The 72089-nt window shown below is 24.5% G+C and overlaps 6 protein-coding genes across 6 annotated transcripts; 3 read left to right on the top strand and 3 right to left on the bottom strand.

Annotated features, from left to right (window-relative positions):
* Nucleotides 1-8482: 8482 nt before the first annotated feature.
* Bfra_004804 (uncharacterized protein) lies at nt 8483-10777 on the bottom strand (the record flags this gene model as incomplete). The annotated part of the gene is made up of 5 exons (XM_037335198.1): nt 8483-9707; nt 9760-9954; nt 10010-10575; nt 10640-10720; nt 10769-10777. The coding sequence occupies 5 exons, from the start codon at nt 10775-10777 to the stop codon at nt 8483-8485; spliced, it is 2076 nt and encodes a 691-aa protein (XP_037192293.1).
* A 36637-nt stretch (nt 10778-47414) lies between these two features.
* Bfra_004803 (uncharacterized protein) lies at nt 47415-48157 on the bottom strand (the record flags this gene model as incomplete). The annotated part of the gene is made up of 6 exons (XM_037335197.1): nt 47415-47543; nt 47584-47664; nt 47720-47747; nt 47904-47944; nt 48025-48045; nt 48152-48157. The coding sequence occupies 6 exons, from the start codon at nt 48155-48157 to the stop codon at nt 47415-47417; spliced, it is 306 nt and encodes a 101-aa protein (XP_037192292.1).
* Nucleotides 48158-50350: 2193 nt separating this feature from the next.
* On the bottom strand, nt 50351-51706 carry Bfra_004802 (putative enoyl- hydratase isomerase family protein; the record flags this gene model as incomplete). Its single annotated transcript, XM_037335196.1, has 1 exon — nt 50351-51706. One exon carries the CDS (start codon nt 51704-51706, stop codon nt 50351-50353), a length of 1356 nt encoding a protein of 451 aa, XP_037192291.1.
* A 1021-nt stretch (nt 51707-52727) lies between these two features.
* Nucleotides 52728-54666, top strand: Bfra_004801 (putative cytochrome p450 protein; the record flags this gene model as incomplete). The annotated part of the gene is made up of 7 exons (XM_037335195.1): nt 52728-52832; nt 52888-52940; nt 53013-53522; nt 53588-53779; nt 53835-54247; nt 54336-54441; nt 54507-54666. The coding sequence occupies 7 exons, from the start codon at nt 52728-52730 to the stop codon at nt 54664-54666; spliced, it is 1539 nt and encodes a 512-aa protein (XP_037192290.1).
* A 1404-nt stretch (nt 54667-56070) lies between these two features.
* Bfra_004800 (putative glycosyl protein) lies at nt 56071-56838 on the top strand (the record flags this gene model as incomplete). Its single annotated transcript, XM_037335194.1, has 3 exons — nt 56071-56178; nt 56239-56349; nt 56800-56838. Coding segments are annotated over 3 exons (258 nt in total), but the record flags the coding sequence as incomplete, so codon positions are not given.
* A 6664-nt stretch (nt 56839-63502) lies between these two features.
* Nucleotides 63503-63679, top strand: Bfra_004799 (uncharacterized protein; the record flags this gene model as incomplete). Its single annotated transcript, XM_037335193.1, has 1 exon — nt 63503-63679. The coding sequence occupies one exon, from the start codon at nt 63503-63505 to the stop codon at nt 63677-63679; it is 177 nt and encodes a 58-aa protein (XP_037192288.1).
* Between the last annotated feature and the right edge of the window lie 8410 nt (nt 63680-72089).

Here is a 72089-nt window from a genome sequence, read left to right as displayed (position 1 = left end):
TCCTTTCGTAATTGCCATAAATTCTACAATACCTTCATTATATATTGAATAAATCGTTTTTAAAGTATTAATATAATTAATCTAATTATTATATATAACAAAAGTTTTTTATTTTAAAGGTACTTTGTTATTTTCAATGGAATTTATTGCCCCTTTTTATATTCAAATTCAAATATTATTATTTTTTATTATATCTGAAATATATATTTATATATAGATCAATTATTACATTTTGAACTATACATTTATATAAAAATTTGAGAATATATAAATTAAGATTTTATATAAATCGCAAGATTATAAATAAAAAACATATAAAAATAATATTATAAGTTTTATAATTAGTTTATTCCTATTTCTTTTTATTCCTTTTTATTTCTAAGATTACAATGCTTTCATTATTAAGTTTCTAGATTGTATATCTATTTAATTTCTTTCCTGTATTTTAATATAATTACTCCTCCTTTATTTAATATTTGGGATTATTAGAGTATTCTTTTGAATCTCCTTATTCTTTTGAGTCGAATTTCTACCTCAACTATTTTGATTAAATATTCTAAATAAAGAAAGTTTTAATATATTATAGCTTTTTTTTATTATATTATAATAATGAGAGTATATTATTCTTTAATCTCTCCCCATCCTTTTTAAATACAAATTATTATATCCTTTTTATATACATTTCCCTTTATTTTTAAAAGACTTTTTATTAATACTATTTTATCCATCAATACTCTTTTGTTCATTAATACTATTTTATTTATTAATACTAAATTGTTTATTAATACTCTTTTATCCATCAATATTATTTTGTTTTTTGATATTTAACAGATTTTTGATTTCCAGACTGCTCTCTTTGAGATTATGAATAGATTAGGGTTATAATAGCAAAGTTCTTAATAAGATTGGTATTGTTTTTATTAAATTTGATATTATACTTAATCCTTGAATATTTATATTATTAGTATTAAAAAGAGGTAATAACTTTGCTTTAATAGAATATATAACATTTCTCCGAATATTTCAATATTATTAACCTTTGAAATTAAATATTAAATCTTTATTCTATTTAGATATTTTTATAGAATATTAGATTAAATAAAATTTAATCTCTTTTAATATAAAACTTATTTCTTAAAAAATTTATAGAGCCTTAATTTTGATATTTTTTTTTTTTTAGTATTACAAGTTTTTTCTTATTGCTTTATTTATTCTATATAATAATAATATAAATAATATTTATAAACTATAAATTTTTGAAGTTATTCAAATTAGGGAATTTATTTAGAGTATTATTTCGAATATATTATCAAAGAATAGGTAATAATACTTTTTAATTGCAGGAATTGTTTTATTTTTGTACATACTTTAATTAATTTTATATATAAATCCAGAAATATATAAATATATTAGAATTATAATTATCTTTGAAATATTAAACTAAATATTCCTTTATTATATCAAAAATCGCCTTGAAATCCATTATTATTCTTTTTCTATATCCAGATATTATTATATTCAATATCAAAATAATAAATGATTTACCAATAATAATTATATAAATCGAAGAACTTTATTACCCAAATTAACCCCTTCGAATTAGGGTTTGAAATAGAATTCTATTATATTTTATTGAGGTAATAGAAAACTATAACATATTGAATATAATTTTGTTTAATAATCTTTAAATAGATTAATAATATAAATAATATTAAATTGTTATTTAAAGGAATATCTAATATTTTTAAATATATTTAGAATTATTATTATTCTATATCCATATTCTAATATTTATTTCAATCTTATTAATACTTTTTTAATAACGCTTTTACTTATATTTAGTATTTTCAATTTATAAAAATAAATAAATAAAAATAAGTAAAAACAAGTAAAAATAAATAAAAACAAGTAAAAACAAGTAAAAACAAATAAAAACAAATTTAAAAAAAATTAGTTTTTGTATTTTTAGAAATCTTTTTATATTATAATAAAATTAATATTATTAATTTCTATAGCTTTTTTTAATATTCATTATAATAACCCAGTATTCCTCCTTATAATAATAATTCGTTTTGTGTATTATATTATATCCTATAGAACTATATATTTTAATATATATTTATATAAAAGAAATAAAGATCTACTATTAAAACGAACAGTTAACATTATCTCTACAGCTTCTTATAGTATCTCAATTACTAAGAATTGAAATTGGAGGTTTATTCTAATTATTTAAGCTATTTATTATATAAATCTTGCAAATATTATTTAAGGTATAAGATTTGCTTAAATATTAATATAAAACTTAATCTCTTTTAATAAAAACTTTATATAAAATTAATTTGATAATTCAATATTTAAATTTAATAAACAATTTTTATTCACTTAAATTACAAACTCTTTTTTCATTAGATAAAACTTTTTTTAACTTATATTTAAAAATAAATATTTTAAACTTCTTAATACTCTTCTTAACCTTAAACTTTCTATTAATAATAGATTTTTTTGCTCCAGTGTTTTTAATTATTTTGTTATTATATTAGCTCTTTGTATTGTTTATATAATCTTTAGATTTAATAGAGGGGGAAAATGGAGTGAAAAAGTTTTGATAAGATGGAGTGGGGGAGTCTTAATAAAATAGAGTAAGAGATTACTCTTGAAAACATCTTGGAAAGTGAAGGGGGGAAGGATCCGGCCTATGGGTTGAAGTATTCTAAAATCTTTGTAAAGTTTCTTAATTTGTTATATTTCCTAATTACCTAATAATCTCTATTTTTTTTAATTTAATAAATTTTTGTAAATATTATTTTTATATTGGTATTATGAGATTTTTTATATTATTAAAAAAGGTTGAAATATTTTGTATATAATCTTAAGCCTTTCAATAAATAAAAATGTTAATAATATTATTATAATAGAATTGAGAGTTATATATACTAAAGAAAGTAATTATAATTATAATCTTTTTATTATAATATTATTTTAAATTAGAAAAGGGAAATATTTATATAAAGAATTCCAAAATTCTGTTTATAGAGTGAATAAAGCAAATATGATTATGTAACTCAGTATATTATTTATATTCTCTTTGCTTTTTAATATTAATTAAGATTAATATTTATAATCAATTATTATTTCTTGAGTCTTTTTATAGTAAAGATTTATTCTTTCTTTTAGTTTAATTTATATTTTAAATATTAATTCAATTAAATCAAAATAATTGAAAGATACTTATGTTTCCCATTTAAAATTATATCTTTTAGAAGATTAAAAATGTTATAATAATCAAAAAGTATTAATAGTAAAGCTTTTAATAAATATTGTAAAAGTGTAAATAAATATTTGTCCAATTCTTATTCTATTTATAAGCAAAAAAGACAATAAAATCTTTTCTTTAATATATATATAATATATAAAGCTAAAGAAAATATAAGAGTTAAAGTTATTTATTATATTAATAAGCTAAAAAAATCTTTATTATATTAAAGTATAAATAAAAATAATCAAAAAGTATTAAAAAAGAAAAAAAAGAGAGAAATTCTTAATTTAATAAAAGTTGAAAAGTAGGTATTAAATTATAATATTCACTAATTTACTTATTAACTTTTAATAGTTTTAGGCTTGATTTGGGAATAAATAAACTTATTCTAAATAAAGCTGATTTATTTAATTCTTTAATTGAAATCAGTAGTAATACCAATTCACAATCTGAAATAAGTGAGCAAAAGAAAAATAATGATCTTTTTGATTTTAAGATTATTAATAATAATAATAAGAATAAGCTTAGTGATAATAATTGTTTAAATAAGAAAAAGAAAAAGAAAAAAATAAATAAAGAGGAGGAAGGAAAAGAAAATAGTGAAATGGAAATGAATATCGATGATTTCAATAAAAAGGAAATAAAACGATTAAAGAAAAAAATAAAATTCAAAATCTCTAATAAATAAAAAGAATATATCAATAATAATATTTAAGAAAGACTAAATAAGATAAATTATTTTTCTATGAGTTTTTAAACTTTAATAATCTAAATTAATAATAAAATAGGTTATAATATGGATTTATAACCTTTTACATTGAAAGGATTATTGAAACAAAGTATATTATAGATTGGAAGTTATTTTACAAGCTTTAATCTTTGATATACCATCATTAAATTATAACTAGATAATTTATTAAGAAACAAGGTTAGTTATTAATAATAATTTTTGCTTTTAAACTTAACAATCTTTTTTATTTATATTTTTTATTTATGCTTTTTATTTACATTTTTTATTTGTATTTTTTATTTATATTTTTTACTTACATTTTTTACTTACATTTTTTATTTACATTTTTTTATTTATTAAACAAATGTTTTAAAATTCTTATTAATATTGTCAGAAATAGACAGCAAGTTACGCATAGAGAGTGATATGTTGAATATGTATATAAAGTCTATATATCCTGGAAGTCCGAAGAAGGAGTTTTATAGTGGTGTGCACGTGCCACACACGTGCTACACATGTGATTTCCAACAAATATATTTAAATACTCTAAGAAATTACCACATCAATTATTCAATTACTTACAAAAAGCTATTTAGCGAAATCTTTTTATATAGGCCCCAGAAAAGTTAAATTGATTAATGAATCAGCTGAGTTCTAATTGTTTTTTTCTTTCTAGTCTATATGAATAATAAATTTATTTATGAAAAAAGCATAAATATAATACAAAACAACATAGATTCTAGTAATCAAAGCAAACTATAATCTAAAGAAATAAGAATATATAAAATTTATTTTTTTTTCTAAAAAAAGATAAGGATTCTAAAAAGTACACTAAGCTTTTATACATTTTTTTAAAGTATGATATAAAAAAGCTAAATGATTATTTTTATTTATAATTTTTAAAATAAAAAGGATATATAGTAATAATAGTAATAATAGTAATAATAATAATAATAATAATAATAATAATAATGCCATTATTAATTATAATATAAATTCGAAAATTGTTTATGCAGACATTATTGCAGTAAAACGCAATTTTTAAGGACTATCAAAAAACATATTAATAAAGAGTATTATATTAATATACAAGTGAATAAAAATAGTCAAAATACTTATCTCTTTGGATTAAAAAAAGTATATAATTATTAAAAACACCTAACTAGCAAATTAATTGATCAAACTACCTTTTATAGATATAATTAAAAGGAACAGCTTTTTAGTATTTATATTATCAGCAGCAATAATCAATATTCAAGAGAGGTATCTAGTTTTAATATAAATAATAAAGAAGATAATAATATCATTTAAGAATACACAAAGGACGAAATCAGAAGAACACTGAATAAAACTTAGGTAATAAAGGACTTTTTAGATAAGGGGGAGGGGGGAGATATGAGAGGGTAGTAGATTGAGCTGGATATAGATTTAGAGTTTATAATTCAAAAGCTAAATTGTATATAATATAATTTAAATAAAGGTCTGGATAATGATAATATGGATGGTAATAACGGATCTAATAATAGCAATAAATCAAATCAAATAAACTAGAGTAATCTAAATATTTATATTTTATTTAATAATAAACTAACCTTCAATAAATACCAAAATACTAATTAATTAAATTATACTTGAAATATAAATTATATGTATTAAATAACAAAAGATAATTGAATTTATTACAAAATATAAGGATTATATTATCAATACCTTTAATTCCCTTCCAAATATTTGAAAAAAGAATATATAATTCCAAAATAAGACAAATTTATAATCTAAATAAATTAATTACTATATTAGAAGCTGTATAATCTATATTAAGAGTAAGAATATGGATGATTCCTATAGCTATAGATTGTATAAGGAATCTAAATGGTATAAAGAAATGAATAAAAAAAAAGAAAAATGTTTAAGAAAGTAATATCTCTTTTTTTTTTTAAAGGAGAGATTAAATGTATAATTTAGGTTTTTTAAAACTAAATATCTAATAACTTATAAAACCAATTTTGATAGAATCAAAAATTAAAATGGAAATAAAGAATGGGGGAATATTTTTAATGGCGATTTATATTAAAATTACTATAGGAAGAAGCTTAATTTATTTTAGAAATAAAATACCCCTATATTCTATTTTTGTAGATTAATATTAATTAGAAGTATAGTAGAAAATATAGTTCTAACACTATTATAAAATAATGCCCAGATAACTAGAATCAACAATTATTATATATACCCTATTATTCTACTCAATCTCAATCTTTCTTTAAACGAGTGAGTGAAGAAGCAAAACTTTTTATTATCTTACTTAATACCAGAATCAAGAAAAATTAATGATTTAGATTCTTTTCTGTAATTTATAATAAATAAAATACTGGTTTTAGATAAAGGCATTTATAATCTAAATAAATATAATAATTCTAAGCATTGATTATATAATTCCTTTATAAAGAAGCTGTTTATACTATACATATGAATTATTATTGTATTTGGGGATGGTTTTAGAAAAGCTAAGACTATGGGATTAAAGAAATCTAATAATACATATCACCTATATCATTATTATATAATCTATAATATTTGTAAATCTAATAGTAATTCTTATTACATCCTACACACTGCAGCTCAATTACAAAATAAAGATTTAAAACTAAAGAATAATATTCGATTTCAATTGAAAAAATAAAAAGAAATGCAAATAAATAAAATAGTAAAAGATAAATATTGGGAATTCATATACAATTCTATATTATTCAAATTTGAGTTAATTTATTTTACAAAGAATACTAAAATTGATATAATATATTATATTTTATAGAATATAGTACAGAATCTTTATCTTCTATAGGAAAACAGATAATTCAATTTGAATAACAAGAAATTCTATAAGAAAAGAATTAAAAAATTAAAAAAGAAATTGAAATAACAAAAAAACAAAACATTATTATTAATATTAAGGGGAAGAAATTTTTTGCTATATAAAATAAGGAATGCAACTATGTTATAGGTATTAGATTCAGAAGATATTGAATACAATTTAGAGGATTAAAGAGAGAATAGATTAAATAAAGAAATGTTTTTGGTACTATATATTATACCAAAAAAAGAATAGCACCGATTAAATACTATTCAAGAAAAAATAAGATATACAATTTTCTCACAACTTAAACAAAATACTAAACATATAAATAGATATTGAAAGGAATATAAAGCTGTAGAATGGGAGGAGTTCCTAATATAAAATAAAACTATTCTTTTAGTAAATCTATTAGGATTTGAATCCTATTTGAAGAATTTTACTTTACTAAAAGATATATATATTTTATATCACAAAAAATCAATATCAAAAAAAGATATAAACAATCTCAAATAAAAATCAAAGGAATTCATATAAATGTTTTAAGAGTTATATTATTAGGGCAAAGAAAATCGCATAAAAATATATAAGATCAATCAGTACTCTTTACTTTATTTGGGTATAAAAATTTAATTTCTCAAATTTTTATTTATATATAAATAGAAAAATTCTAATATGGAATAGTAATATAAATTAGAGATTTAGATTTAGAATAGGTGTTTTGGGTATAGCCAATAGAAAGATATATTAGTATTTATAAGAATATAATAATTAATATAATCGATATGGATAAGGCTCTATCAAATCAATTAATACAAATGGAATATATAAATTACTTACTAGAATTCAAGAGTTACTATGGATAGAAGAAAAGCTATTTGGAACAAGGCCTAGAGTTTCTAATAATATTTAGGGTATCTCTTGATACAAACCTAAGTTATATACAACTCAGTTTAATTAAATAGTATTTTAGAGGGGAAGATTTAAAATAATAGTTAATTAATAAGAATTCTATAAAACTCTTCAAAAAAGCGAGAATTGATATTAATATAACAATAAAAACGAAAATTGGGCAAGGTATTTTGATAAAGAATTGTAATAATTTGTATATACAATGATATTTAAAAGAAAAAACCAGAAAGCAATATAGAAAGGTATAAATTATTATATAAAACTATAATTGGGAAGAGATTGTAATAGTACAAAAGTTTTGTTTTATGTAAAAATATAGGAAATGGGATTTTTTAATAGTTAATGGATTTGTTAATAAGAGATTTGGTAGATTGAAAATTATAAAATTGAGAGAAATAAGGGATGTCATTAGGAGAATAAAAGTGATGGGGGATTGTGAAAATTATTGGAATAGGTTTATAACATTGATTTTATGGAATGGGCTTTATTTTGATTAGAAAATAGATAATACCTTATATTGTAATAATATTATTTTTATATTTATTTATAATTGAATTCGAAAACAATCAATTTTATAATTATATTTTCATTTTTTCTATCAAAATTCAATAATAAACAGATTGCAAAAAAAACCGATTTGATTTATCAATAATAAAGAGCTTTATTCATTATTAACGAATATATATATTAATATTGTAATATATGAAATAGAAATTTGTATAGGGGTTTATATTGAATTTCTCTTTGTCCGGAATATTAACTTTGCCACCACAGGGATCTTGTTATACTCAATGCTTTTGGACCAAAGTCTGATAGCTAGAATGTCCTTGTTGAGATTAAGCTTTGCCATGGAGCTGACCGTTCTATCGAACAAGTTGTTGACAGCTGTGTTTTGTGCGGCCGCGGCCAACACCTTCTTACCAGAAGAAAGAACAATTTCAATGGTGGCAACGAGACCGACTGTCTTTCCCGAGCAGGGTGGTCCTTTGATAAAGAGGAGACCACAAGGAATTTGATGACCAAAAGCTTCAATGGCAGCTCTCTGCTTGGGGGTACAGTTTGAGAGGATGACATCAAGCTTTTCAGGTGGACAGCCTTCGAACAAGTTCCAATACCACATGTCAGAGATGCTGTTACCCATTAGAATAGAGCGATTGATGGAGTAGTCAATGTTCTGATTCTTCCATGTAGCTACCGTATGTTCCTCAGGGCTGAAAACATCGTTTGCAGGATGGTCGTTCGCTAACTCGTCAGCACCAGTGATATCATCAACACCGTGACTTTGAAGGAGATCTGTGGTGGATGGGTGATCATTGGCATCGTCTCCATCACCAAATCTGGGTCTGGGCTTGAGAGAGGCATGCTTGGCTTTCGGATGCATGGCGGTAAGAGACTTTAATTTATACTTGGTAGGTTTGACAGAGTTGAGGAGTTTGAAATAGAAAGCATAGGTATATCCTTTGGGTTCGTACTTCTTGTAGATGCGATAAGAGGAAAGGCTTTCTGAATACATGTCAAATCGTAAGAGGTGGGTACCAGAGTGCTCAATTTCGTCGGGGTTAATGACAGCGGCTTTCCAGCCTTCACCATCTTTGAGTGGGTTGCCGTTCGCATCGAGACCAGGTGTGAATGGATAGGTCATGATCTCAACTTCGTCACCAACGTCGAGAATCTTGTGAGAATTGGCAGACTTTTCAGTCATGAAGAAAGAAGCATAAAAGGCATTCTTTTGATCAGGGACAAAGATGAGCTGGGTCATGAAGCCCCCGGCACGAAAGAGCTCGAGATACTTGAGCGTCCAACGAGTGTCTGAGATGAGACCGTAGGCGTTGAAAACACAGTAGTCCTCCCAAGATTCAAAATTATGCATACGCTCATATCTGTCATGGTGTGGACCAAGTTGGTCACCATCAGGGTCAAACTTGGCGTTGACCACGGGGTTCCATACAGTGCTGTGAATGTTAGTATGCTGAACCATTATCAAAAAAGATGGAAATCACTTACAAGGCAGTATTGCTCGTTGGCATCAAGAAAGAATGAAAAATATCCTCTTGGCGACCATGACCTATAGTGGCGAATATTTGCGCTGCGGTGCGACAGTATCTGATGGCTGGTGGTGCCCATCCTTCTTCCTTCTCTTGTGGCTCGGTATAACGGAATCCCAAGGTCCACTGATCAGCATTGGACATGTCTTCAAGACTGTCGAACCAGTCGGAGTTTTCACCAGGAGCAGCTTAGAAAGGGCCAGGGATACCCAATAATCCATGATTTTTGGTTGTGAATCTTTTGGAAGGTGACAAAACATTCGTTATCAGTACCTGGACGGCTGAACATCTTGAAGGTACCACAAGTAAATCTGAATTCAATCTTGTGTATGTCACAGACACCGCAGACACACGGGGTCTCTAGGCAAGCACGTGTCTTGAGTCCAGCGATTTCTCCACGAGTCAATCTGATGAGAAAACCAATGTATGAACTGCCAACATGAGGAACTCGAAGAACCAATTGGGCAGTTGGGTGACCTTCTCGAGACATGACTGGTACCTTTTGAAGCGTGTGTTGACCAATTGTCTTAGTCTCACCATTTGAATCAACATAGCTGATGCTGGAAGGTTGACGAAGTTTTGACAACATTCTTTGAGACTTGATAGGAATAGAAGAAGGCAGTGGATCAACTTGATCACCATCCCAGAACACGGTATTGTACTCCGTAACACCATCTTGTTCGACAGAGAGTGAACGAGTATTGGTCTGCCAGTTGGAATCAAGTTTGGCAAAGGCAGGATTGATTTGATGGTGTGGATCGGCATTATCGATATCCTAAAAAATATGGTCAGCAATTGACAAAAGCAGGGAGAAGGAAGATACCCATGGCATGACTTACATCGTACCCAGTCCGATCTGGATTCAAATTTGGGTCCTTCAGATCTGGAAGAGGTGAAGGAAAATGGTCGGTTCCAGAATACTAGAGAAGTTAGATCGAGAACACCGAGGAAGAAGGGCAAGTAATTACCTCTGCCATTGTGACAGTTTTCCAGGTAAAGGTGTGAGAATTGCGGTTGTGGAAATTGTTGAGGTATGCGGAAGAAGTTGGGTGTTGTGTTTTTTTTATTTAATTGAGTTCTTTCGAGGACGAAAAACCAAAGGAGGAAGAAGGAGAAGAAGAGACGGGAAGATGAGATTTATTGTGGTCGCTTCGACTAGCGCGATTTTCGTTTTTCAAAATTGATTTGTCGAGGTAAATTTAGTCTGTTGGAGAAGATTTAGGTTGCTCAGCGGTTACCAGGGTAAATATCAAAGAAATAAATAGAAGTATCAATCTCTAATACCTTCGGGGCAAAAGTGATAAGTGAATCGATTCACATAATACGGAGAAATCGAACAAGAAACGTAACAGGCTTTTCCTAAATGCTGGCTATGTAGGCTCTGTTGATGTCACAGCGGCGCTGTAACTTGCAGTAACTCTGATGTATACAAAGACTTTGAATCACAACCCAAGCAAACCCAAAGCGCGGCGGTATTGAAATTGGCATGGGTGGATACTCCAAACATTCCCAAATGGAAAGTGAAATCTGGAATCAGTATTGCCTGATCTCTTATTCTTCACCTGAATCGTTCCGAATTCAAACCATCTTCGATACTACTCATCTAAACGTCGGCTATCCAATTCCTCTTTATTATCTTGTTGTTGTAAGGAAATCAAAATCATACCATTGGCGCGCCCGAAATTGATTTTCCTGGTCTTCTCCATGGACTAATAATGGTCAGTTCGAATTAGATGCAGATGGCCCAGGTGCAGGTTGGAGATTCCCATTGCTGTATTCCCTTTATTTAATATGGTTTGATCCTCTCAAGGACTAATCATGGTTTGGTTCTCTCCAATAATTAGATGTAGATGGCTCAGGTGCAAGTTGGAGGTTCCTACCGCTACGTTCCCTCCATTTAACATGGTCTTACCGTCCAGTCTCCAGAACAAGTTCCGGCATAGTTGAGCCATGCTCCAGTCTATTCTTTCTAGCACATTCGGCGGGTTCTTGTTTCAAGTTGGAAGTATCCCCCACTGTATGCTCAAATAGCTACCATTTTGTTCAAACCCAAATAAAATAGCTGTTTACATTTCTACAGATACAGTTTCCATCATGTCCCTCATACCCAGACGTAGACAATGAAAGTTTGCATTACGTGTCTTATCGCATCAATAAACCTACATCTGGTCCTTCCAATTGCGAATTGATTTTCCCTCCGATCCCTTCTGATACCTACTTGCACGTCTAAATTTTAAAGAGCATTGGGTCAAGATTACTGATGATGAGTGTAGATGTAATGATTTTAGGTATGATTTGAAAAATGCTCACAGATGATTCCCGAACTCGGCCTCCTTCTCCTTGCCCATAATATTGAGTTGCACCTATAGCCGAAATTCCTGAACTAGTCTAAAGTCTTCATCGTACTCATCGGGGCCCGCAGCGATTGCAGATAGAACGTGTTATCTATGATCTGTGAAAGAAGCCAGAGAGGTGTATACGAGCAATGACAACGGAGAATGAAAACAAGTCAACGAGAACATTCGCGACTCAAATACCAAGTTTTTCGAATACATGTTGGGTATTGTCATTTACAAGAGCTGACCAGATTGGCCCATCTTAAGTCGATTATATTTTGAGATAACGCACCATATACTCGTGTACAGCCTACCGGAATCATATAATATGGACAAAACACCCTTTCAAAATCGTTCAAACACGTTCCTCGCTTACGCAGGGACATTTTCAGGTGAATTTAATGATATCATGAGCGTATGGTGCTCATGTAGCATCAGAGTCTTACTTGTGAAATTGAAAAACTCAATGGATTCTCTCATCATCCTTAATTTTGATTGATTAGGAAAGAGGAATACGTATGTCTGAATTCTGCTAAAAGAGTTAATCAATGTCACTGTCACTTACTGGTTTACCAGCTACATATCATGTTGGTGATGAAATCCTCAGGTACAGCATGGAAGGAAAAGTTTACATATAGACATGGCTTAAGGAATTTGCAGTGGAACAGAACGAGAAGGTGGGAAATGAAGAATTGGATATCAATTACATCACATAAGAAATTTACTTGACCTTCCAACATTACGAAACTTCCATCATTCTATCACCAAATCCCCCTTACCATTCCCGCCAAAGAATTCTCCTCTAACCATCTTTTCCCTTCGCCCAATGCCTTCGCTGCACGACAGCTCCATACTCAAGCTTGGTGTCCAGCAAATTAAATGGCATTGGATTGTGGCATTTCCTCGTCTCGTGAGTTCCAAGTATCCTGGAGATGATATGGAGTGGACGCGACGCCTCTTTTATATTGGACTCCCAGGGTTTCAATTCAGTTTCTTCAATGAGCTTTACTATGGGACGGTGAAGCCTTGCTGCATGACAGCTCTATCTTGATGAGCTTGGCTTTCAGTCAATTGAATAACATTGAACTGCGCCATTTCCTCATCTCGAAGGTTTTAATGGGCTTTGGAGGTGGTTGGGAATGGACGAGGCGCTTTCTTTATACTGGGCTCCCTGGGTTTGGGTATCAGATTCAAGACTTCTTTTACTCTCAGGTATCCACATTAATCCAGGCGGATCGTGTGTGCTGGAGGGTTGGGTAGTGATGATGGAAAGATCTTTCTTGTATGTAGTGAGGACCTTTGACAGAGGAACAGGTTGTGGAAGATGAATTTTCTACCTGCCAAGTTGTGAGCTGTGTCAACTGTACAACAAAGATTCCAATGATGAACATTCAATAGCCTTGACAAACATCTATCGTTCTGAAACTGTATCCGTATGTCCACTCTCGGATCTTGACTTGGATCAGTCTCCGTTGCCAGGTCCGGGGCTGGCCAAACCAGGAATTTAATTTCATTGTTAATTGAGAAAAATTGCTGGTGCTTTAAATAGCTGGCAACTTGGTTTGCAGCTAGCGTGGAAGCGCGCGAGGCAGAGCGGCAGGCAGTCTCGATTCATCTTGGAGAAGCAAAACGGAGAACGTTCCAGTTTGATTTTGGAAAGGCAGAGCGGAAGATGTTCATGATTGAGCTTAGAGAGGTGAATCGGTTCCCGATATACATTCCACTTCATCATGGTTAGTGGCGTCATGGCTAGCGGCGACATGCTCATTGCACACTCTGCCTCCGCGATGACCTCCATCTCCTCGTCTTTGACGTTTGGGGCTGCTTCTCTGGTCTTGCCACATCCACCTCATTTATTTCCACTATTTCTTTAATCTCCCACATGTCCTCCATGTCTTCAACCTTGACGTTTGAGAATTGTACTTTGTTCTTGCCACATCCACCCCCTCCATCTCCTCTTCCTTGATGTCAGAAATTTTGTTGAACCTTCCACGTCTTCCATCTGCCCATCCTTTTTGTTGAATAATCCTTAAAGACAAACACCATCACCGTCACCATCACCGCCTCCACTCCCACCACCCTCTCTACTTCCCTTGCCTTCACCTTCTTCATCTCCCGTCTTTTGTATTGAAGAGTTTTCGTTGAACCCCTACCACCATCATCCACAACACCCCTCTGTCTCCTTTGCCTCCTCCACTTCATCCATCTCCGCATATTTTATCTCGAAGAGTGTTCGTTGGACCATCTGCATCCGCACTACAATTCCTCCTCTACCTCCTCATTTTCCGAGTGTTCTTCATTGAATTTGGCATTATTACTCCCTTGCCACCGCTTGGACAAGTTCCTCAGACTTTTCTTCTTAACCACTATGGATGTAATATGTTGCCCGGCGCCCTTGTTTGTCGTATTTCCGATCAAAACTTGTCTCCGCAAGGCAGATTTGAATGAGAACTTTTGTACTGTGGTTGTCGATATAATCTTGGTATTCGATCACTTGTTTTTCGATGTGTCGTACTTGTTGCTGCCGTTAGTCTCTGCGCCGATGCGGGATGAATCTTTAAAGTAACATACTTCGTAATGTGAGGTTAGCGAGGAGGCGGGAAATTTGACGGAAACAGCAATACCTTGTCAGAACAGCCTTTGCGCCCAACCATTTGACTTCCTCCTTAACATGCTACTGATGTCTCAGCTGCAGTTTATAATCCGAACAACCCTTATTTATATTCGGCGCAAGATGTGTTTGTGAGCTACCTCTATACTCCTTCCAACTGTATTCTTTCAGATCAGATCCATAATCTTTCTACCAAGCTTTGCACCGTGTTCACGTGATTTCCGAAAATTGTCGAGCGGGCGGTACAGATGAAGCAGTAGCTTCTATGTCTCGTGTGTTTGTGCGGTAGAAGTTGCACATTGGCGCTTTGTGGATGGGGTGGTTGTCGACAAGCAGGTGAATGATGGTCCAATGATGAGGCGTATCATGGGCCCATTGCAGAAGCGCAGATCGAGAGATAATGACAATTTGCGCAGGACTCAGAACGATGAGTGAGTACAGGCTGTTCCATTCTGGGCGACGTGGAAAATTGATGATGCTTTTAGCTCTTCAATTATTTGTTGTCGAGGATTTGTACTATTGATTGTATAACATAGAAGTAAAAGTCGGGCCAATTGTCCACATATCAAAAGCCACCGGATTTGTTGTATCGTGCATCATTGACTAATGGCTGCGTTGTCACACCGTCTCCGATGCCATGGCGTCGATTTTCTCATTCTTCGCGGGGTATTTCCTGCCCAACATTTTCCTCCTCATGTTATTATTCTTTCACCCTCTCGCCCACCGACCTTTATTACTCACCTCTTCGCTCTCTCGTCCTCTCAACCTTTTTTTCACCTCTTCGCTTTATCTTTTCCATCCGTCACATCAGCCCTATTCGTCCCCCTTGAGAACCTCGCCGGACAATTTCGTATTCAAATTCGGAGATCCTTTATAATATCTTCGCTTTCCTCTTTCCAAGTTTTTCATCTCTATCTTTTTGTGTTTACCTTTCACTCGATTCTATGTCTGCCCATTTCCCTCTTCGAATTCATGCCAGCACACAGTCATCCTTCAAAATTCTGCAACGAGCCTTGAAAAATCAAGTCGGCAAAGTCATTGGATCCATTGGAAAACATGTACCACCCAAAAGGTCGAGTCGAAGGACAAGCCTGCAAACTATAAAGAGGATTCCGAGGACAGATTCAGCCAGGAGTATGGTGCCAAGTCTGATGAAAACACTCGGAAGTTGGGATTGGATTTGTTAGCAATCGCACATCATCCAAGTGGTCGAGTCGAGGGACGCAGGCATGCGGAGTATAAAGAGGACTCGAGACAGGGTCAATCACAATTAGATCGAACTGGAATACTTGAGATGAATCTGGCAGGGTCACTGGCTCCATTGGAAACTATACGATCAAAATGGTCGTGCGAAAGGAAGATTCCGATGACTGGAAGAGTGAGCATAATAATGTTAGATTCAACAATATATATCTCCCTTCACAACGTAGAACGCCTTTCCATCAGTCCTGAATTCCCGGATGAGGTGTAGAGGAAGGGTGCAGAATGGGTACCAGGAGACGTAGTGGGATACCATAATTGGGGGACGATGAGGACGGCCTTCGGAATCAACGTCTTTCTTTGGCGCCTCTGTTGAAACCATTTGAAAGTCGAGACCAGATTGACAAGGTAATTTGATACACTGAAACGCACTCAATTGAAATAGTCGAGCGAGAGGGGGCCAGTTGTTGGTGAGAAAAAGGAAGATCATAGGAGTGAGAATGATAGCATCCCCTGTGGTAGCAGAATCCGTGGTTGACAAAGTGATTCTTTTGTAATTGCTATAAATTCTATAATACCTTCATTATATATTGAATAAATCGTTTTTAAAGTATTAATATAATTAATCTAAATCTCTATACCTTACAAGATTTATTCTAATTAATAAGGTTTTAATGAAATTCTTGAATTTGGAAAGCTTTTAAGTTTTAGCCTAAAACAATTATTTTCAGATCAAAATATCTATATATATTCAAATTAGATTATTCTTTTGTTTATTCAATATATTCTATATTATATAATATATTAATAAAGCTTTTAATTAAAAAATAAATTGAAAATAAATAATAAACAATAAAAATACTTCCCTTTAAACTTTCAGCTAATACTTTTTATTCATTATTTAGCTCCTATATTTATTCCCCCCTTTTTCTCTTTAACTTTAATTTATCTCTTTGATCTTTTTCTAATTCATATACTCACTTCCTTCTATCCATTTTATCTACAATTCTAATATTTAAAGATCTCGAAATTCCTAAGGCCTTTTAAAGCTCTTATTTTCTTTTTTTTCATTAAAATTCAATAATAAACAGATTACAAAAAGAATCAATTTGATTTATTAATAACAAAAAGCTTTATTTATTATTAACAAATATATATATCAATATCGTAATATACGAAATAGAAATTTGTATAGAGATTTATATTGAATTTATCTTTATCCGGAATATTAACTTTGCCACCACAGGGATCGGATTTGACGAAATTATTTGAGGTGAAGTAGACAGGGTCATGTATCAAATGATATGAGTTTCCGTGGAGAATAATAGTGAGTTGGAGAAATATTATTATGGCGCGTTACCTCACAAAAATACTTGAGATAAAGTCGTAGAGCCACTGGGACCACTGGGACGGCTTTCTCTCTAGTTTGTCAACCCGAATTGTCAGAACTCACACCATAACACGGTGAGCTTCGATTATTCATGAAGAATACGAGAATAATAACTAAAAAACTTATATGAGTAAAATTGAAGGAGAAATTACTTTCTAATGATGTTTGAGCGATGAACAGACAAATCGTGAAAGGCCATACAAAACACATCAGATGTATCGTACAGGGACATGAATGTTGTATTTCTGTATCAGATCATTCACCCACGAGAGGGTATGAGTCTATTCGCCAAATTTCCTGCTGTAATTGTGATAAATCATGCACAACCCAAAAATTGATCAGCGTGCGACCTTCAATAAGTGATTACTACTAGGTAATTTCGGTATACCTATAACCTGGCGAGTTCGTCCAACACTTATCCGGCATCTTTAACATAATTCATGTAATAATTCAGGTTCACTGCATTATAGATAACAAGACATATAAAATCGATAAGTATTCCATTGTTCGACAGGAGTGGTTGCTTTCATGTTGTAAATTCTTATAATAGTGACTACCACAAATATATTCATATCTCTCTTTTCAGAAAACGAAGTTCCCTAGATTTAAGATGAGTACGAAAATTCAATGAAAAAGTATCTCGTAGTTCCTCTGTAGTGGCAGAATCTGTGGTTGATAAAGTGATCCTTTTATAATTGTAATAGCAACAGAGTCAAGTTATAATAATAAAATGAATCAATTATTATAACTAAAGAATAATAAACTATTATATAAAGAGTAAGCCTAAAAAAGGTTTTTATAGATTTTATTAAATAGAATTAGAATAAAATTAAAATAAAACTAAAATTAAATAAAATAATTTGTTCTATCTAATAAAATAAATAAATAATTAATCAAAGCTTAAAACTGAATTATTATATTATCTTTTTTTCAAAAATTGAGTTACTTTCAAATCTATTTTATTCTTTTTGCTTATAGCAAACCTAATTCCTTTTTTATTATTATTATATTTCCTATTCCTTATTTAATTGATTTTCTTTTCTTAGAGAAAGTAATAGAAGATTCTTTATTGTTATTATTAAGAATTTCGATTAAGATTTTATATGTTTGATATAATAATATTATTATTATAGCTTAAATTTCTCAATTATAATTTAGAATATTATTAATAACCTATAGTATATATTAATTATTATATCTTTTTCCTTTTTTTTGAAATTAGAAGCTGATAGAGAAGTATAATTCGAGGGCTTTTTATTTGTTATAAAAACTGGAGAGTAATATATATATATTATATTTTTGTAATAATAAAAGTTTATAAAAAAAATAGAAAATAAGAGATTTAAATATAAGTTTATAAGCTTTTTTAAAATCTATAATAATAGTATTTAGAAATCTGATTCTATTATATTAATTATTTTCAATTCTTTTAAATTGCTTTATAATAACTATATTTAATATATAATAAGTATTTAAGTTATTAGATATTAAATTAAGAAAATAAGTGAAATTTTTGGAGCTAATAATATTATTCCTTTATTTTTTGTTGTGTTTAATAATTTTTATTATAGTTTAATTTCTTGAATTTATAAATCTCTTTAAATATTTAGCTGTAAATCCAAGTTTTCTTATAAAATGGATTCCTTAATTAATTATAATAATAAATTGGGGTATTTAGTATTTATATCTTTTTTTATTATATTCAAATATTTATAAAGTTTTTTCTTTTTGTTATAAGTATTTATTTTTATTATAAAGTTATTTATAAATCTTTTTGATTATATTATTTGTATTTTAATTATATTTATTATTTTAGTTTATATTTGTTTTAGTAATTTGGGATTTATAGTGAAATAATTAAAGATATTTATAAATACAATAATTTTATTTATATGGAGATTAATAATCTTAGTATTTATAATAAAGGGATTAATAGTATAAAGCTATTAATTAAGTAGATCTTATATATTATTATTTAGTTTTGAAATAGAATATAGGATTATAAAAAAAAAGAAAATAAAAATTATAAAGAGATTTGAGATATACAATTTGAAAAATTAAATATATTATAAATAACTTGAAATATTGTGAATATTTTTGTTTTTAAGTTGAATTATAAAGTTGATTTGATTTAGATAAAATTGATTTATAAAATGAATTTCAAAAGAGAAAGAGAATAAAATAAATATAGGAAAATTTTTAATAAAAAGCAAAATAAAGTAAACAATTTTTAATAAGATTTATGAGATAATCTATATTTTTTTTTTTTTTAATAAAAGATAAATTTATTAAATAGATTTGTTTTTAATATAAACTTATAGATTTTCTATTTAAAAACTTATTATAATTATTAATACTTTTTTTCTAATTTGTTATTTAATTAAATAAATTTTCTAATAATTCAGTAGTATAGAAATATTACAAGTAAAAACTTCTTATTTTGTATAGGGTATATATAATATTACTATAATAATATTATATAAGATTGTTATTATAGTTTATTTATTTAATTTTATATTAAACTTTATTTCGAATAATCTTGAAGACTAATATATTTTATATTTCGAATTTAATATTTATAGATATTATAATAAAAAATAGAAGGTTTATTTTTTGGCTAAGGATAAGATTGTTAGGGACTAAATATAATTTATTAAAAAAAAAGATTTTATAAACTTTTATATTTTTAGATAGATTTAAATAATATAAATATTCTTTTTTTGTTAAGATAGTATAAGGTTTTATTATTTATAAATTCAATTTTCTATTAAATCTTTTAATAATAAAGTTTCTAATAATAATATAGATTTTATTCCTTATAATAAAGTTGATAGATTATTTATATTTATTTATATCTTTTCTTTTCTTTTTTTAAGATTTGAGAATAATTCTTTTTATTATTTCTTAAACTTTATATATTCTAATTATAAAAATTTATATATTTTTTTTAAAAAAGCTTTTTTATATTATAAAAATAAAAAATATTATAAATTTATTTTAATTAAATGAAATAATAGAAAAATATTTGTTTTAAAATTCAAATAGGGATATTCCTAAATTCTTATAGAGAAGAATAAATTGAATATAATTTATAATGTATAATAAATTGGATTAATTACTCTGATAATAGTTGATATAAGAATATAAATATTAATTTAAATATTAATTTATAATCTTTATTTATTTATTTATTTATTTATTTAAGAATAATAAATTATAAATAGTTTCAATTTGATTTCCAAAATGTAAATAAACTTTTTCTAGAAATTTGAAATAAATTGGGGATTTTAATTAAAAATTATTATTAATAAAGCATTTTTTTATTAATATATATAATTGAGATATATAATTGCTATATCTTTAGCTATAATTATTTTATAATATAATATAAATATTAATTATTTCGATAGTCTATTTATTATTATAAAGATATTATTATATTCTAATTTATTAATAGGAAAGGATTTAAAATCTATAAATATATTTGTTTATAGTTAAAAGAGTATAGGTAAAGACTAAAGGAATTCTAATATTTTGTTTTTAGGGGTGTAGAAGTTATAATAAATAATATAATTATTAATATATTAATTAATAAAATCTGATATACTCTTCCAAAAATATCTTTTTTTAGAATTAGTTTAGTTTTTGTTTTATTAGAATAAACTAAAAAAATTTGAGTATAGACTTCTTTTATAATTTTAATATATAAATTATTTTTATTTAAGATTATTAAATAATTCTTGTAAAAAAAAAGCTTATTTTTTATTAAATAACCTTTTTTAAATTTAATTATTAAATCATATTCGGGTTAAATAGATATATAGTTTTGATTAGTATATAGAATTTTATTTATTAAATCTATATTATTGATATCAATAAATAATAATTCTATTATCTTTTCCTTTTCTATATTGAATTTATTAATAATTTATTAATTAAAAACTATATCTAATAAAAAGGTTTAGATTTATTATTCTAAGTATTTAATTTTTTATTTAATAATTTCCTATTCTCAATAGTTTAGAATATTTATTATAGTATTATTTATTCCTAATTGATATATAATCTCAAACTAGAAATTTGATAGAATCTCAATTCACTCAATTTAATATTAATTAAAAGTTTTCTTAATTATAAAGTATTCTAATATTTTATAATTAATATAAATCTTAATATAATAAAAAGTCACTATATATTTAATATATTAAATCTTAAAAGTTTTTATAATAATTAATATTTTTTTATTAAATATTATATAATTTATTTCTATTAAAAGTATTATTTTAATAAAAAATATTATAAAATATTATTAACTATTTTTTTATAATTAAAAAAAAACTCTGTTTATTATATTATTAAATATATTTATTTCAATTATAATTTGTTTTTTAATATAATAATATTAAAGAATAGATATCTATATCAATTTGTGTTTTAGTTTTTTAAAGTTTTTCTTATATTTTGAATTTTAAATAAATCAAATATCTTTTTTTATTAATTAAATAAAAAATTTAATTATTTTTTCGAAATCTTAAATAAATTACTAATAAAAATTATAAAATCCTAAAAAGAATTATATTCTTTGAATATTGATTAATAATCTTTATTCTTTAATTATATTAATCTTTTCTAAATCAATTTTAATTTCTTTAATATTAATAATAAACCCTAAATATTTAGTTTTTGTAATTCCAAATTCATATTTGTTTATATTAGCTTATAATTCAGCTTTTTATAGCTAATTAAAAACTTAAATAATATATTATTTATATTTCTATATGTTTTTAAAATATATAAAAATATTGTTTAGATAAGTAATATATATAATATTAAGGAAATTAAATAGTATATTATTTATATATCTCTAATATATAATAAAACTATTTATAAAATCAAATAGTAAGACTTTATATTTGTATGTATTATAATGAGTGTGGAATGTAGTCAGATTTTCTGAATTGGAATATATTCTTATTTGATAGAAAGCCTGATGGATATTGAGTTTTGTAAATATTTTTGCTTTAGATATATAAGCTAAAATCTTATTAATTAATGGTAAAGAATATTCATTTTATTTAATAATAGTATTGAGGTATCAGAAATCTATATAGAATTATAAGTTATTATTTGATTTAAATACAAATAATATAAAAGCTATAAAAAAAAATAAGTTTAATTTAATAAATCCCTTTTTTAGATTTTCTATAATATATTCTTTTATTATCAATAATTCTTTTATAAACATATTATAAATAAAACTTATTTTGAAATATATATTATAAGAAATCTCAATTTAATAATTATAAGAAATATATTCAGGAAATTTATTTGATTTGTTTTTTAAGAAAACATTTAATTATAAGTAATATATTATAAATATTTATAAATACAATTTTTCTAATTCTATAAATTCTATATTGTATAAATAATCTTTTAATATATTATCGATTTTATATATATAAATAATAAATATAATATTATTATAATAATAAGTATATAATTTAAAAGCTTTAATGGTAATAATTGTGATATTTATAAAATAGTTTGGTAAAGGATTTGATGGCTTATCTTTAGAGAATAAGTAATTGAGAATAAAGGTTTTGGTTCTATCCGAGTTTTCGGAAGAGGCCAAGATTTCTTGAACTTTCTATTTTATGATTAGTTTATCTATAAGTTTGAGATTATTTTTAATAATCTAGTTATATTATATAGTAAATTTAGTTTAGAATAATTAAAAAAAATCAATAAAGCTAATATTAAAAAAAGCTTTGTAATAATAAAGATTTGTTTAATATTTAATATTATTAAATAACTCTAATTAATTTAGAAAGCTATAAAGGATATTAAGATTACTTAAGAAATTAGATATTATAAAAAAACTAATAAATTATATTAATATATAATTATAAGATTATAAAATAATATTATAGGATTTCAATTATCTATTTTTTAGAATTAAATCTTTTTTTATATTAATTAATAAAAAGAATATTCTAAAAAAGGTTCTATTATTTAGATATAAGATAAAATAAATGATATAAATGATAAAAACTTTTAGCTATTTATTATAACTTTGAATATTTATATAATGATTTAGAGCTTATATTGGAATATTTATACATCCAGAGATTTATTGAGTAAACCAAATATTAATAAAAAAATAAATATTAATATTAATATTTGTTAATATGTAATAACAGATTTGAAAGCTATTAATTTATAATTAATAAAAAATAACAAAATTATTTCTTTTTATAAAACTTTTAAAATCAATATTTCTAATATATTGAAATCCTTAAATAAAGACTTTTCTAAGAACTAATCTTTTCCTAATTTGTATAAATTAGAATTAAAAATTGGTTCTAAATATAATTAGTTATTTATAATAAGGAAATTTTCTTTTATTTTATTAATCTCATTAATCTTTATTAAATATTTATAATTTTTATTTTAATTAAAAATATTATATATAAAACATTTTTCTAGGATTTTAAAAGAATAAAATTTCTAATTAAATAAAATTCTAGAAATTATAAAACTTTCTTTAATAAGTCTAATAAAAATAAATTTTTTTTAATTTAATATTTTATTAAATTATAAAGAATTTGAAAATAATTTTTTTAAATATTAAAATATTTGTTTTAATATTATTAAGCTTTTTAAATAATTAATATATATCCTTATATTTACATTAATTAAATAAAAAATATATTTTTAAAAATCAAAATAGCTATTTATAATAACAATAATTATATTTTTTAATAATAGGAATATCTTTATAATTAATTCTTTATAAAAATTTTCCTCTAATTAATTCGATTTTATAATTAATTTTAGAAATTGGGTATAGAATTAATAAAATGTATTATTACCCATTTTTAAAGTCCAAAATTTCTTAATAATTAATTTCAATTAATTAAAAACTAAATATATATCTTTAAAATAGTTTAAAGATTTTATAAATATTCTAAAGTTTTTATGTATTATTTTAAGTTTAAAATATCTTTGAACTTCCCTTATAATCTATTAGAAGATAGTTTTTACTTTAATATCTTTGTTTAAATAATAATTAATATTATTAAAAAGTTTTTTTTTAATAAATAATTTTTATATTTTGAATATAAGATTAATTCTATTATTTAAAAATTCTAAGTTTTTCATTTTAATATTTAATCTTATTTTAGAAGTAAGGGAGATTATAAAATTATTATATATCTCAATTGAAAAAAAAATTCCTATAGGATTTTTAAAAATATTTTTATATTATAAATAGAATTCTAATAGATTCAATATTATGACCTATTCAATTATTTTTAAACAATAATAGTTTTTATTATATATTCCTTATTCTAATAATTATTTTAAAAATAATTTTTAAAATCTAATTATTACTATTATATTAATATTAAGGAGATTCAAGAGATCCTATTTTAACAAATTTGAAAAAAGAGAGTTAGATTAATTAAATTCTATTTTTTTGTTTTTTTTATATAGTATATTTCCTATACTAGCTTTTTATTCTTATTGAAACTATTATTCTAAATTATAGCTTTTGTTATATTATTAATATATTGGTATTTAATAGAAAAATATTGTTAATTAATAATAGTTGAATAATATTGTTTAAATAGATTATTAATTTAGTAATTTCTAGGAGAATATAATTAATTAGATATTATAGTTTTTTTAAAGAATATTCTATTCTTTTCAAAAATATTAAAAGTTTGTTATAATGTGATAATAATAGAATTAAGTTATAATAATAAAATAAATTAATTATTGTAATTAGAGAATAACAAATTATTATATAAAAAATAAGTTTAAAGAGAGTTTTTATAGATTCTATTAAATAGAGTTAGGATAGGATTAAAATAGAATTAAGATTAAACAAAGTGATTTGCTTTGTCTAGTGGGGTAAATGGGTGACTAATCAAGGCTTAAGGCCGAATCGTTACAATTATTATTACTCATAGAATTCATTTATAATATTATGTGATATAGTATAATAAATATATTTCTATTCTAAGCGATATATGAATATCAATTCATTTTTTATTATATTAATAAGAATATTGATATTATAAGAAAGATATTAATTATATATAAGCAAATTATCTTTTTTAATAAAAAAAAAGAAAAGTTGAAAGAATTGTAGTAAATAGCTATAAACCAAAAATCGAAGGGTATAAAAAAGATAATATTTTAGTAATATAATATTGGGGATAAGGTGATATTAAGTATTTAAAATATTAAATAATTTTAATCTAAAAAAAAGTTCTTGGATAGATTTATAGATCCTTTTCAAATAATAAATATAAAAACTAGTAGTTAAGTATATAAACTTAAATTACCATTTATCTATAAAATTTATAATGTTTTTCATATCTCTTTATTGAAATCATAATATAAATAATAGAGTACTACTAATTTACTACTATTAAAAGAAATAAATAATTATTTAGAATATAAAGTAAAGAAAATTATAGTATACAGAAAAAAAGATAGAAATATTTAATATTTAATTTAATAAAAGAATTATTAATTCATAAAAAATATATAGGAGGCCCTCTGAGATCTTAATAATATAAGAGAAGCATTAAAAGAATACAATAAAAAAAAAGAAATATTAATATAGAATTCAAAGAAAAAAAGAAAAAAGACTATAAAATAATAAGATTCCACTATATATCTATATACAAACTATTATTAATATAAAGCTATTTAAGCTACTCCTTTTTCTATTGTTTTCTATTCTAATAAAAACAAGAATATAATTTTTTATTCACTAATATACTATATATTATTATTAAGTATACTAATTTGACTTAATATTTCCTGAATATTTCCAGCTTTAGCTCTTAGGTATTAGAGTTAATATTAGCTGAATCCTTATTGATACTCAATATATAAAACTAATATTATTCTTTTTATAAAATCTTATTTTTTATAAAAGTATATTATTGATCAATATAAGAATGATATTATAAAGATATTATTATATTAATATATTAAAAGAATTCTATAATAAGAATTAATCTTTTCACTTTATATATTAGAAGGATCTAATATAATAAAAAGAATATTAAAAATAGTAGTACTTATTTCACTATTATTCTACTTAATCTTATTTACCAAAAGCATATTCATTTTATTTTTATTATTACTCTTATTAGCTTTTTTAGAAACTTTATTGAATAATCGAATTCTTAGTGGCTAATTATTATTAATCTATTATCTCTTATAAGATTAAGTATATCTGGGGGATTCTATATGGTTATTGGATTCTTCAATATAAATCTTATAATTTATATAGGGAACCTTGGATTTTTATAGAATACTATTATTTTGATAATAAGAATTAAATGGAGAATTAATAGTAAATAGAATTGTCTTTTATTTTGGAATTATTTGAGAAGTTTTATAAAAAAAAAGAAAGAAATCAGATTAGAATATTAATCTTTTAGCGGTAGAATAACAAGAAGTATTTATTAAAACCTTAAAAGTATACTTTTTTATTTAAAGAATAGTAATCTTTATATTACTTTTTAGAATATAATAAATATTAGAATAATAAGGGACACTAATAGTTTAATAATGAAATATAGTATTATTACTTTTTCTATTCATATTATTATTATTCTTATCAAAAATAAAAATAAAAAAGAATTCTTTGGGGTATTTAATTTGATCCTTCTTTTGTATAAAGAAATTAATACAAAAATTAAAATAAGATAACAACTTTTTATTAATATAATAAGATTTGTAATCTTTAAAACTAATTATTATATTCAGAATATTAAAGGTTTTATTTGGTATAAAAGCAAAAGGTGATATAGGAATTAAAGGTGGGGTGGGAGTAATGATAGTATAGAAATAAATAATTGAAGCTAAGAATTTATCTTTATTCTTGGAATTAATTATAAATATAAGTTTTATAAGAAAATTTGGAATAATAGTATTCAGTATAAACAAATTACTTTATAATTTAAATAATTATTTAAGCAATTATATAAAAGAATAAAGAGTAATCAATAATAATTTAATAAAAGTTTATAATATATTTTATTAAATTATTTATTTGATTTAGCTTTAATATAATAAGTAAACTTAGTTTCTTTATTGATTTTGGGGGGTAAGTATTTTTTTATTTTTTTATTTTATATAGAAAGACTTTTATATTTTTAATGTAATATTTTCTTTAATATATTAATACTTCTTTTATATTTTATTCTTTTTGGTTATTAATAAAGGTTATAGCCCAAAAGGTATATATTTAATATATAAAATTAATATCAGAAATATATTATAGTAATACTAAATTATAAACTTTTTTTTGAGTACAATAATATTTATAAAGAGAATTAGAATCCTTATTATAATTATAGAAATCAGTGGGGTTTATAATCGGAATATACTTAAAATAGTAAAAACAAATAGGAATAATTAATCTAATAAAACTTATTGTAAACTGAATAGTAATTATCTAAAGATTGATAGATTAGGAAATAGCTATAACGAAACAGGGATTGAAAAAAAAATAGAAAAAGAATAATTTATTCAAAAAGAATATTTAAGGAAATAATAAGAATTTATAAAACTCCTAATAATCTATTAATAAAGCAATAAATATATTAGAATATTATTTATTAATTGTTTATAGATTTATAATATTCCTATTTCCTTTTAAAATATAATATGAATATAATTATTTAGTACTATTTTTTTTTATATTATATAAGTTGAATTCGAGAAGTAAATATATATATCTCGAAATGTAATATATAAAATAGAAGGTTTTGTTACAATTAATCTATATAAAGACTAATAAAAATATATAAATAATTCTTATAGATTTACTTCGAATTGATATTAGTTTGTATACAATTATAAATTATAGAATTTTTATAATTTAAAAGAATTAATGAAAAGTCTTTATGCTATATTACACCTAATTGATTTATTGTTAGTATCTATTCTAATAAATAGATATTTATATATAAATATAATAAATAAGGATTTTTTAATAAATATAAAACTAAATTAGTTGTTTATAGTAATTTTTAAGTTAAAGATATAATTAAATTAATTTATATTATTATATTTATTAAAAGATTATTTAGGATTATTATAGTTTTAATAGTAAAATATGATTTAAAGATAAAGTAATTTGATATTATAAATGTATTTGTTAATATTCAAAAGAATTTATTAGATATATCTATAGTTTATTATTTATTTAATGGATTTAAAAAATTAAATAAGTATATGATATTTGATTGTATATTATATTATCTTTGAGATTCTTTTATTATCTGATTTAAGAATTTTAGTAAAATATTAAAGAATTTAGATCTAAATTAATACAAAAAGAAATCCTGTTTTTTTATAAGTCTAGATTAAACTGTTTTACTATTCTTTGTGAATAATATATAAATTATATATTATTATAAAAATGTATTTATAGTTAATAATATTATTTTTGGTATTAAGGTAGTTTATAAATTGAAAAATCTAGATAATATAAAATAGTTTTTGAGTATTTGGATTATTTATAATTGAAAAATAGAAAAGCTATGGTTAGTATGTAATATATATATTAAAAAGATTATAAAGAAATTCAATTTCAATAAGAGTAATTTATATACTTTATTATTTATTATAAAATTTATAAAATCTGATGAATAAGTAATTATTATATTCATATAAATATACTAAGAAAAAGTAGGATTAATATTATATATAACAATTACAATTAAAGCAGATATAGTTTTTATAGTATCCCAATTTAGTTACTTTCTAATCAATCCATTTTCGAATTATATAAAAATAATTAATTACTATATTTGATATCTCTAAAATACAAAATATTATATAATTAGATATTATAGAAAATAGATCTTATAGCTATTATTATTTTCAAATATTTTATTTATCAATAATAAGAAATCAAAAAGATTATTTCAAGAATTTTTAATATTTTTATTTAAAAGATTAATAATATAAAAATCTTTTAAATAAATATGACGCTAAAAGTGATGACACTAATAGCCTTAGGCTAATTGGGTTTATATAGACTTAATTCTCTTGTGATATATTCTTGAGATTGCTAATTAGTTGGTTATAGGTAGTAATCTTTTTATATTAGTTTTATTGAGTTAAATATGTGCAAATCTCTTTTTATATTTTTGTGCTGCTGAATTTAGGTTTTTTATGGATATATCTAATAGGCTATGTGAATATAGTAAGGCAATAGAGTAAAACCTTTATATTAAACTTTAATAAGTTAAGATTAGATAACTAATGTGGGTTTGTTGAAATACTCTTTTATAAGTGGGTCTACTAAAACTTTATAAGAGAATACAATAAAGTAAAGAATTATATTATTGTACTATAAACACATACCGGATTTATAACTGTAATACTAAAAGTGATACTACTAATAGCCTTAAGCTAATTGGGTTTATATAGGCTTAATTCTCTCGTAACAATAAAATATAGTAATTATATTAATAATAAATGCTAAATTATTAGAAATTAAGTATATATTAAAAGAAATATTAGTAATACTTTTTTTTTTTAAGGAAATCAATTTTGTAATCAAATAATTAGTTATAATTTTTATAATAATTAATAAATTATTAGATTAATTATTAGTGAAAATAAAAGAATCATTATTAAGTTGAGATATATTGATATATAGAATATATAATTATATTAAGAATATATAAAAAGCAATTTCTATTTTATTTATTTATTTATTATAGAAATAATAATAAATAGATTAATTAAGAATTTATTACAATAAAAGTTTAATTATTTTATATTTTTATTAAATCTTTAAAATATAAATATAAGAATTAAAAAGATTAAATAAATTATAATAAATATAATTTTGATTATTCTTAATAAAATTATAATAATATTATATTGAATAATAACTATAATAATCAATAATATCATTAAGATTTATATAATATATTTACTCTTAAAAGCTTACTTTTTTATAGTAAATTCAACCTCAAATTATAATAAATCAAATTATCTGTCAGCGCAGGACACTATTAGTCAGCCGGGGAAGCCCCGGGGAAACCCCGGGATAACTATAGGCCGGTCGCTTGGCGACCGTTGGAAAGTTGGTATTAGTAAAACTCAATCCAAGGGTTATTAGCTTGGCTTACGATGGGCCTATAATCTATGATGCTGCGAAAAGGAGTATTAGGAAACTATAGTATCAAGACTCCAAAGGGGTAGTCTATAAGTAGCCGGATATGCCCTGGACTGGCCAGGGCATAAGATTAGTTTTGACCAGAATATAACCTACCTTCTTACGTAATCTCTGACTAAAGTCTACTAGTCCCATCCCGACATATTCCCTACTACTGAACCCTGACATTATCTTTTTTTTTTAATAAACTTATTATTAGAATTAATTATATTCTTATTACTAATAATATAATATTTATTATTCGAATTACTATTATTCTTGATTTCAAACACAACCTTTTTATTTTTGATTATAAAAACCATTAATTCTTTAATATCCCTAATAGATTAAGATCTTATTCTTATAATAAAAAAAGTTTTTATATTAATCTTTATATACTTTGTAATTAGAGATTAAAGGGAAGGAATAAATCTTCATTTATTAATTGAAGAGAAAGGTAATAATTTTTTAATTAAAAAAAAATATATAAATAATTGAAATAATTTAGAAATAAAAAAAGAAATATTTTATATTAATAATAAGAAAAAATCAAGATTAAAGAATTCACTATCCTCCTTTTCTATTATTAATATAACTAATATTATAATATAAGCAAACTTTTTATTTAAAATTATTTTTTAAAATTTATATCAATTTAATATAACAAATAATTAAGGCTTTTATAAATATTTATTTTTTTAAATAATATTATATAACTAAGGTTTTAAAGTTTTATTAAATAAATAGCTAGAGATTATAAAAATGTTAGAAAAGATGAATATTGATATATTTGATATTTCCAATATTTGGAAGAAGAATTTTGTTTTCTTTTAAAACATTTCTTATAATTCTTATAATAATTAGATAAAAAGAATTGAATATATTTTATATAAGATATATAATCTTTATAATTTTTATTTCTTATATCCTATATAATAGTTTTTAATTGATCTTTATAGTTTAATATCTTTTTGAAAACGAATCTAGATTTAAATATTAAAAACTTAGGATAGAAAAAAGAAAATAAAGTTTCAGAACTTTTATTATATAAAAAAAGCTTATTAGAATTAAAGATATAAATAGAAAAAACAAATGAATCTTGATAATCTATAGATATAATAATAATATAGTTAATTTTATTATTAAATAGATAAAACATTTTCTGTTTATTATTATATATCTTTTTTAAGAAATTTTTAATATATTCAAATATATCAAAACTAAATAGTTTTTATATAAATAATCTTTTTTTAGATTAATTTAAATAAATAATAATAAAAGAATATAATCCAGTATTATTATATAATTTATTCAATAGATTAGAGAATCTATTACTTTCAAATAAAATAATAGAAAATTCCAAAAAAGGAAAACTATAAAAGGATTATATATAATTATCTATATATATCAATCAGAATCTAAAAAGATTATTTAATAATAAAAAATTCATAAAATAATAAAAATATAATTCTTTTAAAAAGCAATTTTCAAATTAGAAAAGATATAATGAAAACTAAATAAAAATAATTCAAAAACTAAATTTAAGAAATAGGAAATATTCTTATCTTATATTTATATTAATTAGTTGTTATATCTAAAAATTTCTATAATCCTCAAATTCTATTAATTTCTATTAATACTATTAAAACACTATATAAAATCATTTTTTCAAATCAAGTTCTAGAAATATTCGTTTGATTTAAATAAACAATAATATAGAATCAATTTATATATAAAAAACTAATTTATTAAATTAGTTATTCGAGGATTTATATTCATTTTAATAGCTATTTATACTTATATATCAGCTTTTCATTTATTTTATTACAAAACTCATATATCTTATATACTTCAATCTTCTTTATTTATAAATATATTTATTTAATAAACTAAATCTATAATAATTATTTAGAAAATATACTCATTAATATTTGTAATACTTATTGTTTATCAATTTTCCTTTATTTACTCTACAAATTACTTAGTATAATTATTAAAATATTAATTAATTTGAAAGATATATTATGGAAATTATTATTTTATATAATACTATATAATTAAGTATAACACTTTTTTAAAGTATCTATTTATATAATTATAAAACACTTTTTTATTATTAACATTAATAAATTCTATTAATTTAATTAAATAATTCTATTGCCTAATTCAGATTTATAAAATAAGTATAATCCTTATAATTATATTTCAAGTCAATTTAGTTTATTATTATTATATATACCTACTTCCTAATCAAGGTGATCAAGTGATATAGCTATCCTCTGTAATAGCTTTCTCATAAGGTTTAGTTCCTTATTGAAGGTTTTGACTTCGTTTATAAGAAGATTCATTCTATCTAAGTCTGAGAATTCAGTTATTAATATTATATAAAGAGTTACTTTATACTAAGAATAATCTTTTTGAATCTTTGAGAATTGGAGAAGGTGGTTTCAAATTGATTTCTTTTCAAATAGGAATTCTGAATTAAATCCTTTACTTATTATAATTACTATATTTTATTAAGAGATTTGGTAATAAAAGAAATAATTGGATCTTTAATATTAGTATTTTCAAAGGCTAAGTTGATTTGGTGTCTTATTATTAATAATAGGAAGTATTTAGAAGTAGTATTACTTAATTAGATTAGGATTAGATGTTTTTTATTCAAATCTACCTTTTTGTTTTTATAAGCTAGTTTATTAGTTTTTACTTTATTAACTATTTATTCTTGAGTTTCGGAGGATGAGTTATTCCCTTGATTGACTATTAAAGTATATAATAGAGGTATATTAATTGGCTTCTTTTCAAAAAGAGGGTTTTTGTTATTACTTATAGTAATTAAATATAGGGTTTTAGTAAGGGCTTTTACTTGAGATTCGATTTTTCATATAGCTGATTCTAAATGATTGATTTGAAAAATAATAATTTTGAAAGTTATTATGAGTTTTCCTTTTTCAGTATATTCTAGTATATTCTCTAAAGATTTCAAGAAGATCTAGAAGCTTTGATTATTTATTATATAATTAAATAAAAATGAATACTAGTAATATAAGATTTCTCGCTTTTAGAATTACTTTTTTTAATATAATTGGTTTATTCTATATTCGGAATTATTTATTTTGATTACTAAAAGATATTATAAAACTATATTTTTTATTCTAATTAAATATATAAATAATATTAGTTATATCTTAAATAATAAAGGAATCATTAAATAAACTAAACTCTTCAATTCTCATTCCGAATTAACTAATTGATTAATTAATAAAATAAAACTAAAGATTTTGAATAAAGGATTTTCAAAAAAAAAAGAAAACCTTAAAGATATTGAAATACCTAGAATAATTGTAGAATAAATATTTAATATAATAAAGACTTCTTCTGAAATCTCTATTATAATTATATCTCTAAGTATTATTATATTATTAAAACAACTTATATTAAAAATCATATTTTTATTTGAATAATTTTTGAGATTAAAATTTTATACAAATTTTCATATAAGTTTTGTGTTTAAAATACTAATAATAGTATTATAATAACTAATAATAGTATTATAATAACTATTAGTTAGAATCACTTAGGGGTAATTGCAATTAATTTGGTTTAATATATTTGATCTATTCCAATTAAGAAAGGGTCGTATTCCAAAGGAAGTTTTTCCTTCGAAATTTGCTGTGTAATATGCCGGGGGATTTTTCTTTTCCATGGGGGGAAGTTAAAATGAATGATCTTTTTGAGTAAGGAGGGTTGAAATCCTTATTTATCGATTCTCTAATTCTATTCAATTGAATATACTTATATTGTTTTCTTAGAGAAATAGAGATTGCTTCCAAATTAGTTTGATGTTGAGCTAGTATACCTTTTTCGATATTGATTGGATGATTTAGTCCCTATAGTAGCAGAATCCGTAATTAACAAAATAATCCTTTTGTAATTACCATAAATTCTATAATATCTTTATTATATATTAAATAAATCGTTTTTAAAGTATTAATATAATTAATCTAAATCTCCATATTTTACAAAGCTTATTTTAATCAATAAGTTTTTAGTGAATTTCTTGAATTCTAAAAGATTAATTGAAAGTTTTGGTTTAAGACAACAATTATTTATTAAATAAAAAGTTTTTAGATTTTATTTACTTTTCAATCTCTTCCCTTCTTTTCCTCTTCTTTTCCTTCTAAATTGATTTCCTATTAGATTTTAATAAAATAATAGAAAAGTTTTTTTAAATGTTTCAATTAGAATTTATTAAGAATTACTAATCTTTCTATTATACTTTTATCTTGAATCTTTTATTGAATTCGAATTTATTCATATACAAATTGGAAATAAATCAAATTCTTGCTTATTTAATATATTATATATTTATAATATAATAATAAAACTTATAATTGAAGAATAAATTGAAAGTAATATACTTCCAAAAGAGTCTATTTCTCTTTAAACTTTCGACTAATACTTTTTATCCACTTTCTAGCTTCTATACTCACTTCTTTTCTTTTTCTAACTTTTACACTCACACCTCTTCATTTACTTTATCTTTAATCTTAATCTTCAAAAGCAATAAAGCTATATAAAGCCTTTATTTTCTTTTTTTCTATTAAAATTTAATAATAAATAAATTACAAAAAGAATTGATTTGATTTGTTAATAACGAAGAGCTCTATTCATTATTAATAAATATATATATCAATATTGTAATATACAAAATAGAAATTTGTATAAAGATTTATATTGAATTTCTCTTTGTCCAGAATATTAACTTTGTTACTACAGGGAGTACTAGTTTGACTAGATGGAATATATATTATCTAATATTTGAATCTAATTAGATTCTTGAAGGTTTTAGATCTATTTCTATTTCTATTAGGAGGATTGGAGTAGTTTTGAATACTCCTAATATCTTTCGAAGGGCTAGGTTTTGAAGTGATTATATTATATTCTTGAAGTGAGCTTGGCCTTTCCATTAAATTACTGATCCGTAATCGGCTATATTGGTCATGTATGCTATATATAGCTGCCTGAGGACTTTGGGGCTAAGGCCTTTTTCGATATTAGCTAAACGAGCTATTCAATGGAAGGCTTCTTTAACCTGTGCGATTCGAATATTAACATGTTGATTGAATTTGAGGTTTGGATCAAACCATATTCCCAGTCATCTGATTAGGGATTGAGATGTGATTGTTTCAGAATTGGGTAGAGTGATTGAATAGCTTTTTGTTAGTTTTGATAATGAGAAATACATTAGCTCTGTTTTTGCTAGGTTGAATTGAATAGTATTCCTTAAGCTGAGTTTGTAGATTTGTTTTGTAGCTTTTTCTAGAGATTTGATATTCTTTTTCCATATAGAAGAATTGGTAATTAAAGTGATATTATTAATATAAGAAAGGAATTTAATTGAATTGGATAAAAAAAGGTCCCTAATATATATAAGGAAAAGAATTAAAGAAATTGGATTGCCTTGTAGTATTCTGGTCGAAATTGGCTTGAAAGATTCGATTTGATTATTAAAAGATAATTTTAGTTGTTTTTGTTATAGAAATAAAACTATCCAGAAGATAAGATTCGTTGATAATCTTAATTTCTTATAGATATTTAATAATCGATTTTTTGAAATATAATCAAATACTCCCTTTATATTTATAAATAATATTAAAATCTTTTTATTAACTTATTTATTTCTTTTGATTTCTGTAGTTAATAGGAGTACACTATTAATTATTAATTTCTTTTACTGATTTTCTATTTAACTTTTATATAAAAAATAAATAGTTTTTATCAAAAACCCTAATTATTAAACTAGAATCCTTTTATTAATTTTCTTAAAACAATTTAGAAATATAATCACTTTATATACTTTTAGAACTAAATAATCTGATTTTAAGGTTTTCTTTAAAATAACTTTAATAGCTTGTTTTCAATATTATAAATAATATTCAAGATTAAATAATTTACTAAATAAAATAAAGAAGATATATAGGATCGCTTTATAAATCTTTATAATAATCTTTTAAATAATTTTATTTAGATTAGAGATTTTTCCTTGGATTTTGACTAAACAGGTATTATTTAATTCAATTTGAGAAAACTAGGCTATTCCCATTTTTTGAATTGTTTATATTCTTTTTATTATGATTTTCGAGTAATAAAAGAAGATAGAAATAAAGTTAATTTAGAAGCGAAATACTTTCCTTTAAAAAAACTTTTTGTTGAAATATTTAATATTCTTTAATTTTGAAAGTTTTTAATATAAATTATTACTTTAAAGATTATCTATATATTCTCTTTTTTAAGGAATTTATTTTAATAATTTTTCCTTATTATTTTAATAGTTTGAAAATATTTGTTTCTAGCAATTTAATATTTTTCCTTAAAAAAAAAATTCTTTAAATTTGATTCAATTAATTGCTTTGATTTCCCTAGCTCTTTTCTAAGGTTTTTTAGCTTAGATATCCACTATAATTTAACTCTTTTGATTGAAATAGTTTTGAATATATACTTTTCTATTGCTTTTTAGATAATCCTTATAAGTTCGCTTACTACTTGATCTAGAATTAAATAGAAATTATCTCTTTCTTTCAAGATGTTTAGCGAGTCCTCTTCAATTGAAGTTATTGAATCTAAAATAAAGAGAATGAAGGAATACAGAGATTCCGATTTTAATATTGATTCAAATTTTTTCTAGTTGGTTAGCTTTGTATTAAATCTAATTATTGATTCTAAATTAGAGATATTTAAATCTTTTTTTTTCTTTTAATTCAAATAGTATTCCTATATAATTGAATCCTATATCTAAAAGAGTTTACTAATTATAAATTTGGAAAGAAATTCTTTCTAATACTAATATTAGATTAAGGATATTTGGATTAAGGAGATTAGTTTGATAGAAAGTGCTGATTCCAGATTTGTTTAGAAAAGTAAGATTCTAATCTTTAAATTATTTAGCTAATCAATCAGCGTTTTCACTTTTCTTCGAAAAAAGGTTTTATTAAAGGTAATAAATATTGAAATTGCTTAATAAAATAATTTCTTATAAAATAGATATATTATATAGATATCTTTCAATTATAAAACCTTTCTTTTTAGCTTAATCAGTTTTATTATATATATTAATAATTTAAAAGGTTTTATTTCTATTTTGATATCTAAAGATTTATATATCAAGATTTATTAAAGAATTATAAGCTAGATTGATTATAGCCTAAAGTGTTTTTGAAGTATAAAATAGTATATAAAATCAAAAGTTAGGATTGAATCTTAATAGTATTTATATAAAATTAAAGTATATAATAAATCTTGAAATTAAATAATCGATTCTATTTTTAATAATTCAAGATTCTTAAATTATAATAAAATTAATATTAAGTTCTATTATAAGCTGTAGAATATTTTCTATAGCTTGTAAGCTCCTATTAAAATTTATTAAAGAATTCGAATATTAGTATAGCTTATATATTAATGTTATTTGCTTTTTGTTAAATTACTTAATAGATTTTATAGGTTTTGAATTTGCTATATAATTTCCTTAGTAATTTGAGTATTGAACAATAAGATATTAATAGAATTTTCCTTTAATATTATATACTATATATAAATATACTAATGTTATATATTTACCCCCATAGAGTTCATAAAAGGAATTCTTTCTATAATATATATCCTAATATCCAAATCCTTAGCATTTTAGATATTATATAATTAATTTGGATTCATAAAACTTTTCTATTCTTATAATAATACCAATAATATATAGTCGTTTCCGAATAACTAGCTTTACTTTTGATTTTATTACAAAAATAATTACTATAGCTTTTTCCTATTGATAAGCTCTTTTTGATAATAATATAAGCCAAAAAGGGATTCCTATAAACTTGAAATCCGGATTGAAAGTTTTGATTTCCTTAAGAATAAAGTTTATTCCTTTTATCCCTAAAAATTCTTTTATAAGTATTTTATAAATAATAATCTTATATCATTCTTGATCTTTTTGGATCCTTTCGAATTTGATAAGGTTACTCTAAATTGTCTTCTTTTCTAATAAAAGTTGTAATATAAAAGGAACATTTATAGTAATTATTATATTGTTATTTAAAAATAGAATTACTACTATTATAACTAAACCTTTGATTTCAATTTTCTAAAATACTTTGTTTATTTGATTCTATATTATTATAAATAAAAAGAAAATGATATTCATAATCTCTAATTTGATTAGGATTAGATATTTAAGTAATTTCAATCTTTTTATCTATAAAAGTAAGTTTAATAGCTTTTTCTTTATTAACTAGATTTCATTTTTCTTCTTTTATTATAATTATATAATTTATTTTAGTTAATATTATAATAATTGGGGTTGGATTTTTGGCTAGTGTTTTAGCTTGTATTTCGATTTTTCGTATAGCTAATTCGAGATAAATAATTTGAGATATAATAATATTAAAGGCTATAATAAGCTTTCCTTTTTCAATATATTCTCTAAATATTTTAAGAAGATTTAAAAGCTTTAATTATTTATTATATAATTAAATAAAATTAAATATTAATAATATAAGATTTCTTATTTTTAGAATTGTTTTTTTAATGTAATTGGTTTATTCTATATTCTAGATTGTTTGTTTTGATTACTAAAGGATATTATAGAGTCATATTTCTTATTCTAATTGAATATATAAATAATATTAATTATATCTTAAATAATAAAGGAATTATTAAGTAAACTAAATTCTTTAATTTTAATTTCGGAATTGACTAATTAATTAATTAGTAGAATAGAATTAAAGATTTCGAATTAAGAGTTTTCAAAAAATAAAAAAGGGCTTAAAGATATTGGGATACTTAGGATAATAATAGGATAAATATTTAGTATAATAGAAGCGTTAAAAGAAGTCTTTATTATAATTATATCCTTAAGTATTGGTGAATTATTGAAATAATTCATATTGGGAGGTATATTCTTATTTTGATAATTTGAAGTGAAAATTTTACGCGAATTTTCGTATGAGTTTTATATTTAGAATGTTATTGGTAATAGTATAACAACTATTAATCAGAATCACTTGGGGGTAATTATAATCAATTTAATTTAATAACTATAATCTTAATCGATCGCGAAAGAATCGTATTTCGAAGAAAAAGTTTCCTTCGAAATTTGTTGTGTGTGTAATAAGCTTTAGGCGAATGCGAAAGAGACTAGCTCTTTTAGTAGTGCCTATATAAGACCTACTACTCTCTGTACATAGCTAGCTCTCTAGACAGAATATATTATAGACATTTAGGACCTACGAATACGTGGATGCTACGTCTTCCGTATCCTTCTTAAACGAATAGTTTTATAATAGATATTTTTTTAATAGATTCTTTTTAATAATAGACTTTTTTAAATAATAGTTCCTTTTAATAATTTATTTATTTATTTTATTTATATTAATTAATATCTATTTTGGGCCTCCCTAAGAGTATTTAGATATACTAAGATAAGAAACTATTTAAGTAATATAATCATTATAATCAAATTCAGTAATTTAATTTTAATATTAAGGGCTGTTTGCTCCTCTACAAAAACAATCCGCTTTTATTTTCAAAAAAATATATCTAATCTAAGTTATTATTAAGATAGAGCTTAATTCCTGAATAAATAGGTTTGTTATAGGTTTCGATTCTTTAATTGAAAGAAAGAAAGCGGGGAATATTATTATATAATTAGTTAAATATTAGAGTTTTTGTATTGTATATTGGATTTGTGTTTTTGTAGTTTTTAGAGATAGAGTAAGATAGAGTAATTAGTTGAATAATAAGTTTATAAAGAGCTAAATACTTTATTGAAAAAATAATCCTTTTTTTAAGATTTTTTAATAATTGGGATAGATTTATATATAAAATTCTAAATTTATAATTAGTTGAATAAACTTACTGAATGTATATAAGAGTTTTTTGATATATATAATTACCTATTTATTAGAATATATCTTTATAGGGGTAAGGGATTAATCTGAACACTTGAGATTGTTTATTATATATTTAAAGAAATAATATAATTCTTTTATATTACTATATAAGTAGTTCAGCTTATTATTTTAATAATCGAATCGCTAGTAATAAGTAGTATAATTGCTATAGTCTGTTTTCATAACTAATAGTTAATATAGTATTGCTTTTAATAAAGTTAATTCCTTTAGCTTATTTATATTATATTTAAAAAACCACTCTTTATAACCAATAAATAGAAAGATATTCATTTCTTCTTATCAATCAGTTTCTATATATAAATACTTTTAGCAAATGATTATCCAGATATCACTAATTATTAATAGCTTATTGATTACTTAATCTATAAATTCAATTATATTTATATTTATTAAATGATCTATTTCCTTATTACCTTCAATATCCATATAATTAGATAATTATTTTACTCTAATATTAAATTGTTTTATTATCTTATAGTATTTATAGAAAGCTTATTACATTATAAGCAATATGTTTTTGTATATATCTTAAATAACCAATATACTATTAATATATATCCAAATCCAGTTACCTAAAAAATCTTTGAATATACTAATCAAATACTCCAGCTTATATTATGTTCTAATCGCTTTTGTATTAAATATATATAAATCGCTTTGGATCTACTTAAATCCAAAGGTCAATTGAATATTATTACAATATATTATATATTTATAATTAACACAATATTTATAATTAATAATTTGTTCTAATTTGTTGGAAAAAATTATATAATCTTTAAATAGAAATTGCAGCCATTATTCTTTAAAGATTTAAATAGTTTTCTTTTTAATTAGCCCTTTTATTAAATCCGTTTTATAGTTTATCGAAGAGTATAAGCAAAATAACTACAGTCATTAGGTTTCTGAAATAAAGAGATTAAGTTATTGAATTCTTATAAGAAACTCTTTAACTATACTTACTCCTCGCTTACACTTTCATATTATAGATTTTAAGCAACTCACTAATAAATACTAATTGTTAATTGTTTTTAAATGAAATATAAATTATAGTTTGGTATATTCTAATACAACTATCTCTAATAGCAGACCGACTTTTTTGATAAAAGCTATGATTAGTATAGTTTTGTATACTAGGATTACTCCTTTTGTGGCGATATTGTTCCTTTTAATAATAGTTTTCTTAAATAGTAGTTTTTTTTTAAATGGTAGATTTTTGCTTAATAATTAATTTTCTTAATAATAGGTTTGTGTCTTTCGAGATTGAATAGAAGTCAGCTTACTAATAACGAATTTTGGATTCTTGAGAAGACGAGTATATTACCCTCTGGGAGTATAATAGTAGTTTTTGAGTCATCTCAATCATGTAAAGATATAGAAGTTCTCTTGGAATTATGTTGTGTTACGGGAGCTGCCTCTAGGGTCACGTGGAAGTGTCTAGAGATCTCTCAAGATGGTTTAAACTAAACTTCAAATAGGAATTCAATAAGATTATAACTAATTACAATTCTCATAATTATAATAATAAAACTAATAATTATTCTTAAATATAAAGCTTTATATTATAATAAAACCTATTCCCTTATATAAACCTTTATTCTCTATTATCCTATTAATCCTATTTATTAGGAGTAATAAAAATAATAAGATTCTATTAATTCTATTAATAACAATCGATGGGATTGATAGGATAATCTATTATATAATATCTTTTTTATAATTTCTAATAGTATTATTATTTATCTAATCTATACTTACTAAATAACCTATAATAGATAATTATTCTATACTTTTTATAAAATAAATATTAACAAAAATAAATACCTATTTTTCCTGATTTATTAATTACTTACTTAATTACCCTTATTTCTAATTATTTATTAATCTTACAGTTTCTATAATATTGTTTTTATAGGTTATAATATTAAAACTTGCTTTTATCTTATAATCTATATTGCAATACAAGTATCTTTGTAATACTATTTTTTTCTAAACTAGTATTTATTCTAAGTATCTATATAGTCAATTTCTTTACTTGATTATTTCTTCTGTAATATTTGTAATATCCATTATTCATATTTCCAAATCTGTTATTAGTCACCAAAATATTTATTTTTATTTTAAAGAAAAAGGTGTTATTATATCTTATAAATATAATCAATATTTAGAAAAGAATCTTGAGTGTTGAATTCTTTCAAATATTGTATATTGTGGTGAATGTATAAAAAGTATGGGTAGTAGTTGTTGTAATATATATAGCCATTCTGCTAGTGACTGGTTCTGTGTTAATTCCAAAAAAGATTATTTTTGTTGCAAGAAGGAAGAGGCTATAGCTAAGATTCTTCGATTTTGTTGCTAGTAGTGAGTTTTGTGAGAGAAAGCTAGAAAGATGCTTCAGTATAACCTTCACATTATTAAAGCTTTTGAAGAATTTGAAGCTGAGAAGTAGTAATTAGAGAATAAGCATATTGAAAAAGAAAAGGAACAGATCTCTAATTCTTCTGTTGTTGTTGACAATAACTCTTTTGCTTTTGATTCTTTATTGCCTCTACTATCTAATACTAAAATTGAGATTTTATTAATAGATATAAATATTTTAGATAGAATATCTATAATTTCTTAGGGCAGCTAAGATTCTTTTTGAATTCCTATATATTTTCTGAATATAAATAATCTAGCTATTTAATTAAATACTTAATTTTATTTCTAACATATTTACAATCTAATATTGTTTTAATATTGTATATAATATTGAAATTGATTGATTCAATTTCTGTGAATAGTGTATTCAGTATTTCTAGTGGTATTGATTTGAATAAGGATATATGAAATACTAAATGAATATTCATTATATCTAATAATTTTAATTGATAGTTAACTGTTTTTATTACCTTATCAATCTTAAATAATCCTAGTTTTCTATAATTGAATTTATTACTTAATCTTTTGATTTCAATATTTCATTGTAATAAATAAACTTTATCCCCCTTTTTAAATATAGATTCCATATTATGTTTTATATTGTAATACACTACTATTCTAAATAATATAAATCTTAGATTAAAAATAAACTACTTTTGTAAATCTTTTAATTATTTGATTTATATTATTACTGATTTGGTATTAATTTCTTATAATATTGGAATTTTATAAGTTTAAGAATTAAATCCAAAATTAGCCCTTACTAAAATAATTTTCATAGTTTTTGTTTTTAATATATTATATATAAATTATATTATAAATAATAGTTCTATTTAATTATCTTATTAATAATTTATATAGTATTTAAGATATATCTTTATTATTTGATTAATTCTTTTTATTTGATTATTTATTTATAAATGAAAAAATATTAATAACTTTTTTTTAATATTTATAAGTATTAATAAGGTAATCTAGAATTTTAAAATAAAAAGCTTATTTCGATTCAAGATTATTTTATTTGGTATTTTGTATATATTTATTATAATTTTAAGGAATATATATATTAATTATTTAATATTTTATATTTTCTTAAATAGTATTATATATACAAATTTTGTTAGTCTATCTACTATATTAAGTATTATGTTATATTTGATTTTTATAGTAGGATTTTTTAAGAATAATAATTTGACTACAAAATCCTATATAATAAACTTTTATAATTAAGAAGGTATATCTGGGGTTTGGAATTAACTATATAATATATATTATAATGATTTGTTATATATATAGGTATTATAATTTCTAATAATTTCTTTAATTATTATTTTTATTTATAAGAAATAATTGATTTTCTATATTCTTATAAATATTCTTATAATTTCTTGATATTTATATATTAGTAATTTATATTGTTTTGTTATAAATTCTTTAATCATTTGGCTTGAAATATATACTTTTCCTTGAAAGTATATAGTATCATCTTTTATAATAAATTCTAATTTTATTATCTTATATATGTATATAGCTATAATATCTTTATTATAATATAATTAGATTTTGGTTCTAAAATAATTATCTTCCAATATATAAGTAATTGCAAATTGTAATATATTATAAACTAATGATTTATTTTCTTTTTTGAATATAATATATAATTCGTATGATTTATTCTTTTGATATTCTAGTTTTCAGCTGAAAATATCTATTTTAGTATTTTCTAATCTTTTAATATATAAAATTTCAAAATTATAATTAACTATAATCTCTAACTATCTAATCTATCATCTATTTAACTATTTTATTATAATAAAATAAACTAAGTTTTTGTAATCTATATATACTTATACTATATATTTTGATCCTTCTAAATAAACTTATTATTTTCTAAATGTATTAATTATTATTAGTAATTCCTTATTATATATTTTGTAATTCAATTTAGCTAATAATAGTTTTCAAGAATAGAATGTAATTAATTATTATTTCTTATTTTGGCCTAATTAATTCAAAACTATTTCTATAGTGAAATTTGAGGAGTTTGTTTCTATTATGATTTTTTTCTCTAAATCGAAAATCAATAATATTGGCTTTTCTACCATTACTTGTTTAAGCATATTAAATAACTTTTATACCTTAATAATCTATTCAAAGTTTTCTTAATCTTTTTTGATTAATATAATCAAAAATGTAGTAATTTCTAAATAATTTTTAATAAATCTTTTATAGAAATTGATGAATTTTAGAAAAGATTGTATTTCCTTGATTATAATTGGCTGCTTTCATTCAAGCATTGCCTTAACCTTATCCTTACTTATTTTAAGCCCTTGGCTTGATATAATGAATTCCAAGAATTCTGTTTTTGTGATATGGAATTCGCATTTACTTGATTTATATAGCAAATCAACCTTAATTAAACTTTCAAAAATATTACTAATATTCTTAATATATTAAATCTTATTATTTGAATATATTAGAATATTGTTTAAATAATATATATAATAAATATTTAGGTATTGTGATAATATATTATTTATAAGTTTTATAAAAATAGTTAATATATTAATTAATCTAAATAGTATAACTTAGTATTTGTATAGTCTATATCTAATTTTGAAAACAATTTTTCATTTTTTATCTTCCTTTATTCTAATCAAATAATAACTATTATATAAATCCATTTTGATAAATATTGTTGCTTCACTTAATTAATCTTTTAATTCTATAATTAATAAAAATGAATATTAATCCTTTTTTGTAAGCATATTAAGCTTTTTATAATCTATAATTAGTTTATTAAACCTATTTTTTTTGAATATCCATATAATTGGATTGGTTATTTGGGATACAAATTCTTTAATCTATTTTTTAACTAAATTATTATTAATATATTTTCTAAGCGTTTTTAGCTTATTTACTAATATTAAATAAATTGGGGTATGTATAGGTATTTTGTTTTTTTTTAATATTATTTTATGATCCTATGGCTTATGTTCTGGTAAAGCCTTATAAATCCTTGGTTTTTTGAAAATATATTTATATTTTTTGTATTATTCTAATATTATAGACTCTTTTGTTTTAATTATGATTTCCTGCTATATTATTAATTTCTATATTTATAAAAAAGGTGTACTAGCCTTTGTTTTTAATAAAGAACCCTGGACTGGGTGTTTTATATTGTTTGTATTGTTTGTATTCAATTTTTTTTGGTGTATATTATATTTTATAAATATTTTATATATATTTTTATGATTGTTCTTATATTAATCAAATATTACTATTTTTAATAACTAATTTATTATAAGATTATATACTCTTAATCATAATATCCCTAAAATAATCTATTATTGGTCTAATAGTATAACGTCAAATTGTATAACCTTTGAATATTAGATTATATTTATTTGTATTGATTGTATCTTCTATGAAATATTCTTATTAAATCCTATTAATTATTTATTAATTAACTGCAATTAATAAGATTTCTGTTTTTATTAAAATAAAACTCCTAGATATTTTGTAGTTTCTAATGTAATAAAATTTCCTATAATCTTTGAATTTATTATAACAGCTTGTATTTATCCATTTATCTTAATTTTATAATAAATTTGTTCTATTTATTCTATGATATTTAATTATAATATAACTTATTTATTTCTATTATTCTGAATAATTTTATTAGCAAATATTATTCATTAAGATTCCTTTTTTTCTAGATATATAATATTTGTTTTTGATTTTATTCTATTATCAAATAAGTCTTTTTATAGAGTATACCAATAAATCCCCCGGATAACTTTTATTATTATACCCATAACTAATAATAATAGTATAGCCTAAGTTTGAACATAATATTCTTTTTCGATTTTTTGATATAGAAATAAGTCCTTATTTTTATTCTACTTAAATATATATTGATAGAATATTTCCTATAATTCTTCTTTATTTGGCTATTAAAAATACTTTACACTAATTCTTTTTATGAAGAATATATTTGTGGTAATCCCAAATTATAGGATTTGGTGCTAATTGATGTATTTCATCTTGTATACTTCACCTTCCTTAGCATCTATTATACTAAAATTCTTATTGATAGTTCCTTTATCTATATCCTCAAATTTCCAAATATAACGGTTTTATTAATCAATTTCCTAAATTGACCATAATTCTCCTAACTATAGGTCTTTATTTACCCATAAAAAGTATTCAGCCTCCTTTTTTTCTTCAAACTCACTTTTATAAATTAATAATAATATAATTAGCTTTATTATACTTGCGATATATAATTGTAATATAAAAATAATATTAAATTGGCTTTTACCGAACTTACCCTTAAAATTGCTTTTTTTATTTTCTGTTTTTTTGTTTTGATATTTTATTATTCAATACCCTATTTTTTATATTCAAAGTATAAATTATTTTCTTATCTTTATTTCTTTTTTAATTATTATTTCTAAATATATAATATATAATATCTAACTTTATAAAATTCTTGTATCTCTATGAATTATAATATAATCTATTCTTATTCTTATGATAATATTTTTGTTTTTGATTTTCTTAGGGTTTATATAATCTTTGATTTTGTTAATATTTATAAAAATAATTATCTGATTTAATAAAATTCTGAATTAAATCGTTTAAATTTACACTCTCAACAAATCTTTTTAATTCCAATCTGATTTCTAATTTGAGTTTTTTATAATAATAACTCATAATAACAATATTATTCTATTTAATTATTTCTGTATATCTTTAGAATTTTGTAGTATATTTTAATACTAACCCTATTTACTTGAGATTGAAATTTTATTCTTTACTATTTCTAATTTATTAAAATTTCTAAAGATTCTATAAATCTCTATCTTAAAACCTTCAAAATTGTTAAAGATTGTTCGTATGAGTTGTATACAATTCTTATTGTCATACTCGAAATAATCTTGTAAATATAATTGAATTCATTTGCTTACTTTTTCTTATAAATAGAACACAACCCATACACTCTTAAATTCTATAACTATAAACTTATCTTTATTAAATCTAAAATAGATTTCTAATTATAAAAAAAAATATTAAATTCCTATTAATTACCTTGATATTTGTTTGATAAAACTATTTTAAAAGTTTCGTTAATAGTAATCTTTTTTAGAGCATTAGCTATCTCAATATTATTAATATTTGTTACTAATATAAACTAATTTGTAATAATATTTCTAACTACCATATTTAATAATAATTTATCGAATTAATACTTGAAATAAAAAAGGTGCTCAAAGTATTATGGAAACTGTTTTTAGGGTTATATAAAAATATTTAGAGATTTTTTGAAGTAATTTAGATTAAATTTCAAATAGAAATTTAATAAGGTTATAATTGATTATAATTCTTATAACTATAATAATAAAACTAATAATTATTCTTGAATATAAAGCTCTATATTATAATGAAATCTATTTCCTTATATAGACCTTTGTTTTCTATTATCCTATTAATCCTATTTACTAGGAGTAATAAAAGTAATAGGATTCTATTAATTCTATTGATAATAATCAATAGAATCGATAAAATAACCCATTATATAACACCTTTCTTATAACTTCCAATAATATTATTACTTATCTAATCTATACTTATTAAATAACCTGTAATAGATAATTATCCTATACCTCTCATAAGATAGATATTAATAAAAATAAATACCTATCTTTCTTAATTTACTAATTATTTGCTTAATTACTCTTATTTCTAATTATTTATTAATCTTATAGTTTCTATAATATTGTTTTTGTAGGTCACAATATTAAAGCTTGTCTTTATCTTATAATTCATATTGTGGTGCGGGTATCTCCATAACATGTTGTCGTTATAGGAAAATAATTGGAAAATTATTCATATTATATAATCACTCATCGTTATTCTTTAATAGAAGGATTATTCGGGGTTTCGAATACATATTAGAGATTTTAACGTCTTATCGAATTGATAGCTTCAGTGAGACTTATCCACCAATATGTATACTTAAAAGAAATAATAACTCAAATACAGCCTTAAATTTATAGTATATTGAAATCTATTCTTGATAATACGATTTCGCAAGAGTAAGCATTATCAGATTAAGAGAGAGCTTGATTGAACTATAGAACTATGTTAATATTGATACTACTCTCACCAGTTATACATTACAAATGTCTAAGATGTCGAAATTCCACCGCAGAAACTGATTAGTTTTGATATAATTTTAAGAAAGAACCTCCACCTGGGACTGCCTTTTAATTCATTGCTTCTTATTAATATTAATATCAGGTACTTTATAGTTATAAAATAATCGTAGGGTAATCAACCCCGTAAAGGTGATGTTTTTAGCTTTTTATAGGTGTAGAGCATAATACACTTTCCTATAGTAATAAAATCTGTGGTTAATAAAGTAATTCTTTTATAATTGCTATAAATTTTATAATATCTTTATTATATATTAAATAAATTGTTTTTAAAATATTAATATAATTAATCTAAATCTTTATATCTTATAAGATTTATTCTAATTAATAAAGTTTTAATAAAATTCTTGAATTTAAAAAGCTTTTAAGTTTTAATTTAAAATAATTATTTTCAGATTAAAATATTTATATATATTCAAATTAAATTGTTTTTTGTTTATTTAGTATATTCTATATTATATAATATAATGATAAAGTTTTTAATTAAAGAATAAATTGAAAGTGAATAATAAATAATAAGAATATTTCCTTTTAAACTTTTGGTTAATATTTTCTATTTATTTTTTAGTTTTTATATTTTTTTTTTTTCTTTTCTTTAACTTTAATTTACTTTTTTAATTTCCTCTTAATTTATATACTTACTCTTTTTCATTTATTTTATCTATAATTCTAATATTCAAAGATCTCGAAATTCCTAAGGTCTCTTAGAGCTCTTATTTCCTTTTTTTTTATCAAAATTCAATAATAAATGAGTTACAAAAAGAATCAATTTGATTTATTAATAATAAAAAGCTTTATTTATTAATAATAAAAAGCTTTATTTATTATTAATAAATATATATATCAATATTATAATATACGAAATAGAAATTTATATAGGGATTTATATTGAATTTATCTTCATCCAGAATATTAACTTTGCTACCACAGGGCTTGATGATAATTCCCATATTTCAAATTCAATTCGTATTTTTCAACTCTTGATACAAGTAAAGCATTTTCGTTCTCAGTCTAGCTACGACAAGGGCCTAATAATCTAATACTGCCTGTTATAAGGGCCAATCTAGGCATGTAATACCAAACAGATCTATTACATCAGATGGGTCAAAATTATTAGTGTATAAACATCCCGAACTGATACAGAACCCAACAATCCCAAGAAATGAAAACCATTAACTTTTATCCAGGAAATGTAAACTTTACACCTCTATCTTGACTGTATATTCATTCCATTGCTGATCCTCAAAGACGTCCATGGCCACCTCATCCAACGTAACAATAACCTCCCACCCCGAGTCCCTCACTGGCATCACCACAAACATACCATCACCAAACCCACCATGTAACAATCTCATGAGTTGATATTCCCCAATCGCAGGATGCCAATCATTTGGCATTACAAATCCTTTGTACGAAGTGGAAGTTATTCCCGTCGTCTTACCATGTATCGCGCCATAATAGTTAAGTGTTTTCGGATCCTTCAAACTTCCCATTACCGCAATTGCATTATCGATAAAACCGGCATCGACATCTCTAATACCTTGACGAATTGCGGCTGCCGCGAGTGATAGCCCTTCGGGTTTCAGGAGGTTTTCCACTAACAGAAATGGTGTACCTGTGAATATGACGGCATTGCCGACGAAATCGGATGGTAAAGGTGGATGTATTGTTCTTCGAAATTCAACAGGGAATGAGTATTGAACCATGTCAGCAGGAGTGATGATGCCTGCCTTGACACGAGCTTTAATCTTCTGTCGAAAAAGGAGTGCACAAACCGCGTCATGACTACTTATGAACGGACAATCGGGTGGTAAGCCCACGGAACAATCTAATTTCAGTTGATTCACAGACTCATTCTTGAGCCTGTACATTGTCGATGAAATAGAACCTTTTACTCTTGAAGCAAAATCAAAAGCTTCATTCAAAATCAAGAAAGCCGGCATCTTCGCAATGTCCGCTACGGAGCTCGACCTCGAAAGTCGAGAGCGATCCAACGCAGCTGGGATCATCTTCACTACCGGTCCACGATTATCACAAGTATATTGTGCCAAGTCTTGTATGACCCGTGTAATAACCACACCATCCATAGCAATATGTAAAATCGATATGCATAGCAAAAGACCACCTTCGATGAAATTTGCTTGAATCTTACAACAATCCCAATTATTTTCAAAGTCCACCATCTCAACAACGGAGCTCAGCTCATCATGCTTTAAAAGCTTGGATGAGAAATTCGCATCTTCCAATTCCTTGAAAGTCAAAGGTAGTTCTTTGATGATAAGTCTTGCCTGGCCGGGTGAGAATCTCCAAGTACCCGATGCACAGCTCACGCTATTGGCTAGTACGGAATACCGCTCTACAAGCATTTCCATTGCTTTGCATAAGGCTCGAACTGCTTCCGAGATGCTATGATTGTCATTTGTTGAGAAAATCAGGACTCTTCTTGAATAAATAGCGGGTAATGCTGAGTCAACTACTGAAGGTTCTTGTGCGACTTTTAAGGACGTAAATATATACTCTTCCGAGCAGTCGTTCGGCATTGACTTCGAAAGCATGATTAGAAAGTATTGCTGATGATGATTTTATGGAAGAAATGTGATGTTGAGGCTGATTTTCTCGAGGTGTACTGAATCATGAGTAGTATGTAATGAGATGATGTGAGCTGGGACCTACTTGAACCAACAAAATATGCCTTCTGGACCCTGGCTAATCAGGAGCAGCTCATCTACGCTCGGTCCGAAGGTACGCAACAAGACGGATGACGAATATATTGTCACACGAGCTGGGCCTCAACTAGAGTAGGAGAGCTATCATTGACGGGCCGAACCGCTTGTTGATTTCTTCTGCTAATGACCTGTTATCCATTGTCCATGAGGTGAAAGTCCTTCAGCTAAGAATCTTGCAACTTCCCTATGGAGGTTCAACGTGGACCAAAACCATGCTATTAATGATTAAACTGAAGCCTCCGATGATTTTCAATACATCCCTTAACGTCTCTCAATTGTAATTCTTCCCTGCTGTTTGCAAATTTCGAGAGATTTGTAATTAATTCATCCTTATCCGGTTGTTCATCGGTCGCCGGAGCCTTTATATTGTGGAGGTATTTACCTAAGCTCAAACTTTAATTTGACTTCTGCATGCAGGGGCTTGATTAAACTCTCATATTTGTTTCGGGTTTAGCGACCAATAATCACTTGTGTATGATGCCGCCCTACTTGATGGGTGTCTTCAGATAGGTTTCAGGAGGGTCCACTGGGCTCAGAATGAGGTGAAACGGACCTAGTTCAATCATACGATTTCGGGGGATCTAGTGGGGGTTACTGTTTAAAGTTGGCCCCACTAATCGCACTCTTCGCAAACGAAGATCGGAGACCGACTGATAATTAGCTGTTGAAAGTTTGATTGATTGCCTTGGAGTGCTGCAATTCTGAATAGTATTTGTGGTATCTGTAATGCTCTTTTCAAAACTCTTCGCTGATTGCCTCTTCCATGCATATGTATCCAACAATTCGCTACAAATATATATCTATAGTTGTGATAGTTTAGAAGACCTGCCAGCTCAAGACTTATCCAGCCATGGCGTCTAAACTGGTGAATTCAATACAAGACTTCGAATGGTCAGCAGTACCAGTTCCATCTATTCAACATGGAATTTTCACCATTTGCGGCATCTTGGTATTTGTGAGTGGAAGCTTACCATTGTGCTACTTCAAATACTCTAACCTTTTCTCCGTAGACAACCATCACTATAATCCTGATGAATGGTATCTACAACCTATACTTCCATCCGTATGTACCAAGAAGAGAAATCCCAATATCTAGGGGCTTCATAGAATCATACCTGCTAACATGATTAGATAGACTAGCCAAATATCCCGGTCCCAGACTATGGGCATTTACAAACTTCCCCAACAGTATTGGCCGAATTCAAGGCCTCATGTATCTCCGCCTGAAAAGCGCGCACGAAAAATACGGCCCAATTGTCCGTTCCGCCCCCAACGAGCTGTCATTCATCACACCCGAAGCATGGACAGATATCTATGCGAAAAAGCCCGGACGACCCGAAATGCCCAAAGGAAATTATGTTCCTCAACCAGGTACAGAGAGTCTTTTCGATCATCCAGTTCACGAGGAGCATCAACGAATTCGCAAGTCTCTCCGAAATGGATTTACCGAGAAAGCGCAACGGGAACAGGAACCACGAGTTAGGCGATTTATGGATCAGTTGATGAATAATTTGAAAGAGATTGCGAAAGATGGTGGGGTCACAGATATCGCGAAATGGAATTATTTGATCGCGTATGATATTGTTGCGGATTTGTGTTTTGGGGAAAATTTTAAGGGTGTGGAGAAGGGGGAGGATCATAAATGGTCAGTATCTGCCTAGTCCGTGTGTTTCTTTATTGTGTGACTTGTTGTACTGATATGCCGGATAGGATTGGCATTGGTATAAATACGTCCACTGCTTTTACAGTTTTCCACGAATCAAAGAGAATCTGGCCCTTCAATAAAATTTTAACTTATATTCCCTATCTGACCAAGGCCGTTTTGTTACGAATGCAACATGTATTCTTCTTGAATCAGCTATTGGAAAAAAGAAGAAAGGCTAAAGATACGGAACCAGATTTGTACGTCTTCATTCAATACCCCGATGATTTAACAATGAAAGTAACCATAAGCCAGCATGACCCACGCTTTACCCTACCTCGACCGACCCGGTGGCATCAACCTCAGCGAGCTCCAAAGAAGTCTGGAAATCGTCGTGACCGCCGCCTCAGACACCACCGCCACACTTCCTATCGGAGCTATATATCATCTTTGCAAAAATCCATCCATATACGCAAAACTCAAGCACGAGATACGAAGTAGTTTCAATTCTGAAGATGAAATCCAGATAAGTAGTGTTTTCGATAAACCATATTTATTGGCGGTTCTCAAAGAAGCTTTGAGAATGCATCCTCCCGTTCCGGGAAATCATCCAAGAAGAGTCGGGAAAGAAGGTGCGACTATTGCGGGGAATTATGTCCCCCCCAATACGTTGGTTTCGTTTCCGCATTGGGCGGGGTATCATTCGGAGAGGAATTGGAATAGGCCTGGTATGTAATAATGGGGATTGATGTTCTTTCTAAGATGTTGAAGAGGATTATTGAGATACGGAGAGCTAACTCTTGCATCGCTATCAAGATGACTTCGTACCCGAACGATGGATGGGTGCGCCTGAATTCGAAACGGATAATAGAGCTTGTTTCAAGCCTTTCAGTCATGGTCCCAGAGAGTGTATGGGACAAAAGTAAGCTATTACCCTCCATATAAATCCTCAATCAAGTAAAATAACTAACCAAACCCGCTAATTAGCGTCGCACATGCCGTCACCAGAGTTTTAATGGCTCGATACATCTACAACTTTGATTTTGAATTAGCTGATCCCGAGGATGGTTTAACAGATGGTGCTAGAGTAAGACTAGTCTGGTCGCATAAGCCGTTGCTCTTAAAAATTCGTTCTGTGGGGAAGTAGGCGAGATGATATGACTTGAAGGCATAAATTAGTTCACCTTTATCTTGGTTTGCTGTTTTGAATTGTAACTATTATTACTAATAGCTTACTAAGTTGTAATAGAAGGTAATTCAGCCCAGACTATAATACTAACTATTATTCTAAGGAATTTTTTGATGGTTATCAACCCTAATACTCATTTTTGATAGAAAGCTAATAATCAGTCAAAAAGCCCTCAATCGATTACCAATCCTATAGAATTCAATATAGATCTTTTCGAAAATCTGAAAAAAGAAATAAATAGAAATTCAATTAGATTATATTTATTTGAAAACTGAATTGAATTATTTTTTAAATTGATTGATTTATATTATTAATCCTAATACTATTTATTATTATAAATATTGTTTATAGGTTTTTTTTATATAAGGAAATAATATGTAATCTGTGTATTATAAATATTATTTATAAATTAATCCTAATCTTATTAAATCTATATATATAAAACTCAAAAGTATTATAATAAAATCAAAATAATTTAGGAATTATAATATAATTGATCCCTCAAGAACTTGTTTATTTAATAGAAATAAATATTGAATTTTATATATTGATTTGTTTGTAATATTAATATATACAAAGACCTATATATTTATATAAACATTTAAATAATTAATATAAAATTCTAATCAAATTATAAAAATAATTAAAGGAGTATATTAAAGAATATCTATTTCAATATAATTATATCTGTCGGAACACGTGAGCAAACCACGTGACAAACCACGTGTTTACCCCACCTCCACCTTTCAAGCGTAAGTGGGATAAAACCATATCTAGATATATATAGCTATCTACCCCCTTCGTACGAAGGGGGTAAGCAAGAATAACAATACCATTTAATCCCCTTACATATTATGTATATACACCTTATAAAGTCCATCCAACACTGATCAGTGATTGATTAGACTCAATCACAGAACGGCAAGGTCGAACCTAATGAGAAGAGATATCTTTCTGAGAAGACGAACAAAATCGTATTAGACTTAGTTTACATACGATTTGTGTGGAAGAACTAGAATACTACGTTCCCCATACTATCTTTTCGAATTATGTGCTAAGAAGAGATCCCTGACTACAGTTGTGTTTTCTTCAGGATAGTTTGATTTATATCGATTCTATCTGCGTCCATCACGCCCTCGTACATGCTATACGACAAATACGCTCGATACAATACGACATCGAACATTATTATTCAATATGGTTTTTCCAATACCTGAATCACTTCCGTATGAAGTGGATTCTACATTCTAGGGGAAACAATTGAATCTAAGTACAGAACTCATCGAATTTCAAATAAATACTGATATAACTATGTGGCTCGTTAACTCGCAATTCAGACGATATAAAGAACAAAGATTATAGAACGAATTTCAGGAATGGTACAAAGGATGGACTGAGGCTACATTCAAAATCGCACATCACAAAGCCCTTAAACTTATCCGAATTCAACTTATCGTCCACGGATTTCAAGTCCGATAAGCTAAAGGAAATCTGAGTTATGCAAAAGTCCTTTCTGAAATCATTCCAAAGGAAACGTTCCCCGAATGTACGAAAGATATTGAAAAAGAAGCTCAAGAACTCAGTAAAGAATATGCGGATATATACGAAATCATTGTACCAAAGAAATCAACCCAAATCCAAGTATCACATATATTAGATTCTTTTAATACAATTAGATAAGATGAATAACAACAAAGAATTCAAAGCCAACCTCCTTCTGATTTTATACTATTAGATTGTTCAATAAGACAAAATACATTTAATATAGAATACGGACGAAATCTTCTCCCAGATTTGATGAAAGTATATAATAATAGTGAATTCAAATATAATGGTGAAAAATACGACTTCTTAGAGAAAAAGCTTCAAATATTTTATGAACTTTATAGAAAAATCGGAATTAATTAAAACGAATATAAATCAGCTTTTTTAACAATACTTTAAGGCTTTGTATTATTATTTTATTTTAATAAAATCAGTAATAGAAATCTGAAATTCAAAAAAATAATTATACTTATGAAAATATATTTCGAAATAAAAGAAAGATATCAGAAATATCTCATTGAATGGTGTAATACAATATTTCCATAGGTTATACGAAAATACTCTGATAAGATATTTTCGAAATAATTAGAAAAGCTTTTCGATACTCTTTGTACACTATAACATGGACTGATAGATTTATATCAATCAAAATTGATGCTAAGAGATCAAACAATAAATGCTTATCACAATATTCCTGAGTGCAATATTATACTATTACGCCCTGCTGTGTTATATAAAGGCCTTTATACTAATCTTTGAAATGCTATTGGTTAAACTGAGTGAATGCGAATAATAAATATTTATATAGTAAACTCAATAATTAATAACCTGTTTGGCATGGAAATATACTGGATGGATTGTATATATAAAGGTTGAGGCTTATATCAAACTCGAGGATAATATCAAGGTTAATCAAAGGGAAGATTCACCCCCTCTCATAACTATTTATTAGCAAATTCAATAAAAAGACCCTAATATTTCTAAATAATATTATGTATATCAATATAAAAATGCTTTATATACAAGTAATTAGGATATTGATTAATAAATTATATGAACGAGGAACAAAAGTCGAAATTCAGTTAATATATGGTAGAGTAAAAAATAAATAAAGAAATATTCGAATAATATCTCCTGAGATATAAGGATAAACCAAATCTCGAATATAAAAAGAATAAAATATTAGATAAGAATGAAAATTCTAAATATTTATAAACTAAATCTTCAAATAACCAATTAATTTAATTCAAAATATACTTTACTAAAATAGGATGTATTAATGGCATGTATATAGTAGAGCTTTTTAAAAGGCAATTCTTAATGCATATATACCTACAAAGCAATTAATTTAATTAATTATACAAAAAGATTAATGATATAAGCGAAATATTTCAATTTCAAGATTGATATTCAGCAAATATATTTCAAAGAATCATTCTAGATACAGGAGTATTAGGAATATCAATAGCAGGAGAATTTCAAGTCCAAGTATTAGAAAGGGAGAAAGGCATTATATGTACAAAAGGGGCTGAATATAATATCAAATTCGGAAAAGGCTTAATACAATTACAAGATGATATTACTGTCCAAATACCACTTGAAAGTGTTACCTTTTTCATCATACCAACAAATATTTCATTTCTTATGTATTTGTAGGATATAGATTGTTTACAGGTTATTCTTGATAATCTAGTAAATGTGCTAAAATAAGATAATAAGACAATTCCTATTATACACAAATGGGGATACTCTTTTATACTACTCGATTAAATAGAAAAAATTGTTACATACAATCATTTAACAGAAATTGAATTTTGACAAATATATCAAAGATTCGGACACCTCTTTATACAAAAACTCATCAATATACTCAATTGTGCAGGATATATAGATATCGACTCTCAAACGATTGAGAAACTCAACAAAATATATAAACATTGCCAACTTCATACAAAATCCCCTGGACAATTCAAATTCACAATTAAAGACAACATCGAATTCAATTATTCAATCATTCTGGATGTATTTTATATTAAAGGAAAACCAGTTCTTTATATTATTAATAAAGCTACTGCATATAACACTGTAGCATTCGTACGTGACATGAGCACAAAGACAATTTGAAATATAATTCGAAAATATTGGATTGATATATATTTTGGTCCATTAGATCATATGTTACACAATACTGGTACAAACTTTGCATCAATTGAATTTCAGCAAAATGCAAAAGCATTACAAATTGATATTTGTGAAGTCCCTATAGAGGCTTATAATGCAATTAGCAAAGTCGAAAGATTTCATACACTTATACAACGTGTGTACAAAATATTCAAAGAAGAATTGAAAAACGAAAACCTCGAAAAAGAAGTAATTCTGCAAATGGTAGTCAAAGTAGTAAACAATACTACAAAACCAAATAGTCTCGTCCCAACCCTTTTTGTATATAGAGCATATCCTCGTATGACCTCATACGACCCATTATCCCAATCAATTTTGAAACGAGCAGAAGTATATCGATATGTAATGAAAGAGATTCGAGAGATTCATGCAAAACGTGCAGTACAAGATTCACTTGTTATTAGGAATGGCCCAAGTATATACAAAACTCTAAACCTACCTCTAAATTCGTTAGTACAAGTATGGAGAGAAAAGAAAGGCTGGATAGGACCCTATAGATTGATTGCAATTACAAATCAAAATTGTACAGTCGATCTCCCCCATGGCCCTACAGAATTTCGTACGACAGTAGTAAAACCATTTTATAAGGATATATACGAAAAACCATCTTTAATAGAAACATTATCATCGAATTCACTCCCAATAAACTCTTCATCCCCACCAAGTCAACAATAGGAGAATAAGGAACCCAAGAAAAGACATACACGAGCTAATACAGAAAAAGAGAAAACAATTATATTTACACCTCGTACATCATTTCAAATCGAAATTCCAAGAATATTACCCCCTCAGAATATTTAAGAGATAAATAATGAATACAATCAACTTATTGCTGTAATATGAAACAATCGAAATCTATCAAAAGTTTTTATTACAAAGAAAGAGTAAGAGGCATTAGATCTTGTAATTGATCTTCGTACAAAAGGTATTATCAAAACAGAAGATCAACTATTTAAAGTTTTATAAACACAAGAAATTGATAGTCTAATTATAAGAGATATCTTCGAATTCGTTAAATATAATCCCCTCATATACACTAAAAGACTCTTCAATTTATATCTTATAAATAAAATCAAAGGACATACAACAAATTCCCTGTACGAAAAGTCACGCCTAGTTATTCAAGTATATAACAATTCCAGAAAAGAGATAATTTTGACATAAGCACCCATAATCCAAAGATTAAGCCAAAGGATTATTATAGCTTTAGCTCTAATATTAGAACTAATGGGTATCAAGCTTATAATACAAGATGTCATATAAGCATATGTATAATCAAAAATATCCCTAAATCGAATCGTACTAGTAAACTTATCAAAAGAGTTTCGAGAAAAGTATGCAAAAGATACGATCATGATAGTTAAAAAACCATTGTACAATATTGCAAAAGTAGGAATACATTGGTGGACAATGTATTGGAAATATTATCAAAAGAAACTGAATATAATCACATTATTATATGACCCCTGCTTGCTAATCTCGAATTCAAAGAATGTACAATTTGGAATTATAGGAATACAGACGGACGATACTTTTATTCTTACAGATTAGTAATTTCTGGACCTAGAAAATAAAGAATTGATACATGTAGATATCAAAGCTAAACCAGGAGAGTGCCTTATAGACGATACCTCGCTGATCTTTAATGAATGCATTATATGACATATGAACAAAGGCCTTATACTTATACAAAAAGGTTAAGAAAAGAAAATCGGAAAAATCAACAATTCAGAGTAATATTGTGAATAGAGAGTTTGAGGAGCATATATTACTATAATTTGTTAACCGGAAGTATTGTACAATCTATCAACCACTGCACAACATCAAGATCCATTGGATGAAAACATCAAATTACTTAATAAAAGATTAGATTGGCAAATGTTAAACCTAAATCGAGGATTTTGCTTTATTTTTTTTGAAAAAGATCATATAAAGCTATTTATTTTCGTTGATGGATCTTTTACCAATAACAAGGATTTAAGCAGTCAAATAGGATTCATTATTATATTTGCTAATGAGGATATATCGGATGAAAATACCTTCGAGCTAAAAGGCAATATTATTTATTATAATAATACAAAAAGCAAAAGAGTTATACACAGTGTACTAGCATCTGAAATATATGGAATAATAGCAGAAGTAGATATTGGTCTTGTAATACAATCTATTTTACAAATCATTACCTCGCAACTTGATATTCCTGATATTCTAGTTATTGTATGTATAAATTCATATTCTTTGTATGAATACCTTATTAAATTAAATATTACGAAAGAGAAAAGACTAATGATCGATATTATGGCACTTCGTTAATTATACAAATGAAGAAAATTGACAAAAGTGAGATGGATCAATGGACTTAATAATATTACAAATGCAATAACGAAGGCAAATCCGAATAAAGTATTAGAAAAGTTTGTTAACACCAATACACTTGTTGTACATATAGAGGGATGGGTGAAACGAGAGATTTGTACAAAGATCAACTAGACCTACGTATAAACTAAAGTGACAATTGGGATATGGCGTTAATGATATTTCGTTTTTTTTTTCTTATTATTTTATATTGTTTTGAAGAAGTTTTCAATAAATACTTCTATTTCCATTTCTTATTCTACAAAAGACAAAAATATCCCAAATATTGTACAAAGCAAAAGATGTGTACGAATCAATTAACAACAAGAGGCTCATCTGTGGAACCAAAACCAAGCAAAAAAGGCTTTTTCGCTGAAGAAGAAGGAGTAGGACTCCGATCAGGAGAAAAACGAGGAGGAGGCAAAGGATTGCATCTACCGCCAACAGGACCAGCATGTGGACAATCGGATTGTACACACCGAATTCCATGATCTCTTTATTTGCAATTCCTATAGCTATTGCCAAAATAACCCTGTACGCAACAACAATCCAGAAAAGACGATAATCTGCAACAACGATATTCTCCATAAAACCTTTCAATAAAAACCCCCCAACTTTGTATTAATAGGTTATTTATATATGAAGCCCGTATTGATCTGATTTGGGCAGGTGTAATCCGATTACGAACGAAAGGAACGGGATTTCCCGGCATAGTCAAAAGAGCGAGCTGAAGAGCATTGTGACAATAAGGAGCTAGCTCCCTCCCATCAATCGGAAGAACGAGATTCTGATTATGCTGTGCTGCTGCATTTGCTGCATTGTACAATTGGAGAGCTCTATTCGTACGAAGGTTAGCATGTTATGTACAATGCTAGTCTTGTAGTAAGTATGGGGTAAATTTCGATACAAGTGATTGCTTTCTCGGCAGTGGTAAGACATATATTTCAATTGATTGGTAAAATTCGATTTTTCTATAGTTTCAAAGGTGTTAGCATTGATTCGAAACCTGGCACATTATCCGAAATGGCTGAAGATCATCTACGATATAAAACCTTAATGGATTTAATGGATTTTGATGGGTTTTAGTACGGCGTTTTGATTGATTTGAATCAGATTCTCTATACTCATTTGATAAATCTATGGGTATAAGGTTTGGACTAACTGACATGATGACTGCCTGTCACGAGTTCCAAATTGATAATAGGATTCGTACGAACGCACTTCGTACGAAAAAGAAAAAGTAAAGCCTGTGTCGGAACACGTGAGCAAACCACGTGACAAACCACGTGTTTACCCCACCTCCACCTTTCAAGCGTAAGTGGGATAAAACCATATCTAGATATATATAGCTATCTACCCCCTTCGTACGAAGGGGGTAAGCAAGAATAACAATACCATTTAATCCCCTTACATATTATGTATATACACCTTATAAAGTCCATCCAACAATATCAATATATAGTTATTTAATAATAGTTTAGCTTTTTAGTTTATTATTTTTGTTTTAAATGGGTATCAATATTATAGTTGCTAATTCAAAATCTATAGATAGAATATTACTAAGTAGTATTATAACAAAATTTATAATTAAAAGAGAATAGTAAATAAGAAAATATTTCAATTAATTAAATTACAATATTGATTTGAAATAAAGAGAAAAAAGTTTTGGATTGTTAATGAAATTAAAAGACAAAAATAGAAGTATTAAGTAAATTGAACTATGATATATAACATAAAAAAAGAAATCGATAATTTAGATAATAATAATAATAATAATAAGAAAAGCGAAAATAATTAGGATAATATTAAAAATTAGATTATTTAAAATATCGAAAAATAAAAAGGCAAGATATAAAAGTGGCAATTGTAAATATTAAAAGAGGTGCTTGTTGTTGAAATCGATTTGTAATTATAGTATATCAAATAGAATAAAATATTAAGTTAATTCAAATATAATTTAATTGAAATATTCTATTATATTTATATACCTAATCCAGAAAAGCTACAATTAAAGTAATTATTGTATATATAAAATCAAATTTTAAAACATTATTTGAATATATTGGAAGTGATAAATTATAAGGATATATTGAAATAGTAAGTATTTCCTAAAAATAAAACTGTGGATTAATATCTATTTGAAATATTATAAAATATTAAAAGTATTAATAAATATAGTTGGATTTTTGTATATTTTATTTGTTATATAATATATATAGTGTTATTAGAGAATTATATAAATAAAACAAATATATTAAAATTGTTTTTAAAGATTTAAATATTATTATTCAACTATTATATCAAATTTGATTATGATTATAAAAACTGAAATGAAATATATTAATATGTAATAGAAATGTATTCAAAGAATTCGGAACAAATTAAATAAAAATATCCTTACAGATAATGAGACCAAAGATTGATTATTGATTAATATATTAATGTATTTATATATATTAATAGTAATATAGGATATTAGCCAAATTAGATTATATTATTTATTTATAATATATTATTTAGTAATTCAAAAAGTTAATAAATAAAGTCAATTATTATAATCTATATTTTATTATATATTTATCAATTTTAGTGATTCAAATAGGGATTCTTATACATCACACCTGCGAGCTTAGATCGTACTAAGCCGTATCTTCTGACTATATAAGCTTTAGTATTAGATATAGCTATAATTGTTGTTAGTGGTGTGAGCACTATGGCAATTATTCCTATAAGAGTACCGATTGCAACCAATCCCCAATACACCCACAACCGATCACTATTCTCACCCTTACCATTCAATTACAGTAGTACAAGCGTTTATAACGTAGGAGCTACGAGAGCTGCTATATCAAGCTTGTTGGCAACAAGAAGATTTTTTATTACAGTTTAACTTAATACTTTTGATAAGCAAACGCAACTTAAACATAAGATTTATAAAATATTTGAAGTAATGCTTTATTAATTTGAAATTAATAGTATATTAAAAAAAGCAGTTTTTAATAAAGAAGTATGTAATATAGTAATAAATAATATTAAAATTAGATTATCACAAAATAAGATACAATCTATAGCTGAAAATAAGAATAGTAATAATCTAAACCGCACTTATACGGATATCACAAAAACCCCGAAAAATTCGAGTGTGTTTACAAATACAATTGTGTGTATGTAAGGGTAGGCCAATAAGTGGAGATTGGTTAAACTCCGGAAAATTAAAGTGGATACCTGTCTACTAGCAGCAGGAATTGCTACACTAACAATAAGCCACCCGAATACCTATATATTAAGAAAAATGATTAATAAGGTTATTCCTAATTTGAAAAATATTAATATTATAACTATTATTCTTACAACTACTAAATAGGTAATACACATTGTTAATAGTATTATATATAATAAACTTTTTGAAGCCGAGAATGCGGAAAAAATTAAAAAGATTTTAAATTATAATAATCTGAAACAATCTATAATCTGGTATTGCTATATGCTAGAGGGGGTTCCAATCTCTCTTTATAGTTTAAATGGAGATAGAATACTAGTTATTAAGGAAATAGTAGCTAAAAAAATATCAATATAAATAGGTACCCCTTTAATCGATTATCAAATTATTATTCGAATAGCTGATTTTTATGAGTAGATCTAGATTATTAATCTACCGAGAAAAGTTTTTTCTTTTAAGCTTTTTGATTATATTAAATGGGTTTAGTATATTAAGTTAAAGTAGTATATTATTTATTATAATTCAGAATACTAGGGTTTTTATAATTTAGTGATATGTAAGAGTATTCTAAGATGTAATAATTGCGGTGTGCTATAAACGAATTATATAGGCCCTTTTGAGTCAGAGTGTATTGCTAGAACTGAATGTACCAATTGTATAGGATTGTATCTGACTGGGCATAGTGTTTACTTTATAGTGTTATGCCAAATCAATAAAAGAATTATATATTTTATAAAATCCGAGGTTTACGAGATTAAGAAATATAGTTGAAAAATTTGGTTAATAGCTGAATTTATAATTAACAAGATTACTATTTTTACTTTGATTGTGTAATAAAATATTACTATAAAAATATTCTTTTCTATTTATAGAGAATATATTATTATTTATAAAAACCTAAACAATTTTCAATATACTCCCTAAAACTTCTTTTTACCTAATAATTTATTTGATAATTTTAATTACTTTAAAAGGAAGTACTCAAACGAAGGTAGTTTAAATAAAAAAGTATTCTTTAATGTTGTTTTATTGTAGTATACTGGTATGGATATTGATATTGATTTGAATGAATAACTATTTCTCTTGATATTATGATACTAGCTACTAAATGGCTGTAGTCTGATCTATATGAATTGGTTGGGTGAATGTATAGAAGAAGACAGGAGTATATATTGTAATATTGCAAATGGTATATGAACAAGATTTGGAGGTTTTATGTATATAGAAATCCTTTATATATCTTAAATCTCAAACCCAGAACTATCCGGGGTATAATCTTTTTGTGTTAATAAACAATTGGGATAGTCTAAATGGCTTCGAAAGAGAAAGTGAGAGATTAAGAATAATAATGTATATATATAAAAGCAAGTGGCTTTATACTTAACAAAAATATGTTCAATCATACTAGAATCTTTTTTAAATAGAAATGAATGGTGTATAAATTATTAATATATATTAATAATTGGGTATTAAGGAGATAGTAAACTTAATAGTTTCTATAGCATTCCCTAATTACATAATAGTAAATAACAATTTTAATATCAAATATAATCTATTTAAATTTAGTATAACTTTAGCTAACTAAAAAGCTCTCCTTACAGAATAATCCCTTTCAAATGAAATAAACTTTATTAGGACCCTAAAAATCTTTATTTATAAAGCAAATCATATAATCAATTTGACCTTCTCTAATATCCCCTTCACTAATATTATTATTAATAATAATTTGAAAAGCGGCTTCAATCACAAAATACAAATAATTATAATTCTAAATCTTATTTTATCTATTACCAAATCCTTTGATTATATAATCAGCAAGAAAAGTCTTTCAATTTTTCAGGGGATTATAAAGAATAGGATTCCTCACTTTTCAAATCCAATAAATATATCTATTAAGTAGGTTAATAAATTAATAAGAATACTAGATTTTTTATTTAAATCAACAATTCGCTTAGCAAAAAAGGAAAAAGATACCTCTAATCACTCTACCCCTTAATAAACAAATGAATATAGAATAGCATATCAAAATTATAGAACAATTAGAACTAAAAACACCAACCAAGCAGAATACTAACAACGAAAATTGATAATTATAATCAGAAAAGCGAAATACCAATACTAATATAATATTATTAATAAAATAAACTATAATAAAGATTTATACAAAGTAATCAGCTAACACAAATGTTGGTTTGAGAAGGATACGGAAGACGTAGTACCTACGAATGTAGGTCCTAAATGTCTATGTTGTATTCTGTCTAAAGAGCTAGCTATGTACAGGAAGTAGTAGGTCTTATATAGACCTACTGAAAGAGCTAGTCTCTTTCGCTTTCGCTTAGGGCTTGTAATACAGTAGCTAATGAATTGAAACTATTCACTGTATGATCAACATTCATACAACAAACTTGTTGTCAACCTTAAAGTATCATCTCTGATTATTAATAATATAATAATTAAAAATATTACTAAAAAGGTTTAGATTCTACAAAAGAAGATTTTCAAACACTTTGATAATAGTAATGATTTTATAATGAACCTACTCCAACCAAGCCATATACCCAATAAATTCCTATAATATACAAAAATATTCTTCGAAAAAATAGAAAAAAATATTATAGAAATTTCAAGTATCTTACTAAAATCTGATTAGATTATTATCTATTTTCTAAAAGTTTATTAAAACTTTATTAAATTAGTAATTGCTAGGATTTTCAATTGATATCTATAACTAAATTATTTCCCAAATAAATAAAAACATATAAAAATAATAATAATTTCTAAGATTAAAAAAAAAAATAAATCGTTAGTACAATCCTAACAACCAATAACTCTATTTTTATACATCTCAAAGAATCTGGAATATATAATTACTTAATGTATCTTATAAATTATAATGATAATAGATATATTCAACCCCCAACACAGAGGAGTGCTCCCCAAGCGAATAATAATAGATCTAATTATTTTGTTTGTACATAATATTAAAGAAACCTTTATTCATAAATAAGAAATTATAATGGTTACATTGAATATACAAGGTGTGTTTAATATATTTCTACTAAATAGATTATTAAAATATATATATTAATAAAAATAATCCCACTCCCTCCTGTAATTAGTTCAAGCCTTTTTGAGTAATTGTTTAATAAAAGTTCAATTAGAAAATGTAATTATGGAGTATAATCACATTAAATACAGCACTCCATAAGGCTTTTTGTTTTTATTTATATTATACATTCTATATCTCACTAAGCTTTTGAATTAAAATATTAAGCTATGCTTTAGATATACTAACAATATTTGTATCTATTGTGTATTTAAGAATGTACATAAAAATATTAATTTCCTTAAATATAATTTTCATTAAATCTTTTAATGGAATAAACAAAATTATATAATATTTATACTAGAAAAACTAGAAATAATATACCTTTTTTAAAGAAAAGAGGTGTATACTCTATATTTGAAGGTAAATAATAAGATAATAATTTGTTTAATCAGTGAAACAGATAATAAAGCTATTTAGCCAGTCCTATACTAATTAGGAGTCTAATTTGATCAGAAACTCTCCTTCAAAAGACATATAGCTAAATAAGAAATAAAAGCTTGCAAAATCGCAAGGCATATTAAAAGGCTTGTGCAGATATGTTACAGCCCATCAGCTGTAGTACTACACAAAGTAGTAATTATTTGTGTTTTATTTTTTGTTCTTTATAGATTTGAGGTATAATACACAAACCGAATAAAACCAAATCAGGCAGGGAGGGTTGTTTGTAATATAATAATAAGTATAAGACTGGGTAATTATATTATTAAGATTAATTGAGTGATTATTTTAATTACAAAAAAAATTCTACTCATTTAATATATAATTTCAATTATTATAATTCTAAAAGATTCTGGATTATTGTTTAATGAGTTAGCACTTGAATAAACATAAATAAGATTCGTATTCCAACTCCATAAGGTAAACGAAAACTATTTATTGGTGATTTATCTAACGCAAACATCTCAATGTAGAATGGATAATATTAATCTCCATAGATTAACTAGATTAATCCTAAAAGTATTGAGATTAGTAATCTCTCTGCTACACTTTTTTGTAGGGAGTTATATCAACCCTATAGGAGATGTAAAAAAAAAAGTAGTTATACATAAATTCATGTAATAATGAAATAGTTTGCTTGATAGCCATATTATAATCTTTTTGGATAACATTGAATAATATTATTAAGAATAAAAGATAATTGGTTACAATTACACGATCTATTGGGAACAATTTCTAATAATATTTGAATATAAAATAATCAATCTACTCTTGTATGTTTTCGATGTTGAGGTAATAGATGCTTTAAAAGGATTGGAGTATGTTATTTAACTAAAGCTGGCTGGGTAGATTATTATATACATCAATAGCATCTTAATTATCTAATATATTAGAAGTAATACCTCTGATTTATTTTAATAAACGTTTTTATATTGTTATAAGATTATGAGGAATAGATAAATAATGATTCAATGATCGTTTGGATATACTAAAATCCTTAGAAACAAAAAGACTAATTAGCTTACTAATCTAGGTACTTATAATAGTTGTATTGAAAATAATAACTCATTGCTTTTTATTATTAATAATATAAGCTCAACAATCAGAACCCTTAAACAAAAAATAAAATAGAAATAATAAAAGCAAAATAAGATTATTTTTGCTGATTAATATTATTACTAGTATTTCAACTATCAAATCAAGGAATCTAAGAAATTTGCCTTCCCCTACCCTATTTTTCAATAATTAGTAATACTCAGGACTGAACACAAGGATTTTGTATTCTACTACTAACACTTTCAATATAACAACATTATTTCAAAATACTTTTATAAATATAGCAAAAAGTCTAAACACCTTATATTCTATTAATATTCTTATATCTAATTCAATAATTAACTAAATAAATCTAATTTAATCCCACAAAATATAAAAAATATAATCAATTACCTCTTTTTTCTTTTAAAAACTTTAATAGATTTTGTAATTTTTCTAGTGATCATTAATTACTTCAAGTAATTATATTTAGTTTTTTTGGAAATCCTTTGATTTTTTATTTTCATATTTGCCAACTAAAACTACACCCCCTATCTAAAGTTGCTTTCCTTCCTTTCTACCACCGCACACAAATTACACCAAACAAAAACTAACAATATAAAACTCTATAACCAATCTCAAACCTAAACTACCCAATATAAAATAAATTAAATAATATTAATATTATAAGTGGAAAATAAATAATAAAAGCACGTACAACACCTCTAACCACTTTTTTTTTAGTTTACATTATAGTTATAAAAAAACGGAATGTATGGTTATACTGACACCCCCGCTAGTATAATTTATTCTTAGTACTCCCTGGGAGGTTATGACGAGCCCCTGCGGCTTGCCCCCTGGATGTAAATTAAAATAAATAAATAAATAAATAAATTATATATTTATTTTAATTAGTATACTATAAATCAATTAATTGATTATATTAGAAATAATTATTCTATACAAGTTATAATCGGAATTATAGTTATATAATAAAGTTAATATTGATTTTGTATATAACCAAATTTATTAATTATAAGTATTATATTTATATAAAAACTTATTTTTATTTATATCTAATATTTTAATGTAATTAATTATAGAAAAAAAGTTTAATAAAATATATTAATTACTATTTAATATTTATTAATTAAATAATAAGCAAATAATCAATTACTTAGATTAGTCAATTATATTAATTAAAATTGAAAAAATATGTTATACATTGATTGAAAAATTATAAATATTAATAAATATCTTAATATTTAATTCCCTAATACCCCCAATTGATTTAAGTTGTATTATTAATAGTATAGTATGGAGCTAAGTATTTTGGTAACAAAATTTCAATTTCATTATTTATATTTAGAATTAGAATTAGATTAGTGGAAATTATAAATTTTTGTTAGAGTAAATATAAAGAAAAAAGAGAATATAAAGATTATTATAGATTAATTCTATAATCAAAAAGGTTAAATAAATGAATTCCCAAGTTATATTATATTTAATTAAGGAATATTAGTTTCTACAAAAATTAATAATATATATATATATTATTGGTATATTTATCTATTTTATTTATGAATATAATAATTTATTAGATTAGGGGGTTAATTAGTATATGGATCTGAATTAGAATCTATTAAAATAAGTAATAGTATATATTTGGTATGTAATATATATATTATTAATGGATAGATATATTTTTTAATTATATATGATAAGGTGTGTAAGAGACAAGGGAATATTGAGTATATTATATAGTATTTATTAAATAAGATTAGCCAAATTATGGTCCAATATTTAATGTAGGTTTAGCTATTTATTCGAATATTAGATTATCAGAAATTAAAATATTTATTTGAGAATTTGTAAGAATTATAGGTTAGTAAAGAATTAAATCAAGTATTAGGAAATACTATCCAAAAGTATTTAGAAATATACTTAAAAGTATTCGAATAAAAGTATACCATCATTAAAATTGTTATCCAATATTTGATAAAAACTAATAAAACATAAAAGAAGAAACATGAAAATCCCAAGAATAAAAGTAACAAATTTGCTAAAAGAAATAATAATAAGAAATTAGAGTTGAATATATTTCGATATATTATAATTCAATAGATTTGATTTTATTAGTTAGATAAAGGAAATTATAGGTATCAAATATTTTATTGATATATAGTTGATATAGGTATAAATAGTCTGGGTATAGATAAAGAGTTGTATAAACTTATTATATTATTAATAAAATATTTTTGTATTAATTAAAGTCTGAATTAATTATAGTATATAAGTAAGTATTTATAGTATAGTATAAATTATAGAAATTGAGTAGTTATAATATAAATAATTACAATAATAATTATATTAGAAAGGCTAATTATCAATATAATACTAGCTAGTAGTTAAATAATTGGATTATTAAAAAAAGATGGATTAAGTTATTCAATTCTGTAATAATTAGATTATAGTGAATATATTATAATCCTTAAGCTATATTATAATTTGAAGAATAAATATTTGTATTGTAATTAGTCTATTATTTGTTTATAATATAGTTATTAATTATTATATTATTTATTAGTAGTAATAAATCAGTATTGTTTTTTTTAATAATTATGATAACTAAACAATAGATAGTAATTATTGTTATATTATTTGCTATATTGATTAATAATATTATTGAGTATAAATAAATGGTTAGGTTAGATTATATAGAATAGATTTATGAAATATCTGGATATGGATTGTTATAATTGATTATAATTAGTGTTAATCAGGTTATTCAGAAACCATTTTTATATTATATTAAAGAATTAAAATTGGAAGAATAGTTGGTTTATATATTTTTTGATAAGGTTTATATTATATTTATTAATATATTATATTATAAGTAATTGCAAGATTTATGGATATTATAATATTTGGATTATCTATTTACTAAATTAATAATCATTTTAATTATAGATTTAGAAAATATATTATAAGAGTAGTTATATATTAATAATATATAGATATTCTAATGGAATATTATATAGAAGATTATTCAATATTAAATAAGGGATAGCAAGTATATTGTTTTATCTGAAATCGCTATTGTATATATTCAACAAATCTATTTGAATATAAATAAGAGAAAGGTAATATATATATAAAGTTATAAAATGGGATAAGTTATTAATAATATATTAGCATATTTATTTTATTGGGCTTAAGTAGAATCAAAGGGAGAGGTGTTATAATAGTAAATTCAGGAATTTAGCGAATGAATTATGGTTATTAGAGTATTAAAAACCAAGATTAATATTAAGAGAATTATTTATATAATCTACATCGGATAACCATATGGATTAACCAGTTTTATATAGCAATTCAAACACAGAAAACGAAATAGCAAGGTTAGTGAATCAATTATTATTACCCGGTTTTTAGGGTTAGGGTTAGGGTTAGGGTTAGGGTTAGGGTTAGGGTTAGGGTTAGGGTTAGGGTTAGTTA

Source organism: Botrytis fragariae (assembly GCF_013461495.1).
Source record: "Botrytis fragariae strain BVB16 chromosome Unknown tig00000054, whole genome shotgun sequence".
In the NCBI taxonomy this organism is placed as follows: domain Eukaryota; kingdom Fungi; phylum Ascomycota; class Leotiomycetes; order Helotiales; family Sclerotiniaceae; genus Botrytis; species Botrytis fragariae.
The sequence above is the reverse complement of the archived record's forward strand: the minus strand, read 5'-3'. Positions and strand labels throughout refer to the sequence as shown.